Below are 60,948 nucleotides of genomic sequence, written 5' to 3'. Positions count from 1 at the left end.
CCATAGGGTCACGCAGGGAGCTCATGTTTAGCTAATTACCCCTTCACAAATCTTGTTCTGAGTCACTGCTTCCGACAAGAGAGTCCCGCAACATGTAAGTATCGCCTACCTTCTTTGTTCTCAGAATGCATATCCTTTGCTTCGACCCAGTTTACCCACAAGTCCTGATTGCTGTTATTCATTGACCCGTCCTATTAATTGTTTATGTTCCCTGTCGGGTTCCAATGCTGATAGCAGAGGACGAGGGAGGATTCCACTGCTGACGGCAGAGGATGCGGGACGGATAAAGCACAACAACCAATATGATTGCAAGCAGAATCGTTTATTCCATCTTATTCTCCAGCTTATATACCTTTTTATCATCTTTGCATACAATGGTCACACAATTGCTGATTGGCTATTATATGATTTCACCTACTTCACACGGGAACAGCTTACATATTACTGGTAGCTTCTTAGCTCACACAACTATCTTGTTTACGACCTTGGATACTTTCTACTATCTAGTGGATGGCGGCCAAGTCCCGGGAACTCGCCGCCAGTGAGGCGCCTGAGTGAAAGTGGCCACCTTCCAGCTCCCTGTAGGCAGCCTCACTTGACCCGGTGTCCAGCACCAGGCCTGCTGTAAGTGTCCACTAGGTAGCCATCAGGTCAGGGTACGAATGATACACTCCCATATCTCCCCCCTTTCTTTTAAATAGGCGCTCAACAAAACACTCCAGACTACCTTGCAATAAACGAATAAAACAGGGGACACAAATAAACAAAAGAAATACAATCCCCACAACAATAATGCCTATATAAAAAAAAAAAACAAAACAAGCCAAAAGGGCCAGCCAAAGCTACTAAGCCACTCCCAAAAGGGATTAACATTTCGCGTGATCTTATGCATATTATCAGCAAGGCGTTGCAATAAAGCATAAACAGAATATAAATGATCTAATAAATTCATACAACACATGCCTTCAAAATCCTCACAACCGTGTCCCTGTGCCAACAAAAAAAATCGATAGCTGCACGATTCTGCAGCCGTTAGGTCAGCATATGGATAATATACCCCCACAGCTCCCCCCTTTCTTTTACACTTCCCAGCATGTGGTCAGTGTGAGACCCTGAAGACATGCTTTTTTACATATTTATACAAACAAGACAAAAAAAAATTACATATGCATAAATTTTTGATACTTATAGGTATATTCAAAATATTACTACTATTACCATTAACTTATACATTTCTATTTTAAAAAATATACATAACAGATAACATATGAACAAAAAATTTCTACTTTTCTATTAAAGTTGTCTGATCTCTCCCTCAGAAGGCTATATGACTAATTAAAACTAGTTGGCTCTCTCCTTACCCTGTCTCTGACCCTGGCAAAAAATCAAACACTATGGGAAAAGGAAGGGGGGTGATTTCAGCAAAAAGCAGAACACTCAAAAAACTAAAATAAAGTGACTATAATCAAGCAGACAATTATTTTCCTTCAATCCCCCCTTTGAGCCATACTGTAATACCAGTGTGGCTCACTTATAAACCTGAGCTAGCTTTTGCTTAAATTTAATAATTTCAACTTAAGTTAACATTTGCACGACAGGCACCCTGGCCTTAACAAACCAACTAAAAACAGAGCAAACAGAGGGCAAAGTACCCAAACACTAAAAACAACAACAGGTAAAAATAACAATAAAACAAATTATACACACAAACAATTACGTAAGCCAGAATAAATTTGGTAGCCATAAAATTAAGGCATAAAATAAATCTGTGAAACCCCATGAAATATCATCTTGGGAAATGGTATGGAATAATGATGCGATTTGTAAAATGTCATGTGCATTAAATTAGTAGTTCTTTTAGTAATTTTGACTGAATTGTCCATATTCAAATGATTTAAATCAGATTGTCTATTAGCCTGCAGCAATTAATTACAATTGATTATTTACATATTTACAGACCAATTATTTGGGAGAAGGGCCTGTTTTTCCTTCAGAAGGCTGCAAAAAAAAAAAATTCAAAAATTCTCTTCCTATAACACTTTTCACACTTTTAACTGTCCCTCCAAACTCTGTAGTGTTAACTTCTCAATCTCTTTACTACATGGTGGTTAACACAATCAGAACCACGGGTATACCTTCTTCAAAATGCAAGGGAACATGACTGCAAATCCAACAGTTAGACACATTGAAATCTGTTTGTAATTGATTAATTAATTATAAAGATGTGTCTGTATAGTCCAAGAAGCATTGTCTTTTATGGTTTAGTTGCTTGGGTTGTAATTGTACCTCAAAGTCATCAGGTTGTTGGTCTTCTTCCCCATGGATCTTGGGGATTTCCTCGACAGGTGTACCGTTAATCAGGAACTTGGATCAAAATAAAGTCATCCAGATAAGGCCAATACAGAACATCCAAAAGATCACTAGCCATACCCATTTAGGGAACCAGTGATCTGGGGAGTTTTTAAGTCTTTGGTGGTAGGGATGACATCGTGGTATATCCTCTTCGCTCTGGAGTGGTTTCAAATCCTCTTCGCTCTGGAGTGGTTTCAAATCCTCTTCGCTCTGGAGTGGCAAATCCTTTTCTTGAGCAGGGGAGAGGTTACAAGCACTTGCACCCTGTTCCACTGACCTTGTCATTACAGGTGCAGAGGTTCTTTTACAGTGTTAGGCATGTATTCAGGACTGGTAACCTTGGCACTTTACAACAGTGTTAGTGGTGAAAAGTACCTGGAGTGGGCCTTTCCAACACAGTTTCAGGGCTGTCTGTCTTGGTGGACCCTTTACGTGAATCCAATCACTGGGCTGTAGATCATGACATGCTGTTTGAGGGTCTTGGGGAAGGGCTTCTTGGACCTGTGAACGAAAAGCCTTAACACACTTCATTAATGCTTGACAATAAGTCAAATCAGTTTCATCAGCTAAATTAATATCCATTAGGTGAATTGATACTGGTGGAGAGCTAGAAAGCCTCACGGGTCAGCCCATTAGGATCTTGTGTGGTAAGAGTTCAGTCTTTTAGTTACATGATGATTTTATACTTATAAGGGCTAAAGGCAGGGCATCTGGCCATTTGAGGCTGGTTTCATGACAAATTTTGGCTAGTTTATTTTTTCAGAACACCATTCTGTCTTTTCACTGCCCCTGCAGACTGAGGGTGATGTGGGCAATAAAAGTTCTGTTGGATATCAAGAGCCTTGCAAACTTCTTTTATAACTTGACCTGTTACTGTTGGTAGACAGAGGGATCCCAAAGCAAGGGATAAATTCCTTCACAAGCCTTTCGCTGACTATAATAGTGTCAGCCTTTGCACATGGGTAAACTTTTACCCATTCAAAAATAAACATACAATTACTAATACATATTAAACTGGACCAATATAAACACAAAACAACATAAATATGGCCTAAAATGCAGAAAGGACTGCAGCCTTAACAGCAGAGTCTGTTACAACATACCAATAAACTAAACATTTAACAACAACAATAATAAAAAATAACTATACAATATTTATAAAGCAGCAACATAAAATTCATTTAATATGGAAGCCTCCCAAAGTGGGGAAGCCTTTTTGTTTTTAGAATTAACCATAATTATGAACAACACCAAAGGCATAATGGGAATCATTAACAAATTTACCTTCGGTCAGGATACAAACTGTAGTTACAAAAAAAAAATTAGCTTCTTGATCAGGGTTCACAGAAGGGAAAGGGTTACTTTTAATTACCTCATGTTAAGAACAAACAGCATAATCAGCCACAAGAATACCTTTAGAATTTCTTTGACAGGAGCCAATAACATAGAAAATCAATTTTGGGTTCTCCAAAGGGTGGATAACAATGAGGCAGGATCAAAAACTGGACATCGGGTGAGTATAATATGACCTGCAAACAACAAAAGAATTTTATATTTTGTTAAACAAATATGAGGTACAAAAATAATAAGTGGAGAACCAAGAATCAAAGTTTCCGAGGTTTTACCCAAGGCAGCTACAGCTGCAATGGCACGGAGACAAGGTGGAAGCCCTGCAGCTACAGGGTCCATGGCATTACTGTAACAGGCAATGATCTTATACTTATCCCCACACAATCTTACACAAAGCAATAAATATTTTCCAGGTTTTCTAACAGGAAAAATTGGGGTGTTTTAGAGGATTCAAATAGGCACAATAATTCCGTGTTTAAGGAGAAGATGAAATTACAGGACATATTCCTTTTGTATGCTGGATATTTCAAAATCCTGTCCCTATTCAAGAAATACAGCCAAAATAGAATTTTCATTTTCACAAGGAAAATAACAAATTAATCCCATCTGGTAAACAATCAATAGTACAATCAAATTTTACAATATAAATGTCTACCTACCAGGTTAACTAAAAAATAAAAACTTAAAAGAAAAGCATGCTAATTAAAAATAGATCTCAAAGAAACAGATAGTGGTTTAGACACTAGATGCGGCATTAATTGGTTTACATTCTTCCTTGATAAGGGAATAGAGAAAACTCCTAAACTTTTAAGGTGGATCTGCTGACTTCAGTGTCTAGAAAGTGTTTATAAAACATTTTACTGGTTTTCCATCAATAAAACAAAACACATAAAAACCTGATTAATCTATTAACAAAAAGGGTGCATTAATGAAGTTACTATTTCCCAGGCTGTCCTAATATAGAGGTTGAGTCTGGTCTCGGGGAGGAGGTGGTGGTGGCCCAAATGTCCACTCCGACTGGCCAGATCGTCTTGGACATTCTGCTTTCCAGTGTCCCAACTGTCCACAATAGTGGCAGGAGGAATCTCCTGGGGCCAAAAAGGTACCACGTCCTACTCCCCAACCCCGGCCCCGACCTCTCTATATACTCTTTATCTAAATTTTCACTTTTTCCTTTTTGGAGTCCTTTAGACTCCTTACCTGGGACTTATGCAGTCTTTCTTTAGAGTTTTCACCTTGTTTGCATTTTATCTTTGGCCCCCCTTTCTCCTTTTGGCCATAAACCATGTTGTTCGAACCAAAATGCTTAAGGGCCCGATCCTTATTTTTTACAATTTCCCATTATGTTTACCCACTCCCTCCCCCTCTCTCAAAGGTTTTTAGAAACAAGAGAAGAGAAACGGAGAGAGAGATAAGGAGAGAGAAACAGAGAAGAAAAAGAAAGGAAAAAAAAAATCTCCTCTCTCTCTCTTGAAACACTTAAGGTAGCACCTAATTACAAACAGTTTTTAAGATCCTTTTCACACACTTATTATACCACATAAGAGAAGTCTGACTGCCACTCAGTACTTCTGTACTTCTTCAGAGAAACCTGCCACTTAGTATTTCTTTCATTTCCCATGGTAGAGGTCTCTTTAGGAGTCTTATTTTCCTATGTGCCAGTATTTATCACACGCTTTGGCCGTCACCGACCAATCTCCTCGCGGAGGTATGGAACTGCGGTCCAGGTCTCCACACTCACTTCGTTCCCTACTGGCAATACATGAGGCGTCTCATTTCCCACTTGAAATATTTCTCTCACTGCCGCTTGTACCCCCGCTTCAGCCGCAAGGTTCTTCACCATCCTCCTTGCCTTATTCCAGGTCTGACTTAAGGCAAAGGCTTCCTTGTTGCCATGGGCTATCGACTCCCATAGGTCGGAGCCCAAGTATTCCCAGACAGTCTTATCAAATACAGTACTTGAGTTTACAAAAAATCCCCTTCTTAGTTCCCACTTCAATAAGCAAGATAATTTATCCGGGGACACCTTTTCCTCTTGGCGCTCCGCGATACATATAAAAAATTCAAGCACCGTTTTTTCTTCAGCTGATGCAGCGTTTCCCATACTTAATTAATTAGCCGCTCACCTTTGAGCTCAAACACGTCCCTCTCGGACGACCACGCCTCTGGACGACCACGTCTCTCTCGGACGACCACGTCTCTGGGCGAACACGTCTGCCTCTGGGCGACCACGCCTGCCTCTCTGGGCGACCACGCCTGCCTCTGGGCGACCACGCCTGCCTCTCTGGGCGACCACACCTGCCTCTGGGCGACCACGCCTGCCTCTCTGGGCGACCACGCCTGCCTCTGGGCAACCAGGAGCTGCCTTCACCGCAGTATCTCCTGTGAGCTCATACACGTCCCTCTTGGACGACCAGGAGCTGCGTCCAGCGCAGTACCTCCTGCAGCGGCTATAACTCCCGCGTTTCTTCTCCCTGCCCGATGCACAATCCAATCCACTTGAATTGCTATCACGTCGGGGTCACCATTTGTCGGGTTCCAATGCTGATAGCAGAGGACGAGGGAGGATTCCACTGCTGATGGCAGAGGATGCGGGACGGATAAAGCACAACAACCAATATGATTGCAAGCAGAATCGTTTATTCCATCTTGTTCTCCAGCTTATATACCTTTTTATCATCTTTGCATACAATGGTCACACAATTGCTGATTGGCTATTATATGATTTCACCTACTTCACACGGGAACAGCTTACATATTACTGGTAGCTTCTTAGCTCACACAACTATCTTGTTTACGACCTTGAATACTTTCTACTATCTAGTGGATGGCGGTCAAGTCCCGGGAACTCGCCGCCAGTGAGGCGCCTGAGTGAAAGTGGCCACCTTCCAGCTCCCTGTAGGCAGCCTCACTTGACCCGGTGTCCAGCACCAGGCCTGCTGTAAGTGTCCACTAGGTAGCCATCAGGTCAGGGTACGAATGATACACTCCCATAGTTCCCCCAATGTTTTCTGACATTTGCAGACATTATCAGTATTCAGCCCTGAGAAGGGTAAGCAGCTGAGTTGCTGATGGGTGTCTCTGCTTACCCTTGTCAGTTAATAAAGCAGAAAAACTAAATGTATCTCACCAAAAGAAACAAGGGAAGTAGCAGAGCACAAAGTCCCAGCCTGGCATGATAATGTGTATTTCCATGGGACAAACGTGGCTCATTTCCAAAAGAGGAATTGCATCGCAGAGCAAATCTATGGTTTTTCTAGACAAATGTCCTCTCTCTGACAGCTAGTGCCCAGAGGTGCCAAAGAAGGTGTTTGGGGGAAAACCTGACCGTCTTGAGGGTGTCACCTAGATAGAGATTGGCTTGTGCCCTCAAACATGCAGGCATACAGGCTTTCCAGATATTTATTTAGCTGTATCTATTGTAAAGGAAGAGTCTTACTATCCATGTAAATGTCCAAAAAACCTTTCCGAGTCTTTCTTAACTCCTGCCCTCGACTTCATCTTCTGGCAATGAGTTTCTCTGTCTAATTATGTATTGAGTGAAGAAAACATTCATTTTGTAATCCGTTGTGCCTTCGCCATGTTTTGATTTAATTGAATATCCTTTTGACCTTGTGTTACGAGACAGAGAGAACACATTCTTCATGTACCGTCTACGAGTCAACATTTAATGGGCTCTTCTCAAATCCCCCTTATTTCCTTTCTTTCTTAGGTAACCATCCCAGATTTTTCATCCTCTTTCCCTAGGTGAGTTTCCCCAGGCCCTTGATCTGTCTCGTTGCCCTTCCTTCAACCCCTCTAGTTCTGCAAAATCCTGTTTAAGAAGGGTGCTCACTACTGCACACAGAAGTCCAGAGGAGGGTGAAGCATTGATATATTGATCACATGCCATTGAATTTTCAGTATTATTCCCCATCCCACCCCTCCTGTGTCCCAAGGTTTTGCTTAGTTTTTTTCCCTACTTACACTTTCAGCAGGGTTTCACAGAGCTGTAAACCATTACACCAAGTCCCTGTCCTGAGTTCATACAGTTAAATTAGAACCTTCTAAGGTGTTTGAGGAGTTCAAGCTATTCCCTCCATTAGGCGTATATGTTTTACTTATTGACATAGAACGTCATCTCCCATCATGCTCATTGTTCACTGGGTTTGCTAAGCTCCCTCTAAGAATGTTTTGGGACGGGTCTATGCCCTAACTAATTTGCTGTCTTGTAAAAATTGTAGAATATTAGGTTTGGAAGGGACCTCAGGAGGTCATCTAATCCAATCCCATACTGAAAACAAGAACAACCCCAAATAAATCATCCCAGTCAGGGCTGTTTCATGCTGGGCCTTGAAAACCTCAAGGGATGGAGATTCCATCACCTCCAGAGGTAACCCATTGCAGTGCTTCCCCATCCTCCTAGTTAAAAAGATTTTCCTCATATCCAACTAAGACCTCCCCCACTGCAACTTGAGACCATGGCTCCTAATTCTATCACCTGCTACCATTGAGAACAGCCTAGCTCCATCCTCTGTGGAACCCTGCTTGAGATAGTTGAACACTGCTATCAACTCCCCCATCGTGCTTCTCTTCCTCAGATTAAACAAGCTTAGTTCCTTCAGCTGCTCCTTATAAGTCATGTGCTCCAGCCCCCTAATATTTTTTGTTGTACTCCACTGTTGTTCTCGGTGTGTTGGTCACCGATGTTTATCAGTGTAGGCTGCGTGCCTGTGTCCCTGTGTAGATGCTGTCCCAGCTCTGATCAGGAAACGGAGACAGCTCTCACGATAGAATGAGTTGACACGACCACAGATTAGCTGAGCAACGAAGGCACCCAGGCCAGGTTTATTGCGTGCAGCACAATGAGAAGTGACTTACAGAGTATCTCTGGGTCAGTTTCACACAGGTGGCATTACAATGGTCTCGGCCCAACGATGGGACTTTCCGTTATCGCCTAGACCGGATGCCGGTATTCCCTCTGACACCCTCTTTTATACATTGTTACACACTCTTTCGTTCTGCCCCCTTTGACGTAGGTAGTTGCCACCCTCCTGACGTAGTCTAATACCACCTTCTTCCATTGATTGGCTGATTTGGGCAACACCACTCCATGTATCATTTCTATCCATAAAAGTGTCATTTCAGAGAGTTAGTATCTTAGTACCTCCTATACCTACTACATATTTTAGTAATATTTTGGCAATCTTACAATCTTGCAGTATCAGCACTTTCCTGCACCAGTTTCAGTTCACTTGAGTGACCCCTTATACTTCTGTTCACTCGGCTTTTTCCATTTAGGCCTTAGCCTGTTTTACAGGCCTTAAGTTCTCACTTCTTACTACATCCACTGGATGCTCTCCAAATTATACACATTCTGCCTGTAGTTGGGGACTCAAAACTGGACAGAATACTCCAAATGTTGCCTCACCAGTGCCATCTAGAGGAGAATAATGTACTCACCTCACTGCTCACCCCCATTTCTAGATTGTTGGAACTATAAAATATTTAAAGTGTTCTTTCTTATCACGTGTGTAACCCCCTCATTGGGCTTCCCTTCACAGGCATCTGAATATTTCTGAGCATGATCCGTGACCAGACCCACTCATGTCAGCTTTCAACCTTACCTCCTCCGGCCCAATAACATTCATCCTAAACGGCATCCCAGGGCTGGAAGCTGCCCACATCTGGTTTTCCATCCCTTTCTCTACATTCTACATCATCAGTCTCTTGGGAAATTTCACACTTCTGTTTGTTGTCGTCAAAGAGGAGACCCTGCACAAGCCCATGTACCTGCTGCTCTGCATGTTGGCACTCACAGAGACCTGACACTCATTGGCCTAACCTACTGGCAGATCATCAGGGCCGTCCTGAGAATCTCCTCCAAGAAAGCCCATCAGAAAGCCCTCAACACCTGCACAGCCCACATCTGTGTGATACTGATGTCTTATTCTCCCGTCCTCTTCTCCACCCTGACACATAGGTTCGGTCAGAACATCGCTGGCCACATTCACATCCTCTTGGACAGCCTCTATCTCCTTGTGCCCCCCATGCTCAACCCCATCATTTATGGGGTCAAAACTAAAGAACTTCGTAACAAAGTGGGAAAATACATCTGCAGAATGTGATCGCCTGGGGCCACTGACTTTAAACCTGCATGTTTCCTCGATAATCAAGAGTGCTCTGCCCCTATTTGGTTGAACTGAGCCTTGTGGAAGTTCACAGTTTCAGAAGTTCCTCACATCTTATGTCTTATCACTGCATCACCAAGCACTGCCCTCTACATTGCTAAGTTTCATCACCTGATCTCTGTCAGAATCACCTCTCTTCCTCCATCTCCACACACCCCATCACTCGGCCTTTCTGTGACTTCCAGACCACCAGCGCTGATGACATATGCTCTCAGACCTATTTTCCATCAGGATGGTTGTTGATTCTCACCATTCGTCATTCTCTTCCATCTTTGACTCTTTTCCTCCTCTCTGCTATCAGAAGATCCTAATGCTGCCAGTCACCAAGCTGAATAGCTCTTGCTGCTGCAGGACCTGAAGCCATGATTTTCACAGCAGGGAGCCTAAACTTGAACATTAAGGGTGAAATCTTGGTTCCATTCAGATCAATGGCAAAACTCCCATCAGGGCCAGGATTTCACCCCAAACCCACATTTAGGGACTTAAACAAAAGGTCTGATTTTCTCCGGCCATGAGCTTCCAGTGACTCCAACTGAGAGGAGAGTAGCTGAAATCTTAAACTCACAGCTTACAGGTCCAAAACAATTTAGGTGACAATTTTCTCGGTGGGAGGAGGAGGAATCTACTCTGTCTCTGCTCTCCTCCATCTCTAGTTCTGTAGATGACGAGAAGCACAAAAATACAGTAAAAATAAAAGCATGTTTTCAGCTTAGAGGAAACCAGGCAGTGTTGGAAATCTCACTGGTGGAGATCCAGAATCGCAGTGTGTGTATGGGGGGGCGGGATGTGCCGTATCCAGATCACAGTGGCACAGAGTCCTGAAACAGGGTAAAATAAGAAATGGTCATCCTGCCTAATTCAGAAACCAAACAGGTATAACGAGGCCTCCTACAATCTCTGGTGCCAGAGAAGTTTGTCTCTAACATCTTCCTCCAGCCAGGCCATTTCTCCCCCTGTGACCAATCCCACAACAGCCATGTAGCAACTTCAGCAATTGCCAACATGCAAAAGCAACATCAGGAAGTTGTGTCTGGGTTTACAATTGGCGAGAATATACTAAAGCTTTGTGCCATTTTGAGGAAGAATTACTTGTGCTGGCTCCTTTTAGTCTCTACGTCCTTTCTCCCCTCCCCTCGGGTCTGTCCCTTTCTCCTTCCTTGCACATCCTGAGCTGCTGTTGCAGTTCCCTTCACCCCCGGAAAGGCTGTGAAGGCTGCTCCTTCTCCATCCCCCATTTTTCCCGGTGCAGCCAGACTCAGAATTAAACTTAAGCTGTGGAGATATTTGTACGAGCTGTCACTGTGTCTTGTGTCCGGCACTTGGTGTTTGTCCTGGGTGAGTGGGATCATTGTGTGGTAGCATTGGAGGATGTGCGGGATGGAGACTGCGGGGGGGTACATGGACAGGCAGGCAACACTGCAGAAATTCAATGTTTCTTTCTGATCGTTGTTCCAAGGCCAGTGCTGGGAGGTTTCTAGCCCTGAGTGTCTATCCTGCTGTCAGGGCCGCTTTTCCCAGAGAATTGCAGTCTGGGTGTCACAACTTTTACTCATTTTGTTTCCATTTTTTAGTGGTTGTTGAATGTTAAATAAGGACTTTTGGTTTTAATTTACACAGTTTCCCTAGTGGAAAGAACCATTGATCTTTGCTCCTCAGCTGGTTCTGTCTCCCATCGGATATGACAGCCTCTCTGTATTCTCCTTCCCCATCCCAGGCTGCTTTGATTCCAACACTACTATGGGCGCCAGTGTCTTCTCCAGGCTTCAAAATTACCCGGGCCCCCCACAACCTCCAAGCTGCCCCAAGCTCCCCACAACTCTTCCTCTGCAGGGGTTAGCCATTAATGGGACAGTTGTACATGCATTTCTCAAGGAGAAAATGTTATGGGGTCACATAAGCATTTTTTTTGTCTGAAACTTTCGTCGATGCCGTGTCTAACGAGAAGCTTCACACCTGTGAAGAACACACCTAGAGTGTCGTTTTCAAAAAGCTTCAAAATCACATGTGACTTTTTCCCTGTGGCGCTAAATTCAGCACTGTCATCAGTCAAAAAAAATGCCTTCAGTAAGGCTCAGGCACCAGTTTGCAGCAAAATGCCTCCAGCTGACTCCTGTATGTGCTGCAGGAAGGTGTTCACAGAACCCCAGAACAGAAGGCACTATTTGATCATCAAGTGTGATCTGTATAGCACAGGCAAGAGACCTGCCCCCAAGGAATTCCGAGAGCAGAGCTTACAGAGAAACATTCAAACTGAGGGTCAGTCAGAGAGCTCATTGTTAGCTAATTCCACCTTCACACCTCCCAATTCTTGTTCAGAGTCTCTGCTTCCCACAACAGAGTCCCTGATTGTGTAAGTCTCACCTACCTTTTTTGTTCTCTACATAGCTAGATTAGAACACATATCGTTTGCTTCGACCCAGCTTACCCACAAGTCCAGATCGCTGTGAATCAGTGACCCATCCTATTCATTATTTAGGATTCCCCAATTTTTTTTAACAAATGCAAACATTGTCAGTATTCAAGCATGAGAAGAGTAAGCAGCTGAGTTGCCGACGGGTGTATCTCCTTACCCTTGTCAATTAACAAGGCACTATAATGAAACCACTATACTTGTTATGTCTCAGAGAAAGCTGGATGCCTTCAAGAATGTGTCTCACGAAAAGAAATAATGAAAGTAACAGAACAAAAAGTCACAGCCTGGCATGATAATGTGTATTTCCATGGGGAAAAATTGGCTCATTTCCAAGAGAGGAATTGCATTGTAGATCACATCTATGGTTCATCTAGTCAAATGTCCTCTCTCTGACAGCCACAATCGAGTTATTCCCTCCAGTAGGCGTATATTTTGCACTGATTGACATCGAACGTCATCTCCTATCATGCTCCTCGTTCACTGGGCTTGGTAAACTCATCTGAGAACACCTCTGGACTGCACTATGGCCTAAATAATTTGGTGCCATGTGGAAATCATAGAACATTAGATTTGAAAGTGATCTCAGGAGGTCATCTTGTCCAGGCCTGAGCTCAAAGCAGGAGAAACCACAGGTAAATCAACCCAGCCAGGGCTTTGTCCAGCTGCACCTTAAAAACCTCTAGGGATGGAGATTCCATTACCTCCCTAGGTAACCCATTCCAGTGCTTCACCACCCTCCTTGTGAAAAAGATTTTCTTAATATCCGACCTAGACCTCCCCCACTACAAATTGACACCATTGCTCCTTGTTCTGTCATGTTCTACCATTAAGAAAGGCCAAGCTCCATCATCCCTGGAACCCCCACTCAGGTATTTGAAGGCTGCTATCAAATCCCCTCTCGTTCTTCTCTTCTTCAGACTAAACAAGCCTAGTTCCCTCAGCCACTCTTCATAAGTCTTGTTCTCCAGCCTCCTAATAATTTTTGTTGTCTTCCACTCGACCCTCTCCAATTTCTCCACATCCTTGCTGTAGGGGAAAAAAAACTGAACACAAAACTCAAAATGTTGCCACACCAGTGCCGACTAGAGGGGAATAATGTTGTCACCTCACTGCTCAGACCCGTTTCTAGATTGTTGGAGCTATAAAATGTTTACCATGTTATTTGTTATCATGTGTGTAACAACCGCGCTGGGCTTCTCTCTCTTCATAGGCATCTGAGCATTTCCGAGAGCGATCGGCGACTCAGCCACCTTACGGAGGCTTTCAACATTACCTCCTCTGGCCCAACAATGTTCATCCTAAATGGCATCCCGGGGCTGGAAGCTGCCCATATCTGGATTTCCATCCCTTTCTCTATGTTCTACATCATCAGCCTGTTGGGAAATTTCACGGTTCTGTTTGTTGTAAGCAGAGAGCAGCTCCTGCACAAGCTCATGTTTCTGCTGCTCTGCCTGCTGGTGCTCACAGACATGTCTACCTGCATTGTGCATGTTTTGGTTCAGTTTCAAAGGCATCACTGTGGATGGCTGTCTCACCCAGATGTTCTTCGTCCATGTGGTTGCTGCTATGCACTCTGCCGTCCGCGTGACAATAGCCTTTGATCACTTACCGATATGTGCGTTGGTGAGGATGGTGGCGTCTCTCAGCGGGTCACATATGGCGATGTAGCGATTGAAGCCATTATCACGAGGACGGCTGCTTGCATAGTCATAGCCGTGGTAAAGAAGAACATTTGGGTGAGGCAGCCATCCACTGTGATGCCTTTGGAATGGAACCAAAATGTGCACAGTGCCATCAGCATGACAGAGGTACACTGTTGACGGATTGGAGGGGGTGAAGTTGAAAGCCACCGTGAGATGGTCAAGGCACCAATCAGGCTCAGTAATATTCAGGGTGCCTGTGAAGGAATAGAAGCAGAGGGAGGAGGGTCACACACTTGAGAACAAATAGCACGGTAAATATTTCATTGTTACTAACTATCTAGAAAGAGGGGTGAGCAGTGATGTGGCAACCTTTCCAGATGGCACCAAATTATTTAGGCCGAGTGTGACCAGTCCATGTCTAGGGTAGCCACCTGAAAATGCCAAGATTGGGGCAGTCTGCAAAAGGAGAGCAGATTCTCCCAGCACTGGAGGGTGACGCTGAAGTCAGACTTCCCAACCAGCCACAAACAATGCTTCTGATTCCCTACACTGGCTACCAAGAAGCTAAAACAAAATATACACAGCCCCTTTACTGTATTTTAGTCTCTGGCTCCCAATAAACCGCTAGGTCCAGTGAGGAGAATGCTTTCTTCACTGAGTGCATAATTAGACAAAGGAACTCATTACCACAAGATGAAGTTGAGGCCAGGAGCTAAGAATCAGAGGTTTAGGACATTTACATGGATAGTTAGAATGTTCCGTTAAAATACCTAGAGTTAAAAAATATCTTGGAAAGCCTGTATGCCCCCGTTTTTCAGGGCACAAGCCGATCTCTGTTTCTTAGGCGTTAGTGTGACTCTGTTATGAAGGTCAGGTTATCCCCCCAAGTCCTTCTTCAGCAGCCCCTATGGTGTCGCTGTCAGACAGAGGATGCTGGACTGGGTGGATCATTGGCCTGCTCCATGATGCAATTCCTCTTTTGCAAAGAACTATCACGCCAGGCTGGGTCTTTGTGCTCTCTAACTTCCCTCATTTCTTTTGGTGAGACACTTTCCTGAAGGGGCTCAGCTTTCTCTGAGACATAACAAGTACAGTGGTTTCATTATTCTGCTTTGTTAACTGAGAATGGTAAGCAGAGACACCTGTTGGCAACCAGCTGCTTACCCTTCTCATGCTTGAATACTGATAAATTTTGCAGATGCCACAAAAATTGGGATATCGTAAATAACGAAGAGGATGGCTCACTGATTCATAGTGATCTGGATTGGTTAGTAAACTGGGTCAACGGAAACAATATGTGTTCTAAGATCAGAGAAGGTAGGCGATGCTTACACAATGGGGGACTCTATCGTGGGAAGCAGTGATTGTGAACAAGATTTTGGGGGCATGAAGGTGTAATTAGCTAAACAGGAGGTCCCTGTATGACCCTGGGGCCAAAAGAGATAATGCAATCCTGAGATGATAAACAGAGGAATCACAAGTGGAGGAGAAGAAGTTAATTTATGTCTTTCTTTGGCACTGGTGCAACTCCTGGTGGAAAATGTGTCCAGTTCTGGCATCCACAATTAAATTAAATTTGGATGTTAATACACAGAGATAGTTAAGGGGAGACTGGTAAGAGTCTAAAAATACCCACATAGGGAAGACATATTAAATATTGAATATTGCTTTTCAGGCTAGCATAGAAAGGTCTAGCACCTTCCAATGCCTGGCAGTTGAAGTTAGACAAAGGTGTACAATTTTTAAACAGAGAGATTAATTAACCATTGAAGCATTTACCAAGGGTCATGGCTGATTCTCCATCACTGAGAATTTGTGAAGCAAGTTTGAATGTTTCTGTAAAAGCTCTGCTCTAGGAATTCCTTGGGGGCAGGTCTCTGGCTATCAGGCTATCAGACTAGATGATCAGAGTGGTGCCTTCTGGTTGAGGGATCTGTGAACACATCCCTGCAGCACATACAGGAGTCAGCTAGAGGCATTTTGCCTGAAAGTTGGTGCCTGAGCCTAACTGAAGGCATTTTTTTTACTGATGACAAGGCTGAATTTACATCCACACTGAAAAAGTTTAATGTGACATCGAAGCTTTAAAAAGGACATTCTAGGTGTGTTTTTGACAGGTGTGAGGATTCCTGTGAGACATGGCATGGATGGACGTTTCAGACGAGAAAAATGATTACGTGACCCTATAAATTCTCCACCCTGAGGAATGTATGTACAACTGTCCCATTAATGCCTAACAGAGCTGGCTAACAAATGATGCCAGAGAGTCCCTGGTTTAGTGTCTGTGTCCCAGTGGATCACTGTGTTAGCCAGAAGCTAGGGTGTCGCTTGCACCTGGCAGCGGTATTTACCTGACACTGACATGTCCCAGAATTCCCAGCTGTCATTATTTACTGTGCACACTTCTCAGCTTGCTCGTTGTTGCTGTGCAGCGGCCCCCGAAGACCCACATGGTGTGCGTGGGAGCAACAAGAACAGCAGCACAGAACAGTTGCCTTGGAATCTGCTACTCGGGGTGTGACATTCCTCACTGGAGAGAAACTGCCACTTTTCTCCCCCTAGCAAAGAGAGCAGGTGGGACGGGGGCATCTCTCCCCTGCATAGAAAGAGTTGTGGGGAGCTTGGAGGGGCTCGGAGGTTGTGGGGGCCACGGGTAATGTTGAAGCATGGAGAAGACAGTGGCGCTCAGTGTGGTGTTGGAATCAGGCAGCCTGGGATAGGGAAGGAGTTTATAGACAGGCTGTGAGATCCGATGTGAGAGAGAATCACCTGAGGAGCAAGGTGTCACGCTGTCTGAATAAGGGGGGCCTTGAGGTTTATTCAGGAGCTCTGCTTACTCCTTTCTACACCAGTCATGCGTTGGGGGTGTCATGCTGGGTTGATGGGGTGGAGAATATTTATTATATTGTTTGACATCAGTATGTCAAAATCATAATAATTCATGTTCCATGACAGGTCAGTTAGAAAGGCTATAATATGCTAAGTCAGCTGATGATACTTATGTCTATGTGTAATATGTGAAATGGAAGTTATAGATATATTTGGGATATCTGTATTTCAAATTGTACTGCCTGGGCAACACCCCAGATAGGATGGCGGCAGGACAATAGCCTGCTTAATGGCGCATCAAGACACTCACAGATGCAAGGGGCCCAGGAAGAAACTAAAGGCACACCTGAAGGGTTACTAGGATTGGCCCATGTGACTCTGGACTCCATTTTAGTTCTTGTAATATTCCCCAAGACCGCATGGCCAGAGGATATATAAGGCCAAGCCACAGAAACCATTTTGTCTTTGTTCCTATTCAGCTGTAGACACACACCTACCTCTGGATCAATTCATTTTGCAACTGAACCGAAGGACTAAGACCCATCCAGGTACTGGATGTATGCCAGAGGAACTGTACAAGCCTGCAACTCCACAATTCTTCTAGAAACCTGATGTATATGGACTTTTAATCATGTGTATGTATCTGATTGCTCTAATCCTTATTGTCATAGCTCAGACATAAAGCTCCTGTGTGACCTTGGACGTGTCATTTCATAATCTATTCTGGGCCTCAGTTTCCCCTCAGTAAAATAGAGAGAGCACTTCCATGTCTCAGGGGGTTGTGAGGATAAAAAACCTTTAATTCTGGGGTGACCATATGGGGACCAGCAGTGAGGAGGGCCATATGAACACCCAGAGGTACAGCTGTGCTTGTTTATCTCAAGATATTTCCTTTATCTTATTTCAGGACTATGCCCCACTGTGATCTGGATACTGCGCACCTGATCCCACACACAATGTGATCCTCCCCCAGCCAGTGCAGTAAGAGTCCTGCGCTCCTATTCTCCCCCTCCAGGGTGTCCACAACTCCTGCTAATATTCCCAAGCCAGTCTTGTGGGAACTTTATTTAATCTACAGCTTTGAGAGTCTCCTTGAATCTTTTTCATTGGCCTCTCAGCATTCGTGCTTCCATTTTCAACTGTCCAGAAAATATGGCTGTGGGGAGTCACTTATCATCCGGGCCAGGGAAAAAACGGTTCCTAGCTTTTCAGAACTGTTGTTCTTCAAGATGTGTGTCTAATGTCCATTCCAATGTAGGTGTGCGCGCGCCACATGCAGCGCTGGCAGCAGGTTTTCCCCTTAGTGGTATCCGTCAGGTCAGCGCTCGTGCTCCCTGGAGGCGCACCCTCATGGCACTGGTATATGGGACCCTGCCGACCCTCCGCCTGCTCAGTTCCTTCCTCCCACATAACTCCAACAGAGGGGTCAGCGGGGGGTGTCCTGGAATGGACCCGAGTAACACATATCGAAGAGCAACAGTTACAAAATGTTAGGAGTTGTTTTTTCTTATTCAAGAGGTTACTTATGTCAATTCCAAGGTAGGTGACTCCCCAGCCCTTTTCCAGGAGGAGGGATCGATGTTCATTGGTGCGCAGACTGCAGAACCACCCTGCCAAACACGGCACGTCTCTGGCTTGCCGAATGATGGCGCAGTGCGATGCAAAGCTCTGGATTGAAGATGTCTTTGCAGGTATCCTGTATCGGGACCCATGCCAGGAATGCCCCTGAGGAAGCATGTGCCCTTGAGAAATGTGCTGACAGGGCAGAAGCAAGTACGACCTCCCTAAGTAAGTTGTTCTGGTGCTTAACTCTCCTTATACTCAGAAAATGTTTCCTAATATCCAAGCATAATCACCTTTCCTGCACAGTGAGCTGATTACTTCTTGTCCCACCCTCTGTGGACTTGGAGTACAATTAATTACCATCCTTTTTATACCAATTGTAGGCCAGTGGCATGGACCAACCGGAGGCGTCGTGACCCTTCCTTAGACCCAGGCTCTGAGGAAGGTCACAACATCTTTGTCTGAGGGAAAACAGCTCTCGGCTTATGATTATTTTAGCCCCGGCTCCAGATGATGCGGGATTTTCTAGCAGTCTGTTGCCCTTGACCCTCAGGTGGGCAGGCAAGATACCCAGTTTACAGACCCTGGCCCTCAAGCCGGGCGGATCTGACACGCAGTCTGTTGGCCCTGGCTCTCAAACAGGCAGGGCAAGTGAAGCAGTCCATAGATCCCAGCCTTCCAACAGGCAGGTCTGTTAAGCAATCTGGTGCCCCTGGCCCTCAGACATTGCGGGGCGGGGAAGCAGTCAATGTGCCCCCGTCTTCCAACATATAATGCAAGCAGCGTAGTCTGTAGCACCCGGCCTTCCAATCCGCAGGGTGAGTAAATTAGTTTACACCCCCGGCCCTCAAGCTGGGCAGGGCTGGTGCCTGAGTCAATAACCCCCAGCCCTCAAGTGGGCGGGGCAGGTCCAATGGTCTATAGCCTCTGGCCTTACAGTCAGGAGGGGCTGGCAAAGCTCGGGGTCCTCTAGCCAACAGGGTAAGGACGCCGAGCATTCCCGGGTGGTTAGGGAAAGGGGTAGGGGAACGCAGGCCGACCTGACACCACTGCGTCCCAGCCCAGGGTCCAACCAGTTCGCCACTGAGTCAGCGGTGCTCGAGCTGCAACGCGCTGACTGACTCGGTGACACTCAGACACTCTCTAGTCAGCTGTCCCTGGGCTACTTCCTCCCACCCAGCCCCTGGGTACCTGCATGTAGGTGTACCTCTCTGGGTCTCTGGGGTAAACGGTGAGCGGGCGTCCTGCCAGTCCTTCACCGTCAACTGGAAGAAAGTCTGGAAACTCGTCAGGGTCATCAGCGGAGGGCAGCTCCTCCAGGTCGCAGGGACCCAGAGGTTCCTCCAGTCCATGAGGTTCTGTCCACTCTGGTGGGTCCTCCACACCAGGCAGCTCCTCCAGGTCAGGGCCGGCCTCAGGGGGTTTCTCCCACCCACCAGGCTCAGTTACCTGCTCCCAGCTACTAGAGTCCTGCGGCCCGACCCGATCACTAGGGTCCAGCGGCCCTCTCCAGTCACTTGGGCTCAGCAGCTCCCTCCAGTCACTCTGGTCCAGTGGATCTATCCAGTTGCTATGTCCTGGCAATCCGGGCAGGCTTTGGGGGCACCGGTCGGTGGGGCAATTGCTCCAAACATCCGCAGGGCCCGGGCCAAGCCTAGGCTACAGCCTCTGGAAAGACATGTCTGCCTCCGGCATTAACTTCCCCCTGACTGAGCTACTGTGATCCCACTCACCCAGGACCAACACCAGTTGCTGGACACACCACACAGTGACAGATCATAGAACTATCAGCACAGCCTAGGTTAAATTCTGGGTCTGGCAGCACAGGGAAAAGGGGGAGATGGAGGAGGAGCAGCCTGCACAGACTGTCTGGGGGTGAAGGAAACCCGAACAGCAGCTCAGTGTGTGAAGGGAAGAGGAGAGAAACAGACGCGAGAGGAGGGGAGAAAGGACGTGGAGACTAAAAGGAGCCAGTGCGAGTAACTGTTCCTCAAAACGACATAAATCTTTAGTGAATTCCTGCCAGTTAGAAACCCAGACACAATTTCCTGATGTTGCTTTTCCATGCTGGCAATTGCTGAAGTTGCCAAAAAGCTGTTGTGGGGTTGGTCACAGGAGGAGGGATGGGCTGGATGGGGCAAACGTCAGAGACAATCTACTACAGTGTGTCCACTTTACGCTACAGTCTGAGACACCCCGCTGCCCCGGGAGATTGCAGGAGGGCTAGTTACAGCTCTGTGGTGCGTTAAGTAGGCAGGATGTCCATTCCCTCTTTCGCCGTATTTCCGGACTCTGCGCCACTGCGACCTGGATACTGCACGTCCCTCCCCTCACACACACACTGTGCGTTGCTGTGTCTCCAGCAGTCAGATTTCCAACACTCCCTGGTTTCTTCTGAACTAGAAACATGCTTTTATTTTTTCTGCATTTTGATCCTTCCCATTCTCTATAGAACCAGAGACGCAGGGGAACAGAGAGAGCAGCCGCCCACCCCTTCAAAAATTGTCACCCTATTTGTTTCGAACCTTTAAGCTGTTTATGATTTCAGCTACTCTCTTGTCAGTTCTTCCCTGGTCCAGATGAGCTCACTCATCCTTAGGTGCCGCAGGACAACCACGGCTCATGGCCAGTGAGAATCAGGCCATATATTTAAGTCCCTAAATGTGGATTTGGGGTGAAATCCTGGCCATGGTGAGAGTTTTGCCCTTGATCTCGATGGGACCAAGATTTCACCCTTAGTGTGGAACTTTAGGCTCCCTGCTATGAAGATCCTGGCTTCAGGTCCTGCTGCAGCAAGAGCTATTCTGTTAGGGTGCTGAAAGAGTCTGAAGGAAGATCCCCAGTTTATGTGGCTTCTTGAGACCCGGCATGAAAGTTGGGGATTTCAAAACACAGGGGCCCTGATTTTGCTCTCAGTGATGCCAGTGTCATTCTGGAATGAGCCACTGAAGGCAGAAGGTGAGAGCAGAATTTGGCCAGTCTGTAAAAACCCTGTGTGACCCATTCGTGTTTTGAAATCTCTGCTATCACACATACCCACTGCAGAGTGTTTGGCTACATGTCTTAACAAGGCAGTAAAGTTGCTGAATTGGGAAACTAGGGCGAACGAGAGAAAAAACCACAGAGACCAAAAAAAGGAAGATACTTTGAAAGCTAGAAGGACACAGAAAGAAACAAGGAAATGATCTTTAAAAGAAACATTTGTCTAAACTATTTACAATCAATCTTTAGTTCCAGTTTTAAATCCCTTGGCATTTCTAACAATACGAAAAAGTTCAAGTGTCCATGCTGGAGAATTCCTGCCCAGATGGTTCTTGACTTGAATCTTTACCGAGCCCTTAGCAGTAACTTTATTGAAGAAACAGGCAACTCACTGAAATCCCATGCAGCAGAGAGAGGAAATCTCCTTACTGCAACCTGAAAACCAGTGTATGAATCTCACGTCTGATACTCACGTTGTTTGTCAGGACCTTTATGATTTCCCCGCACAGTCCCTGAGGATTCTCAGGTTGGCCAGGACTCCGGGGCATTTCCCTTACCTCTGTGAGCAGTGGGAAGAGTCAAAAATAGTTGCTGGATAATTTCAGTCTAAGAGCCTCCCCCTGGAGTGAATAAATGATTCACTGATAACAGAGGCTCAGATTGTCAGGCCAAACTGAGTCTTGCAGACATGATAGAATGGTCCTGCATTGCTAAAACCCCAGAGAGAAAAGAAGAGCCAAGGGTTAGACGTGCTCATTTATCTATCAGCATTTCTGTGCTGCTGCTCATTGTCATAGAATCTGAGCATCTGCTGCTACTCCCACTGATGACCACTGTGCTGAAGCATAGAATCATAGAGTTGGAAGGGACCTCAGGAGGTATCTAGTCCAACCCCTTGCCCAAAGCAGGACTAACCTCAGCTAAATAATCCCAGCAAGGATTTTGTCAAGCCGCAACTTAAAAACCTCTAAAGATGGAGATTCCACCACCTGCCTAGGTAACACATTCCAGTGCTACACCACCCTCCTAGTGAAATTTTTTTTCCTAATGTACAACCTAGACCTCCCCTACTGCAACTTGAGACCATTGCTCCTTGTTCTGCCATCTGCCACCACTGAGAACAGCCTAGCTCCATCCTACCTGGAACCCCCTTTCACGTAGTTAAAGGCTGCTATCAAATCCCCCCTAGTTCTTCTCTTCTGCAGACTAAACAAGCCTAGTTCCCTCAGTCTCTCCTCATAAGTCCTGTGCTCCAGCCCCCTCATCATTTTTGTTACCCTCTGCTGGACTCTCTCCAGCTTCTCCACATCCTTTTTGTAGTGGGGGGCCCAAAACTGGACACAATACTCCAAATGCGGCCTCACCAATGGCGAAGAGAGGGGAATAATCACTTCCCGTGACCTACTGGCAATGCTCCTCCTAATGCAGCCCAATATACTATTAGCTTTCTTGGCAACCAGGGCACACTGCTGACTCATATCCAGCTTCTTATCCACTGTTACACCCAGGTCCTTTTCTGCAGAACTGCTTCATATCTCGTCGGTCCCCAGTCTGTAGCTGTGCATGGGATTCTTCCATCCTAAGTGCAGGAATCTGCACTTGTCGTTTTTGAACCTCATCAGCTTTCCTTTGGCCTAATCCTCCAATTTTTCAAGGTCACTCTGTATCCAATCCCGACCCTCCAGCGTATTTAGCACTTCCCCAAGTTTAGTGTTGTTTGCGAACTTGCTGAGGGTGCTGTTCACTTCTTAGGTCACTTCATCCAACTTAAAGGTTTTTGCTACAAATCAAATTCAACAAAATAAATCAAATGCTAGAGGAACTTTTAAGTTCAGCCTGGCGCACACCCACTCACTGCGTATCGCTGTCAGGGTGTTCAACACTGCAGTTGCACACAGATGATAAACCACTCTCTCTGACATGCTACATTTGCTCCACCTTTTCAGTAAACATGCACACTGCTGTTAGGGCATGCTGGGAATTGCAGTTCTGCTCAGGGTTCTACAGTCCCAGCTATGCAGCCTTCCAGGAGACAAAAAACAAACAGACCCAGTGGTGCTTTCCTTCCCAGCACAGGATCTACAAGCACTCCTCAGACTCCACTATCCTCTTCCTCTGCTCCAGATTTCAGAGAATCCACACAGGAGAGTCTCCCCAGCTATGCACTGAATATCGGAAAAGGTCCAGTCGGTGCTTACATGTTTAATGGCCATCAGCGACAGCCCATCTGCTGGGGTAGAATCCAGTGAGGTCTCTCCCTTTCGGGTGTTCAGGTTTGTGCCCTCCCCTGACAGACCGAACTGTACATCGGGAGAGGAGATGTCTGGCAGAGACTTACAAGGGTTATGACGGCTCTGAGCAGGGCTATTTTAGTTGGCTCCTCTAATTGGAATCGCACCATGGCTTTTCCCTAAACACACGCGTATCCACGGGAGGAGCTCCCTGCTTCACAGGATGCTGCAGCTGTCCCTGATATCTCCATAGGTGCAGCACGTCTCCTAGCACCTCTGCCCTTCTGTGTCTCCTCCAGCAGCATCTCGCTACTCCCTGCGCACTGGCATCCAACTTCGGCTACTGTTCTTCATCTTCTTTTCCACTGAAAGCAAGCTGGCACCTGGTTTTCAGGCAGCCTCCTGCCAGCCACCTGGTCATCCCCTTCCTGAGCAGTGCTGAATGCTATCGCCTTGTCCACCAGTCCCAGGATGGCCTTCTTCAGAGGGCGGGAACAGTCCCTGGTGACTGCAGGGGCAGTGGGAGAATCCCTGCTCAATTCAGCATCGAGCTCTTTGTAAAAGGGACAGGTCTTGGGAGTGACTCCAAACAGCATATAGTGCTGCTCCATAACTCGTCTGCAGGACTCCCTCTTTTCCTGCCCCTTTGCCATTTGTCCTGGTGGATCCCAGGTTTTGCATTGCTGTGGGTAGCTCTTTTCCTGTGGGAATGCCACAGTAGTTCCTGCAGATGCTTCTCTTTGTACCGCCCCAGGAAGTCCAGATCTAGGACCCTAGGAAATGTGTTTTTTACTGTGGGTTTGAGGATTTGTTATTTTCTAATTTCATTTTTTTTCCATTTAAAAAAAAATCCATAATAACGGAGTTTTTCGTGAAAATGGTTTGATCCATTAACCCTTTTAGTAGCTTTACTATAAATGCATAAAAATGTTCAGAATTGGATTGCAATGGGAAACACTGATTTCACACAAAACTACCCCTGAGGCGAGACCCCCACCGGTGCCCAACAATGGCGGCTCTGACTCCCTCTTCTCCACAGGACTGGCGGGGCCCAGCCACTCGTCTAGGTGCTCTGGGGGGGGCACCCTCAGGACCAGAGCGGGGAGACAGCATGTGATGGAGGGGGGGGGCAAAGGAACTGGACAGCTAGGATCTCCACTGTGGACCTGGCCGGCACCCTTCTGGGTCTTGGCGGTCCCAGGCATTCCGTCTTCCGTCCTTCATCTTCGCATCAGTGATTTTCTATTCAATGGACTTTTTGTTTATTTTGAGCCCAGTCTCTGTGCAATGTGAGTCCTAAAATGAACTGATAATGGAGAGAAAATGCCATGGCTTTGTGGGGGATAAAGCAGAGGGGAAAACTCCAAATGTCTGCTAGATAAGAATTCCGAGAGACAGATTTGGGGAGCTTCACGACTGGAAGGGATAGTTGGGGTCTGCTGCATGGCAGAGTTGGGGACCTTGTGATAGCAGAGACGGGCAAAAGAGTCAAAGATGGAGGAGAGTGAGAAATGGTGAGAATCAACAACCATATTGATGGCAAATAGGTCTGAGAGCATATAAGAAATCACTAGCGATGGTGGTCTGGAAGTCACAGAAAGAGTGACAAGATATGAAGCGCACAGCCCGCCCCGCACAGACACAGCCCCAGGGCCAGTGTAGAGAGGCCAACTCAGGCCAGCCTAATTGACAGGTCGGGCCGGCCAATGAGGGAGCCAGGATGGTGGGGTAGGTCCCGTCCTCTGTGTGAGCTGCAGCTGCCTGGGCTGAGAGCGGGGCCAAAATAGGGACAGAACAGCCGGTGGCTGGAGACAGAGGAGAGCCCCATGGAGCTGAGCTGAGCTGACCCATAGCAGCAGGGGCTGGGGCTGGGGCCAGGTGCGTCAGTGAGCAGCTGGGCAACGACGTGGGGGACCCTGGGCAGGGCCCGGCGCAGGGAGACGCCCCCAGCCCAGAGGCCCCGCAGGCCTGACTCAGGGGTCATGATCCCGACGGAGGGGCTGACGCTGGGAGAAGGGCCCTGCCCCCTAGCACCTGGAGCGTGTGGCTGCCCCACAGCCTGTGTGCGACCCATGGCGTCCCTGCCCCACAGCCAGCCTGGGCAGGGTCTGCGACATGTGACACAGATTGTGAGCATCCCTCACACCCCACAGACGCCGTGTGTGGGGCCGGGCCAGGGGCAGTGCTGTGTGTTTGCCTTCCACCTTCCCCTCTTGTCTGTGTGTGTATCTGCTGTGCGGTTGGTGTGTGTGTAACACGCTGTGTGGCTGTGCACTGCATGCACTGATCAGTGGGGCCGGGACGCGCCCGGTGCAGAGTTAGTGCCCGCGGTGGGGCACCCTCGCCCCTGCCCTAAGGGACCACGGCAAGATTGGGGGGGGAGCCCCAGGGATCCTGGGCCAGCCTTGTCAGGGTTACAGGGACCCCACCACACAGGAGAGTGGGCAGGGAGCACTCGAGGTCAGGCTGGCCTCTGGGTAAAGGGAATCGGTGCAAGGACTCAGATCCTGTCGCTAGCCAACTGCATCGGGGTCATGTGAAAACCAGGAAAGTTCCCCACAATAGCAGGCCCATTCCCCACTTACACTAGGGAAGTTCTGGAATTTCCTTCCTGAAAGGTTTTTAAGCTGCAGCTTGACAAAGCCCTGGTTGGGATGATTTAGTTGGGGTTGTTCCTGCTTTGAGCAGGGGTTTGGTCTTGACACCTCCTGAAGTCCCTTCCAAACCTAATATTCTATGATTATGGGACATAGGCGCTGTGCTAGCTCCTGGAATTGCTTCTGCTGCCAGTGTAAATAATAAGCATATAGATAAAGTGGGAAAGGCAAGGACAGTAAATATGGGGTTTCAAGGTCTTCTGCACATCCTGTCCCAACTGTCTGTGCTGGGGGGCTGTGAGCTTCTTTTGAGGTAATTCCAGAAAAGGATGTCACAGTTCTATGAATATGCACACCCGTAGTTAATTTAGGTAGGATGTGATGAGAAGGGTGAACTATCATCATGCTTCAGGGCATAAACTGAGTGCCAGCTGGGATCAGGAAGGAATCCTGCTCCCTCTCCATGGGTCGTATTGTACCATTTGGTACATGGCAACAGCTTGAGATCCTCCTCTGAAGTATTTAACACTGGGTGCTAGAGAAAAGACATAGTGCTGTTATTAATTATTTATCTGTTTAGGGAAACACTCAAGGATGGATTTTCCTCACTAACTGGAAGTCAGTTTGTGATAATTTATTCATAGGAAATCTGAGAAATCTGCATCTGCCTCCGCATTTTAGTGCAACACTCAGTGGCATTTTCAGGACTTTTGAAATAACAAAAATAGCTTCCTCTTATATACGTCTCAAAGTGCTTTACGAAACCCCTTCACCTGCCACTGAAATGCAGCCATTTCTTGGGTGGAAAGTGATGTTTTTAACAGTGCACAGCAACACCACACAGTAATTTTACAAGAAAAAAGGAAGAATACTCTGTTTGGGCTTAAGTTGTCTTACACACTTTTAGATTTGTTTTAGAAAACAGTTCAATAGAATAGAAGTCAATAAAGACAGATGCACAGTACTACACTTAGGAAGGAAAAATCAAACGTACAGCTATAAAGTGGAGAATAACTGACGAGGCAGTAGTACTGCTGAAGGGGATCTGGGTGGGGGTTATAGTGGATCACGAATATGAATCATCAATGTGATGCAACTGTGAAAAAGGCAAATGCCAATCTGGGGTGCATTAAGAGGAATGTTGTACGTAGGTGTACTCCTCCAAGACAAAAGGTTTGTGGTTTGAGATCTCTGTGGTGAGAAGGAAGCGGGAGGACAAGCCAGTGCCTGAAGAAGTGGTTTATTCAAACTGCAAGCAATACAAATCAGGCGCTTACCACAATCAGAGAGGGGAAGCCCATTTCTCCCTGTCACATAAACGGGCTGCACCAGGAACGAACTTGCCCGGAGCACCTGCTGGATCCCCCACAGATCTATGTTGACTTCCAACTTCGGTATATTTTCCCTGTCATGATATAGCCCATGCTGCTCTCCTAATTGGTCCTCTATTGATCCGCTAAAGGATTGGCAATTGACACTTATTTTTCCTTGTATTATTGGTGCACTTTTGGCACCCAATAGCCTATCACTTTCCTCTCCCACTGTCATGCACTATTTCTATTCCATTTATGATATATACATGCAGTCTTACCATGTATCAAGAGCCAATCTGCTAAAGCTAGAAGGATACGGATGTTTATTATTTTAACTGCCTTCGAGCCGCTTTAAGCCAGCTTTGTGGTTAGCTCACTTCTGTTTTATCTCGGGTTCAGAGCTTGGTCACTTTGGGCATAGCTGCTATTATTTATGCTACTTTGGTTCTAGCTGTTGCCAGGAGCCACTTCAGGCCTATCTGTTGCCACCTATGCCGTATTTGCATCACAATTCTCTTGTGCACCCTACACTAGAACATGGGAGACCTTTGTGCAGCTATACTCTGCACTGTTGAGACTACAGTTAGAGCACTGTGACCAGAGTTGGGCACCACCCTTTGGGAAAGAGATGGACAAACGTAACAGCAACAAAAAATGGCAAGCAGTTTAGAAAATCTGACCACTGAGAAAAGGGTTGATGGAACAGGGCATGTCTGATCTTCTGAGAGAAGGCTGAGGAAGGACACGACAATAGTCTTCAAATCTGTAAAAGGTTAGTATAAAAAGGATGATGATTAATTGTGCTTCAAGTCCACGGATGCTGGGACAAGAAGTAGTCAGCTCACTGTACAGGAAGGGAGATTTTGCTTGGATATTAGGAAACATTTTCTGAGTATAAGGCGAGTTAAGCACCAGAACAGCTTCCTGGGGCAGGTCGTACTTTCTCCCGCCCTGACAGAACATTCCACAAGGGAATGAACTTCTTCAGCAGAATTCCTGGCACAGGTCCCAATAGAGTTTGCCTGAGAAGTGGTCTTCATTCCACACCTTTGTATCGCACTGCACCATCACTTGGCAAGCCAGAGATGTGCCGTGTTTGGCAGAGGGGTTCTGCAGTCTGCGTGCCAATGAGCATTGATCCCTCCTCCTGCACAACGTCTTGGGAGTTACCTACATTGGAATCGACATCAGCAAGCACTTGAAGAAGAAAATATGGCTCCTAAACTTTTGTGACAATTGTTCTTCGAGACGCATTGCTCATGTCCATACCAAGAACCCCCCCTTTTTGCCCCTCTGTTGGAGTTGGTGAGAAGAAGGAACTGAGCGGGTGGAGGGTCAGCAGGGTCCCATGTGCCAGCGCTGTGAGGGGATGACTCCGTGGAGCATGAGAGCTGACCCGACAGATATTACTAGGGGAAAAACCTTCTCTCAGCGGTGCACTTGGCACATGCACACCTACATTGGAATGTATCTGAGCCACGCCTTTCAAAGAACAACAGTTACAAAAGGTTAGGAACCGTTTTTTTGCTGGGCTGGATGATATGTGATTCCCCACAGCCATGTTTTATGGACAGTTGAAAATGGGACACGAATGCTGAGAAGCCAGTAATAATGACACAAGGAGACTCTCAAAGCTGGAGACTAAATATAGTTCCCACATGATTGGATTGGGGATATTAGCAGGAGTTGTGGGGACCCTGCAGGGAGAGAATAGGGGCACAGGACTGTTCCTGCACTGACTGGGGCAGGAACACATAGTGTGAGGGGCAGGTGTGCAGTATCCAGATCACAGTGGAGCGGAGTCCTGAAATAGGATAAAGGAAATAACTGGAGATAAACAAGCACGGCTGTACCTCTGGGTCCTCATATGATCCTCCTCAATGTTGGGCCCATATCAGCGACCAATAATTAAGGGGTTTTTATCTTCACAACCCCCTGAGGCAGGGAAGTGCTATCCCTATTTGACAGAGGGGAAACTGATGTCCTGAATAGATTACGAGAAGAGACGTCCAAGTTGACACAGGATCTCTGAGGCCGAGCTAAGAATTAACCAGGTGTCCTGAGCTCCAGACCAATGCATGATCCACTAGACCCCTGGGGGAGTTTATCAAAGGCACAAGAGCAGTGGGCAGCAGAGTCCAATTGACCGTGGATGGACAATGGGCACCTCATTCACCTCTGAACATCTGCCTGCACCTTCCCTACCCCTGTGACAGCCTGTGCAGCTACTCTAGGTGGGATAAAAAGACAAAGGCCGTCAGTTCAGAGGCTTCAGGGCACGTGCTGATCAGTGAAGGGACTCAGCAAGCTGCGCTTCCCCATGGCAGGATATTGCACCCTAAGGGGTTTATGATTAAGCTTGGACAATCTGTGCTGACCTCTGTCAGAGAGGCTATCGGATGGGAGGGACTGTTACTGTGTGTGGAAATCCTAAGTTTGGAAACAAGGAGGCGCTAGAGCCTGTCCACATGCACGTCCCGGTCTCAGGGATTCAGCACAGGGCTCATCTGCTGGGAGTAGCAGCAGACACTCCGATTCTATGACAATGAGCAGCAGCACAGAAATGCTGATAGATAAATCAGCAAGTCTAACCCTTGTCTTGTCTTTTCTCTCTGTTTTTTTAGCAGTGCAGGACAATGCTAGCAAGTCTGCAAGTCTCAGTGCCCTGACAATCTGAGCCTCTGTTATTGTTGAATCATTAATTCACTCTTGGGGGAGGCCCTTTGGCTGAAATTCTCCAGGGTCTATTTTCTACTGTTCCCACTATTCACGGGGCACGGGGAATTGTCCCAGAGTCCTGGCCAACCTGAGAGTCCACAGGGACTCTACAGAGAAATCATAAAGGTCCCTGTCCAGCACTGTGAGTGTCAGATGTGAGATTTGAACACTTATTCTCGGGTCGCAGTAACAAGTTTTCCTCTCTCTGCTCCGTGGGATTCTGGTGAGTTGCTTGTTTCTGCAATAATGTCAGTGCTAAGGGCTCGGGAATGGTTCCAGTCAAGAATAATCTGGGCAGGATTTCTCTACCACGGAGACCTGAACTGTTTAATAGTGTCAGAAACATGAAGGGATTTAAAAGTGGAACTAAAGATTTATTGGAAATAGTTTAGACAAATATTTTCTTTAAGATATTTTCCTTGTCTCTTACTGTATCCTTCCATCTGTCTCAGTATCTCCCTTCTTCTGGTCTGTGGAGTTTTTTCTCTCCTATGCTCAAGTTTTACAATTCAGCCACTTTACTGCCAGGTTAAGACATGTAGCCAAAACCTTTGAAGTGGATATTTGTGATACCCAAATTTCACAACACGAATGGGTCACACCGAGTTTCACACACTGGCCAGATACTGCTCTTATATTCTGCCTTCAGTGGCTCACCCCAGATTGACACTGGCTTCACTGAGAAGAAAAATCATAGCCCCTGTGTTTTGAATCCCCATCTTTCATGCCTGGTTTCAGGATGCCACAGAAACTGGGATCTTCCTTCAGACTATTTCAGCACCCTAATAGAATAGGTCTCGCTGCTGCAGGACCTGTAACCACCACTTTCATAGCTAATGTCTTATCACTCCATCAACAAACACTACTCCCTCTGAACATCACCTGATCTCTTTCTGCGTTACCATCATAGAATCATAGAATATTAGAGTTGGAAAGGACCTCAGGGAGTCATCTAGTCCAACCCTCTGATCAAAGCAGGACTAACCTCAGCTATATCATCCCAGCCAGGGCTTTGTCAAGCCTCAGCTTAAAAACCTCTGAAATGGAGATTCCACCGCCTCCCTAGGTAACCCATTCCAGTGCTTCACCACCCTCCTAGTAAAAAACTTTTTCCTAATATACAACCTAGACCTCCGCCACTGCAACTTGAGACTGTTGCTCCTTATTCTGCCATCTGCCACCACCGAGAACAGCCTAGCCCCATCGTCCCCGGAAGCCCCTTTCAGGTAGTTAAAGGCTGCTATCAAATCCCCCCTCATTCTTCTCTTTTGCAGACTAAACAAGCCCAGTGTCCTTAGCCTCTCCTTATAAGTCCTGCTCCAGCCCCCTAATCATTTTTGTTGCCCTCCGCTGTACTCTCTCCAACTTGTTTACATCCTTTTTGTAGTGGGGGGCCCAAAACTGGACACAATACTCTAACTGCAGCCTCAACAATGCTGAATAGAGAGGAATAATCACTTCCCATGACCTGCTGGCAATGCTCCTCCTAATGCAGCCCAATGTGCTATTAGCCTTCTTGACAACCAGGGCACACTGCTGACTCATATCCAGCTTTTTATCCACCGTTACCCCCAGGTCCTTTTCTGCAGAACTGCTGCCTAGCTCGTCGGTCCCCAGTCTGTAGCTGTGCATGGGATTCTTCCTTTCTAAGTGGAGGACTCTGCCCTTGTCTTTGTTGAACCTCATCAGATTTCTTTTGGCCCAATCCTCCAGTTTGTTTAGGTCACTCTGTATCCTATCCCTACCTTCCAGGGTATCTACCACTCCCCCCATCTTAGTGTCATCCGCAAACTTGCTGAGGGTGCAATTTACCCCATCTTCCAGATCATTAATGAAGATGTTGAACAAAACCGGCCCCAGCACCGACCACTGGGGCACTCCGCTTGTGACCGGCTGCCAGCTAGACATGGAGCCATTGATCACTACTCGTTGAGCCCTATGCTCTAGCCAGTTCTCTATCCATTTTATAGTCCATTCATCCAACCCATACTTCTTTAACTTGCTGATAAATATACTGTTAGAGACAGTATCAAAAGCTTCACTAAAGTCAAGGTATATCACATCCACCGCCTTCCCTACATCCACAGAGCCAGTCACCACATCATAGAAAGCAATCAGGTTGGTAAGGCATGACTTTCCCTTGGTGAATCCGTGTTGACTCTTCCTGCTCACCTTCCTCTCTTCCAAGGGTGGATGGAGATAGGTTGTTCTCAGTGTTGGTAGATGGCAGAACAAGGAGCAACCGTCTCAAGTTGCAGTGGGGGAGGCATAGTTTGGATATTAGAAAAATCTTTTTCACTAGGAGGGTGGTGAAGCATTGGAATGCGTTATCTTGGGAGGTGGCGGAATATCCAGCTTTAGAAGTTTTTAAGGTTAGGCCTGACAAAGCCCTGGCTGGGATGATTTAGTTGGGGTTGGTCCTGCTTTGAGCAGGTGTTGGACTAGATACCTCCTGAGGTCCCTTCTAACCCTAATATTCTATGATTATGGGGCGTAAGCGCTGTCCTAGCTCCCGGAATTGCTTCTGCTGCCAGTGTAAATAATAAACATATGGATAAAGTGGGAAAGGCAAAGGAAGTGAATATGGGGTTTCAAGGTCTTCTGCACATCCTGTCCCAACTGTCAGTGCAGGGTGGCTGTGAGCTTCTTTTGAGGTAATTCCAGTAAAGAATGAGACAGTTCTGTGAATCCGCACACACATAGTTAATTTAGGTAGGATGTGATGCGAAAGGTGTACTATCGTCATGGTTCAGGGCATAAACTGACTGACTGCTGGGGTCAGGAAGGATTCTTGCTCTCCCTGCATGTGGTCATATTGTACAATTTGGTACTTGGCATTGGCTTGAAGTACTCCTCTCTTGTATTCAACACTGGGTGCTAGAGAAAGGAGATAGTGTTGTTAGTAATTATTTATCTGTTCAGGGAAACACCCAAACTCTTGGCCTCAGGGATGGATTTTCCTCACTAACTGGAAGGTAGTTAGTGACAATTCATTCATAGGAATTCTGAGAAATTTCCATCTACATCCTCATTTTAGTGCAAGACTCAGTGGCATTTTCAGGACTTTTGAATAAAAAAATAGCTACTTCCTATCTAGGTCTCAAAGTGCTCTACGAAGGAGGTGATATCAATGTCAGCACCACTCAGGGTGCGAAGAATCCAAAGCGATAATGAGTGATGTTGCTTCAACCCCTGCCTTTGATATCAAAGGATTGTAAGTTCCTTTACATACTTACATATTTGATTTACAAAACGTATACAGAAGGCCCTTCACCTGCCACTGAAATGCAACCACTTCTTGAGTGGAAAATGGCTTTTAACAGTGCACAGAAACACTACACAGTAATTTTACAACAGGAAAGGAAGAATACTGTGTTTAGTCTTAAGTTTCCTTACACACTTTTAGATTTGTTTTACAAAACAGTTCAATAGAATACAAGTGAATACAGACAAATGCACGGTACTACACTTAGGAAGGAAATATCAAATGTACAGCTATAAAGTGGGGAATAACTGACTAGGCGGTAGTACTGCTGAAGGGGAACTGGGTGGGCGTTACAGTGGATCACGAACTTGAGTCAACCATGTGACGGAGTTATGAAAAAGGCAAATGCCCTTCTGGAATGTATTAACAGGAGTGTTGTACATAGGACATGGGAGATCATTGTTCACTTATACTCCACACTGGTGAGACCTCAGTTAGAGCACTGTGTCCAGAGTTGGGCTCCACACTTTGAGAAGGAGAGGGACAAACGTAAGAGCAACAAAAAATGGCAAGTGGTTTAGAAAACCTGACCACTGAGAAAAAGGTTGATGGACCTAGGCACGTCAAATCTTCCGACAAGAAGGCTGAGTGGGGACATGACAACTGTCTTCAGATCTGTAAAAGTTTGGTGTAGGAAGGCGCTGTGTCCTTCCTCCGAGCCTGGGCCCAAGAAAGGGTCACAACGCCCCCAGTGCACAGACCCAGGCCCTGCAGGCCAGGCCACCCGGAAGCAGAGGGCCAGAGCCAGGGCCATGGAGGGAAGTATAAAAGGCTGGCCCAGAAGCTCAGTCAGGGGGAAGTTAATGCCGGAGGCAGATGTGTCTTCCCAGAGGCTGTGGCCTAGGCTTGGCCTAGGCTTGGCCCAGGCCCTGCAGCTGTTTGGAGTGACTGGATAGGGCCACCGGGCCAGAGTGACTGGAGGGGGCTGCTAGACCCTAGTGATTGGGTCGGGCTGCTGGACCCTAGTGATTGGCAGCTACCTAGGCCACGAGGTGGGAGAAACCCCCTGAGGCCGGCCCTGAACTGCAGGAGCTGCCTGGTGTGTAGGACCCACCAGAGTGGATGGAACCTCATGGACTGGGGGAACCACTGGGTCCTGCGACCTGGATGAGCTACTCTCCGCTGACGACCTTGGGGAGTTTCCAGACTTGCCCCCATTCGACAGTGAGGAACTGGCAGGACACCCACTCACTTGAGGGCTGGGGGCTGTAAACTACTTGACTCACCCTGCCGATTGGAAGGCCGGTGGCTACCGACTATGCTGCTTGCCCTGCATATTGGAAGGCCAGGGCATATTGACTGCTTCCCTGCCTCACCATGTCTGAGGGCCAGGGGCACCAGACTGCTTAACAGCCGCTCCTGTTGGAAGGCCGGGGTCTATAGACTGCTTCACCTGCCCTGCCTGTTTGTGGGTCAAGGGCAACAGACTGCTTTAAAGTCCCACCCTGTTTGAGGGCCGAGAGCCATAGCCTACATGTGCTTGCCAGCTCTGCTTGAAAGCTGGGGGCTAAAGACTACCTTACCTGCCCCGCCCTGCCTGAGGGCAATAGACTGCTCACCTGCCCCACCTGTTGGAAGGCCGGGGGTCATGGGCACTTTATGAGCCCACCCCTCCATGAGGACCGGGGTGCTACCGACTGCTCGAAAAGCATGCACCACGTGGAGCTGGGGCTAAAAGAATCATAAGCCGAGAGCTTTTTTTCCCTCAGACAAAGCGCTGTGACCTTCCTCCTAGGATATTAGCAGGAGTTTTGGGGACCCTGGAGTGTCGGGTTCCAATGCTGATAGCAGAGGACGAGGGAGGATTCCACTGCTGATGGCAGAGGATGCGGGACGGATAAAGCACAACAACCAATATGATTGCAAGCAGAATCGTTTATTCCATCTTGTTCTCCAGCTTATATACCTTTTTATCATCTCTGCATACAATGGTCACACAATTGCTGATTGGCTATTATATAATTTCACACACTTAGCATGGGAACAGCTTACATATTATTGGTAGCTTCTTAGCTTACATAGCTTTCTTGTTTACGACCTTGGATACTTTCTACTATCTAGTGGATGGCGGCCAAGTCCGTGGAACTCGCCGCCAGTGAGGCGCCTGAGTGAAAGTGGCCACCTTCCAGCTCCCTGTAGGCAGCCTCACTTGACCCGGTGTCCACCACCAGGCCTGCTGTAACTTTCCACTTAAGTAGCCATCAGGTCAGTGTATGGATAATACACTCCCACATCTCCCCCCTTTCTTTTAAATATGCGTTCAACAAAACACTCCAAACTACCTTGCAATAAGCGAATAAAACAGGGGGCACAAATAAGGAAAAGGAGTACAATTCCCAAAATGATTATCCCCGTATAACAAAATAAAACAAGCCAAGAGGGCCAGCCAAAGCTGCTAAGCCACTCCCATAAGGGATTATGAGTTTGCATAATCTTATGCATATTATTTGCAAGGCATTACAATAAAGCATGAACAAAATATAACTAATCTGATAAATTCATACAACACATGCCTTCAAAATCCTCACAACCGTGTCCCTGTGCCAACAAAAAAATCGATAGCTGCACGATTCTGCAGCCGTTAGGTCAGCATATGGATAATATACCCCCACAGCTCCCCCCTTTCTTTTACACTTCCCAGCATGTGGTCAGTGTGAGACCCTGAAGACATGCTTTTTTACATATTTATACAAACAAGACCAAAAAAATTACATATGCATAAATTTTTGATGCTTATAGGCATATTCAAAGTATTACTACTATTACTATTAACTTATACATTTCTATTTTAAAAAATATACATAACAAATAACATATTAACAAAAAATTTCTACTTTTCTATTGAAATTGTCTGATCTCTCCTTCAGAAGGCTATATGACTAATTAAAACTAGTTGGCTCTCTCCTTACCCTGTCTCTGACCCTGGCAAAAAATCAAACACTATGGGAAAAGGAAGGGGGTGATTTCAGCAAAGAGCAGAACACTCAAAAAACTAAAATAAAGTGACTATAATCAAGCAGACTATTATTTTCCTTCAATCCCCCCTTTGAGCCATACTGTAATACCAGTGTGGCTCACTTATAAACCTGAGCTAGCTTTTGCTTAAATTTAATAATTTCAACTTAAGTTAACATTTGCACGACAGGCACTCCGGCCTTAACAAACCAACTAAAAACAGAGCAAACAGAGGGCAAAGTACCCAAACACTAAAAACAACAACAGGTAAAAATAACAATAAAACAAATTATACACACAAACAATTACGTAAGCCAGAATAAATTTGGTAGCCATAAGATTAAGGCATAAAATAAATCTGTGAAACCCCATGAAATATCATCTTGGGAAATGGTATGGAATAATGATGCGATTTGTAAAATGTCATGTGCATTAAATTAGTAGTTCTTTTAGTAATTTTGACTGAATTGTCCATATTCAAATGATTTAAATCAGATTGTCTATTAGCCTGCAGCAATTAATTACAATTGATTATTTACATATTTACAGACCAATTATTTCGGAGAAGGGCCTGTTTTTCCTTCAGAAGGCTGCAAAAAAAAAAATTCAATTTTTTTTTTTTTTTTTTCCTATAACACTTTTCACACTTTTAACTGTCCCTCCAAACTCTGTAGTGTTAACTTCTCAATCCCTTTACTACATGGTGTTTAACACAATCAGAACCACGGGTATACCTTCTTCAAAATGCAAGGGAACTTGACTGCAAATCCAACAGTTAGACACATTGAAATCTGTTTGTAATTGATTAATTAATTATAAAGATGTGTCTGTATAGTCCAAGAAGCATTGTCTTTTATGGTTTAGTTGCTTGGGTTGTAATTGTACCTCAAAGTCATCAGGTTGTTGGTCTTCTTCCCCATGGACCTTGGGGATTTCCTCGACAGGTGTACCGTTAATCAGGAACTTGGATCAAAATAAAGTCATCCAGATAAGGCCAATACAGAACATCCAAAAGATCACTAGCCATACCCATTTAGGGAACCAGTGATCTGGGGAGTTTTTAAGTCTTTGGTGGTAGGGATGACATCGTGGTATATCCTCTTCGCTCTGGAGTGGTTTCAAATCCTCTTCGCTCTGGAGTGGTTTCAAATCCTTTTCGCTCTGGAGTGGCAAATCCTTTTCTTGAGCAGGGGAGAGGTTACAAGCACTTGCACCCTGTTCCACTGACCTTGTCATTACAGGTGCAAAGGTTCTTTTACAGTGTTAGGCATGTCTTCAGGACTGGTAACCTTGGCACTTTACAACAGTGTTGGTGGTGAGAAATACCTGGAGTGGGCCTTTCCAACGCAGTTTCAGGGCTGTCTTTCTTGGTGGACTTTTACGTGAATCCAATCACTGGGCTGTAGATCATGACATGCTTTTTGAGGGTCTTGGGGAAGGGCTTCTTGGACCTGTGAACGAAAAGCCTTAACACACTTCATTAATGCTTGACAATAGGTCAAATCAGTTTCATCAGCTAAATTAATATCCATTAGGTGAATTGATACTGGTGGAGAGCTAGAAAGCCTCACGGGTCAGCCCATTAGGATCTTGTGTGGTAAGAGTTCAGTCTTTTAGTTACATGATGATTTTATACTTATAAGGGCTAAAGGCAGGGCATCTGGCCATTTGAGGCTGGTTTCATGACAAATTTTGGCTAATTTATTTTTTCAGAACACCATTCTGTCTTTTCACTGCCCCTGCAGACTGAGGGTGATGTGGGCAATAAAAGTTCTGTTGGATATCAAGAGCCTTGCAAACTTCTTTTATAACTTGACCTGTTACTGTTGGTAGACAGAGGGATCCCAAAGCAAGGGATAAATTCCTTCACAAGCCTTTTGCTGACTATAATAGTGTCAGCCTTTGCACATGGGTAAACTTTTACCCATTCAAAAATAAACATACAATTACTAATACATATTAGACTGGACCAATATAAACACAAAACAACATAAATATGGCCTAAAATGCAGAAAGGACTGCAGCCTTAACAGCAGAGTCTGTTACAACATACCAATAAACTAAACATTTAACAACAACAATAATAAAAAATAACTATACAACATTTATAAAGCAGCAACATAAAATTCATTTAATATGGAAGCCTCCCAAAGTGGGGAAGCCTTTTTGTTTTTAGAGTTAACCATAATTATGGACAACACCAAAGGCATAATGGGAATCATTAACAAATTTACCTTCGGTCAGGATACAAACTGTAGTTACAGGAAAAAAATTAGCTTCTTGATCAGGGTTCACAGAAGGGAAAGGGTTACTTTTAATTACCTCATGTTAAGAACAAACAGCATAATCAGCCACAAGAATACCTTTAAAATTTCTTTGACAGGAGCCAATAACATAGAAAATCAATTTTGGGTTCTACAAAGGGTGGATAACAATGAGGCAGGATCAAAAACTGGACATCGGGTGAGTATAATATGACCTGCAAACAACAAAAGAATTTTATATTTTGTTAAACAAATATGAGGTACAAAAATAATAAGTGGAGAACCAAAAATCAAAGTTTCCGAGGTTTTACCCAAGGCAGCTACAGCTGCAATGGCACGGAGACAAGGTGGAAGCCCTGCAGCTACAGGGTCCATGGCATTACTGTAACAGGCAATGATCTTATACTTATCCCCACACAATCTTACACAAAGCAATAAATATTTTCCAGGTTTTCTAACAGGAAAAATTGGGGTGTTTTAGAGGATTCAAATAGGCACAATAATTCCTTGTTTAAGGAGAGATGTAATTACAGGACATATTCCTTTTGTATGCTGGATATTTCAAAATCCTGTCCCTATTCAAGAAATACAGCCAAAATAGAATTTTCATTTTCACAAGGAAAATAACAAATTAATCCCATCTGGTAAACAATAAATAGTACAATCAAATTTTACAATATAAATGTCTACCTACCAGGTTAACTGAAAAATAAAAACTTAAAAGAAAAGCATGCTAATTAGAAATAGATCTCAAAGAAACAGATAGTGGTTTAGACACTAGATGCGGCATTAATTGGTTTACATTCTTCCTTGATAAGGGAATAGAGAAAACTCCTAAACTTTTAAGGTGGATCTGCTGACTTCAGTGTCTAGAAAGTGTTTATAAAACATTTTACTGGTTTTCCATCAATAAAACAAAACACATAAAAACCTGATTAATCTATTAACAAAAAGGGTGCATTAATAAAGTTACCATTTCCCAGGCTGTCCTAATATAAAGGTTGAGTCTGGTCTCGGGGAGGAGGTGGTGGTGGCCCAAATGTCCACTCCGACTGGCCAGATCGTCTTGGACATTCTGCTTTCCAGTGTCCCAACTGTCCACAATAGTGGCAGGAGGAATCTCCTGGGGCCAAAAAGGTACCACGTCCTACTCCCCAACCCCGGCCTCAACCTCTCTATATACTCTTTATCTAAATTTTCACTTTTTCCTTTTTGGAGTCCTTTAGACTCCTTACCCGGGACTTATGCAGTCTTTCTTTAGAGTTTTCACCCTGTTTGCATTTTATCTTTGGCCCCCCTTTCTCCTTTTGGCCATAAACCATGTTGTTCGAACCAAAATGCTTAAGGGCCCGATCCTTATTTTTTACAATTTCCCATTATGTTTACCCACTCCCTCCCCCTCTCTCAAAGGTTTTTAGAAACAAGAGAAGAGAAACGGAGAGAGAGATAAGGAGAGAGAAACAGAGAAGAAAAAGAAAGGGAAAAAAAAATATATCTCTCTCTTGAAACACTTAAGGTAGCACCTAATTACAAACAGTTTTTAAGATCCTTTTCACACACTTATTATACCACATAAGAGAAGTCTGACTGCCACTCAGTACTTCTGTACTTCTTCAGAGAAACCTGCCACTTAGTATTTCTTTCATTTCCCATGGTAGAGGTCTCTTTAGGAGTCTTATTTTCCTATGTGCCAGTATTTATCACACGCTTTGGCCGTCACCGACCAATCTCCTCGCGGAGGTATGGAACTGCGGTCCAGGTCTCCACACTCACTTCGTTCCCTACTGGCAATACATGAGGCGTCTCATTTCCCACTTGAAATATTTCTCTCACTGCCGCTTGTACCCCCGCTTCAGCCGCAAGGTTCTTCACCATCCTCCTTGCCTTATTCCAGGTCTGACTTAAGGCAAAGGCTTCCTTGTTGCCATGGGCTACCGACTCCCATAGGTCGGAGCCCAAGTATTCCCAGACAGTCTTATCAAATACAGTACTTGATTTTACAAAAAATCCCCTTCTTAGTTCCCACTTCAATAAGCAAGATAATTTATCCGGGGACACCTTTTCCCCTTGGCGCTCCGCGATACATATAAAAAATTCAAGCACCGTTTTTTCTTCAGCTGATGCAGCGTTTCCCATACTTAATTAATTAGCCGCTCACCTTTGAGCTCAAACACGTCCCTCTCGGACGACCACGCCTCTGGACGACCACGTCTCTCTCGGACGACCACGTCTCTGGGCGAACACGTCTGCCTCTGGGCGACCACGCCTGCCTCTGGGCGACCACGCCTGCCTCTCTGGGCGACCACGCCTGCCTCTGGGCGACCACGCCTGCCTCTCTGGGCGACCACACCTGCCTCTGGGCGACCACGCCTTGTCTCTCTGGGCGACCACGCCTGCCTCTGGGCAACCAGGAGCTGCCTTCACCGCAGTATCTCCTGTGAGCTCATACACGTCCCTCTTGGACGACCAGGAGCTGCGTCCAGCGCAGTACCTCCTGCAGCGGCTATAACTCCCGCGTTTCTTCTCCCTGCCCGACGCACAATCCAATCCACTTGAATTGTAATCACGTCGGGGTCACCATTTGTCGGGTTCCAATGCTGATAGCAGAGGACGAGGGAGGATTCCACTGCTGATGGCAGAGGATGCGGGACGGATAAAGCACAACAACCAATATGATTGCAAGCAGAATCGTTTATTCCATCTTGTTCTCCAGCTTATATACCTTTTTATCATCTCTGCATACAATGGTCACACAATTGCTGATTGGCTATTATATAATTTCACACACTTAGCATGGGAACAGCTTACATATTATTGGTAGCTTCTTAGCTTACATAGCTTTCTTGTTTACGACCTTGGATACTTTCTACTATCTAGTGGATGGCGGCCAAGTCCGCGGAACTCGCCGCCAGTGAGGCGCCTGAGTGAAAGTGGCCACCTTCCAGCTCCCTGTAGGCAGCCTCACTTGACCCGGTGTCCACCACCAGGCCTGCTGTAACTTTCCACTTAAGTAGCCATCAGGTCAGTGTATGGATAATACACTCCCACACTGGAGGAGGAGAATAGGGGCGCAGGATTGTTCCTGCACTGACTGGGGGAGGAACACGCAGTGTGCGGGGCACAGTGTGCAGTGTTCAGATCACTGTAGAGCGGAGTCCTGAAATAAGCAGGAATTCTGCTTGAGATAAACAAGCACAGCTCAATGGATTGTTCCTGCATCTCCCTGCACCCTCCCCACCCCAATGACAGTCTGTGCAGCTACTCTAGTTGGGATAAAGAGACAAAGGTCATCAGTCCACAGGCTTCAGGGCAGGTGCTGATCAGTGAAGGGGGCTCAGGAAGATGCACTTCCCCATGGCAGGATATTGCATCCGGAGGGGTTTATAACTAAGCTGGGGCAATCTGTGCTGCTCTCTGTCAGAAAGGCTATTGAATGGGAGGGATGTTACTGTGTGTGGAAATCCTACATTTGAAACAAGGATGCATAAGAGCCTGTCCACGTGCACGTCACGGTCTCGGGGATTCAGCACAGGGCTCTTCAGACGGGAGTAACAGCAGATGCTCAGGTTCTAGGACAATGAGCAGCAGCACAGAAATGCTGAGAGATAAATGAGCACGTCTAACCCTTGGCTCTTCTTTTCTCTCTGTTTTTTTAGCACTGCAGGACAATGCTAGCAAGTCTGCAAGACTCAGTTTGGCCTGACAATCTGAGCCTGTGTTATCAGTGAATCATTTCTTCTGTCCCAGGAGAGGCTCTGAGGTTGAAATTCTCAAGGGTCTGGTTTCTGCACTTCCCGCTGCTCTCGTAGTCCGGGGAATTGTTCCCAGGCCCTGGCCAACGTCAGAGTCTGCAGGGACTGTACGGGAAAACCATAAAGGTCCCTGACCAGCACTGCAAGTGTCAGATGTGAGACTCGTACACTGATTCTCAGGTCACAGTAAGAAGATTTCCTCTCTGCTGCGCTGGATTTCGGTGAGTTGCCTGTTTCTGCAATAAAGTTAGTGCTAAGGGCTCGGGAAAGGTTCAAGTCAAGAACAATCAGGGCAGGAATTTTCCAGGATAGAGATTAGGGTTTTATGGTAAATAATTTATACAAATATTTGTTTTTAAAACCATTTCCTTTTCTGTTACTGTGTCTTCCTGTCTGTCTCAGGATCTCCTTTCTTTTGGTCTGTTTTTTTTTTTCCCTCGTTTGCTTAAATTTTCCAATTCAGCAACTTTACTTCCAGGTTAAGACGTGTAGCCAGTACCTCTTCAATGGGTACATGTGAAAGCTGAGATTTCAGACCAGGAATGGGTCAGTCAGGGCTTTACAGACTGGCTAGATATTGCTCTCACATTCTCCCTTTCAGTGGCGCACTGCACATTGACATTGGCATCACTGAGAGCACAATCAGGGCACCTGTGTTTTGAAATTCCCATCTTTCATGCCGGGTCTCACAAAACCACATAAACTGGGATCTTCCTTCAGACTCTTTCAGCACCTTAACAGAATAGCTCTCGCTGCAGCAGGACCAAAAGCCAGGACCTCACAGCAGGGAGCCTAAAGTTCAACACTAAGGGTGAAATCTTGGTCCCATTCAGATCAATGGCAAAACTCACGTCAGGGCCAGGATTTCACCCCAAATGCACATTTAGGGACTTAAACAAAAGGCCTGATTTTCACTGGCCTTGATCCTCGAGTGACTTCAACTGGAGTCGTCCTGTGGCATCTGAGGATGGGTGAGTTCATGTGGACCAGAGAAGAACTGACAGGAGAGTAGCTGAAATCTTAAACTCACAGTCTAGAGGTTCAAAAGAATTAGGGTGACAATTTCTTTCAGCCGAGGGCCTGCTCTCTCTGTTCCCCTGCGTCTCTGGTTCTGTAGAGGACGAGAAGCACCAAAATGCCGTAAAAATAAAAGCATGTTTTCGACTTAAAGGAAACCAGGCAGGGTTGGAAATCTGACTGGGGGAGACACAGGCACACACAGTGTGTGTGGGGGGTGGGATGTGCAGTATTCAGATCACAGTGGCTCGGAGTCCTGAAACAGGATGAAATAGGGAATGGACATCCTGCCTAATTCACACACCAAAGAGCTGTAACTAGCCCTCCTGCAATCTCCGGGAACAGACGGGCATCTGTAATGTCAGACACATTCCTCGCTCTAGCTCATCCGTCCTCCTGTGACCAGTCCCACAACAGCCTCCTGGAAACTTCAGCAATTACCCACATGGAAAAGCAACATCAGGAAGTTGTGTCTGGGTTTCTAACTGGCAGGAATACGCTAAAGCTTTGTGTTGTTTTGAGGAAGAGTTACTCGCTCTGGCTCCTTTTAGTCTCCATGTCCTCTCTCCCCTCGTCTTGGATCTGTCCCTCTTCTCTTCCCTGCACACACTGAGCTGCTGCTGGGGTTCTCTTCACCCCCAGACAGGCTCTGCAGGCTGCTCCTCCTCCATTCCCATTTCCCCAGCACACCAAGACACAGTGTTTAATCCAGGCTGTGTAGATACTTGTACGAGTTGTCACTGTGTGGTGTATCCTGCACCTTGTGTAGGTCCTGGGTGTGTGGCAGCGCTGGCATTTGTGAAGGGGCAGGGCATGGGGGCACAGACAGGTGGGCAGCACTGGGATGCTGGGAGTGGGAGGAGGCTGTACATGGACAAGCGGGTGGCACTGGGGGGAGGTGGTGGTAGGGAATGGGGGATACACGACAGACGGGCAACACTGATGAAATTCTAATTGTCTTCTGATTGTTGGTCCCAGGCCAGTGCTGGCAGCTTTCCTGGCCCTGTGTGTGGCAGAGAATTATAGCCTGGGTGTCACAACTTTTACTCATTTTTTTCTTTCGATTTTTTTTTTGGATGGTTGTTGAATGTTAATGACGCAACTTCAGGCATTTCCCCAGTGGAAAGAATCATTGATCTTTCCTGCTCAGCTGGTTCCGTCTCCCATCAGGTCTGACCCTGTCTATAATCTCCTTCCCCATCCCAGGCTGCTCTGTGATCTAGTTTAGCCTGCAGAAGAGAAGAATGAGGGGGGATTGGATAGCAGCCTTTAACTACCTGAAAGGGGGTTCCAGGGAGGATGGAGCTAGACTGTTCTTAGTGGTGGCAGATGACAGAACAAGAAGCAATAGTCTCAAGCTGCAGTGGGGGAGATCTAGGACAGATATTAGGAAAATCTTTTTTACTAGGAGGGTGGTGAAGCACTAGAATGGGTTAAGTAGGGAGGTGGTGGAATCTCCATCTTTAGAGTGTTTTAAGCTGCGGCTTGACAAAACCATCACTGGGATTATTTAGCTGAGGTTAGTCCTGCTTTGAGTAGGGGGTTGGACTAGATAACCTCCTGAGGTCCTTCCAACTCTCATTCTATGATTCTATAATAATGTGTATTTCTACGGGGAAAACTGGGTTCATGTCCAAAAGAGGAATTCATTGTAGATCAAATCTATGGTTAGTCTAGTCAAAGGTCCTCTCTCTGAAAGCCACTGCACAGGAGCTGCCGAAGAAATAACCTGGACCATTTTGAGCATGTCGCCTTAACATCTAATAGCTGGAAATTGGCTTGTGCCCTGAAACAGGCATGCGTACAGGCTTTCCAAGATATTTATTGAGCTCTATTTATTGGAAGGGAAGATTCTTACTGTCCATGTAAATGTCCAAAAACCTTTCACAGAGCTGTAAACCATTACACCTGCCCTGAATTCAGACAGTTAAGTTGAAACCTTGTAAAGTATTTAAGGAGTTCAAGTTTTTCCCTGTAGTAGGCATCTACGTTGCACTTATTGACATCGAACGTCATCTCCCATCGTGCTCCTCATTCACCGGTCTTGGTTAGCTCCCTCTGAGAACACTCCTGGATTGGACTATGGCCTAACTAATTTGGTGTCATGTGGAAATCATAGAATCATAGACTATTAGGTTTGGAAGGGACCTCAGGAAGTCGTCTTGTCCAAATCCCTGCTGAAAGCAGGAGCAACCCCAACTAAACCATCCCATTCAGGGCTTTGTCAAAAAGCACATTAAAAACTTCCAGGGATTGAAATTCCACCACCTCCCTAGGTAACCCATTCCAGTGTTTCAACATCCTCCTAGTAAAAAACATTTTCCTAATATCCAACCAAGACCCGCCCCACTGAAATTTGATGCCACTCCTCTTAGTTCTTTTATCTGCTGCCACTGAAAACAGCCTAGTTCCATCCTCCCTGGAACGCCCTTACAGGTAGTTGAAGGCTGCTTTGAAATCCCCTCTTATTCTTCACTTCGCAGATTAAACAAGCCTAGTTCCCTCAGCCTCTCCTCATAAGTCATGTGCTCCAGCTGCCTAATAATTTTGTTGCCCTCCTCTGGACTCTCTTTATTCAATTTTTTCTGATCCTTTCTGAAAACTAGACAGAAAACTAAATGTAGCCTCTGCAGTGCTGATTAGAGGGGAATAATTTGGCCACCTCACTGCTCACCCGCCTTTCCAGATTGTTGAAACTAGAAAATATTGACCATGTTACCTGTAATCATGTGTGTAACCCCCTTGGTGGGCGTCTCTCCCTTCACAGGAATATGAGCATATCAGATGGTCATTGGCAACTCGACCACCTCATGGAGGCTTTCAACCTTACCTCCTCCGACCCACCAACTTTCATCCTAAATGGCATCCCGGGTCTGGAAGCTGCTCACATCTGGATTTCCATCCCTTTCTCTATATTCTACATCATCAGTCTGTTGGGAAATTTCATGGTTCTGTTTGTTGTCGCCAAAGAGGAGACCCTGCACAAGCCCATGTACCTGCTGCTCTGCATGTTGGAGCTCACAGAGATCGGCATGTCTTCGTGCGTCATGCCGAAGGCACTGTGCTTATTTTGGTTCGGTTTCAAGAGCATCACTATGGATGGCTGCGTCACCCAGACTTTCTTCATTTACATGCTTATTATTATGCAGTCAGCCATTCTTGTGACAATGGCCTTTGATCGCTACGTTGCCATATGTGACCCTCTGAGATATGCCACCATCCTCACCAACGCACGAATCGCTAAGCTAGGGTTAGTGGGTTTGATACGAGCTGTTCTCTTGGTTCTGCCATTGCCTCTGCTTCTACGGAGGCTGCCATTCTGCGCCAACCATGTTATCCCCCACACGTACTGCGAGCACCTCGCTGTGGTGAAGATGTCATGTGGGGACACCAGCATCAACCAGATGTACGGCCTGGTGATAGCATTTGTGATCAGTGGATTAGACCTGATATTCATTGGCCTGTCTTACGGGATGATCATCAGGGCTGTCCTCAGGATCAAGTCCAGGAAAGCCCACCAGAAAGCCCTCAACACCTGCACAGCCCACATCTGTGTGATACTGGTGTATGGTAGCCTAAGTTTCTTCTCTTTCCTGACATACAGGTTCGGTCAGGACATTGCTGCCCACGTTCACATCCTCTTGGCCAACCTCTGTATCCTTGTGCCCCCCATGCTCAATCCTATCATTTATGGAGTCAAAACCAAAGAGCTTCGTGACAAAATGGGAAAATACATCTGCAGAATGTGATCGACTAGTGCCACTGACTTTCAACCTGTGTGACAAGAGGGGGAAAGGATGTCTCCTCGTTCATTAAGGGTGCTTTGTCCCAATTTTGTTGAACTCTGCCTTGAGGAATTTCCCAGTTTCAGAAGTTCCTCAAGCTTAATGCCTTATCACTCCATCACCAAGCACTGCTCTCTCCATTTCTCTAACCATCACCTGATCTCTGTCAGAATCACCTGTCATCCCCGAGCCCCACACACATCCTGTCACTCGGCCTTTCTGCGATTCCAACGCTGATGATTTCTCATATGCTTTCGTCCCTATTTTCCATTAAGATCGTTGTTGATTCTCACCATTCCTCACTCTACTCCACCTTTGACTCTTTTGCAGGGATATGTTGCCAGACAAGATGTTGCCTTGTAGGCTGGCCTTGACTGTGCAGTGAGGGGAGACGTGACCTCGATGGCGGCCAAGGCCGGGGAGAAGAAGACACTGACGATACTGCAGCTTTCTGACTCTCGGTGGCTTTCCATCTGTCCCTTGGCATCAGCACAGCACAGCCAGGGTATCAGAGGGAGGCCTGAGACATATAAGGGACAAACTGTGAAGTTTTCTTATGTCCCACAGACTCTTGGTTAGGGGGTCCCCAACCCCACAGGGCAGGGCCTCTTGTTTCCTTTAACATTCCCCTTTTTTTCTTTAATTTTGTTAGAAGTTGTACCAGGACTGAACTTAAGGTAGTGATCAGCAAGTCAGGGACACGGTCAGGGAGGAGAGAGCTACACAAGCCCTTCTCATAAGTAACCACAAGAAAGTTGTGGATCGAGCCCTGCAGAGATGCTGGGCCCAGCCTTGTTGGTGTTTCAGGGACCCCACCACACAAGAGAGTGGAGGGGAGCCCTCAAGGCCAGTTGAGCCTCTGGGGAAAGGGAGTGGGAGAGAGAACTCGGATCCTTTTGCTAGCCAACTCCCCCAGGAGTAGTGTCTGAGCAAGGAAAGTTTCCCACAAGAGCAGGGAGAGGATCTGGGGTCCCTTGCCATCAGCACCCCCACATGTCACAACCTAGGTTTAGGTTTAGAGACTCTCCAAGAGAAAGAGATTGAAAAGACTGTGATTGTTATCTGAGAAAAGAGAGAAAGAAGAGGAGATCTGAGAAGAGTCTATTAAATACTGACTGGTAGAGAGTGTATGAAGAATCTGTTCTCCCTGTCTCATAACACAAGGTCAAGAGGACATTCAATTGAACTGAAACATGGCAAATGCAAAAGTGATTCAAAAAAGAATGCTTTCTTCACTCAGTGCATAATTAGACAGAGGAAGTCACTGCCACAAAATGAAGTTGAGGCTGGAAACTGAGCAAAATCCGAAAAGTTTAGGACCTTTACATGGATAGTCAGAATGTTCTGTTACAATAGGTACAGTAAATAAATATCTTGGAATGCCTGTAAACCTGCATGTTTGAGAGCACAAGAAAATCTCTGGCTGTCAGACATTAAGGTGACACCTCAGGAAGGTCAGGTTATCCCCCAACACCTTCTTCAGCAGCCCCTGGGGTTGTTGCTGTCAGAGAGAGGACACTAGACGGGATGGACTATAGGTCTGATCCACAATGCAATTCCTCTGTTAGAAATGAGCCATGTTTTCCCTATGGAAAGAGAAATTATCATGCCAGGCTGGGGCTTTGTGCTCCGTTACTTCCCTTGTTTCTATTGGTGAGACATAGCTCTGAGAGAGTTGGGTGCCTTCATGAAAGTAACAAGTAGAGTGGTCTAGTTATTCTGCCTTGTTAACTGACAGGGGTAACCAGAGACACCCATCAGCAAACCAGCTACTTACCCTTCTCATAGACACATGGACTCAAAGATCAGAAGGGACCAATATGACCATCTAGTCTGACCTCCTGCACAACGCAGGCCACAGAGCCTCACTCCTCCATTCCTGTATTAGACCCTGACCTATGACTGAGTTATTAAAGTCCTCAAATCATGCTTAAAAGACTTTAAGGTACAAGAAAATTTGTCAGCAAGTGAGCTGTGTCCCATGCTACAAAGAAAGGCAAAAAAGCCCCAGAGCCTTTGCCAATCTGCCTTTTGGGAAAATTCGTTCTCCACCCCAAATATGTCGATCAGTTGAACCCTGAGTATGTGGGCAAGACTCACCAGCCAGACACCCAAGAAAGAATTCTCTGTAATAACTCAGGACCCCTGCATCTAACATCCCTTCACGGGTTATTGGCATATCTACCACCAGTAGTCAAAGATCAGTCAATTCCCAAACTGGGCTGTTCCGTTGTACCATCCCCTCCATACATTTATCAAGCTCAGATTTGAAGCCAGCAAGGTTTTTTGCCCTCATTGCTCCCCTTGGAAGGCTATTCCAGTACTTTACTCCTCTGATCTTTATAAAGAAGAGTCTCATTTCAAGTCTAATCTTCCTATTGGCCAGTTTATATCCATTTGTTTTTGTGTCTGTGACCCTTCCGTGCCTAGGATAGCCACCTGAAAATGCCAAGGAGAGAGCAGGCTGCAAAAGGAGATAGATTCTCCCAACACTGGTGGCTGACACTGAAGTCAGACTTCCCAACCAGCCACAAACTGTGCTTCTCATTCCCCACATTGGTTATCAAGAAGCCAGTGCACAAACACACACAGCCCCGTTTACTGCATTTCAGTCTCCGGCTTCCAATCAGCCACTAGATCCAGTAAAGAGACCAGTTATTTAAACTCTATACTCTTTACCAAAAAGGTTTCTCCTGACCCCAAAGGGTCAGCCACGGTACCAGATCAATATGAGTTTGGATCTTACCCAAAATACCATGCTGCCAGCCAATCCCTTATTAAATAGAACTAAAGGTTTATTGTAAAAAGAAAGAAACAAACTAGAAGAGAAATGCGAAAGGATTAAAGCAATCAGATACATACAAATGATTTGAAAGTCCATCTATATCAGGTTTCTAGAAGAAATGTGGAGTTTGCAGGCTTGTATGATCCCTCTGGTGTACATCCAGTACCTGGATGGTCTCAGTCCTTTGTTTCTCAACTTCAGTTGCAGATGAGTTGATCCAGAGGTAGATAGGTGGCTGAAGGCTGAACTGGATTGAAGACAAAATGGATCCCAGGCATCTGCCATTTATGTCCTTTAGCCCTTGCCATGCTGCCCTTGGAATTTCACAGGAACCAAAATGGAGTCCAGAGTCACATAAGCAAGTCCTGGTGAATCATCATGGCAGGGCATCTCCCCCTGGACCACTTGCACCTGAGAAGCTCTTAATGTGCCATTAAGCAGGCTATTGTTCTGCAGCCATCCTGTCTGGGGTGTGACCCAGACAGCACCATTTGAAATACAGATATATCAAATATATCCATAACTTCCGTTACACATTTACCACATGGACATAAACATCAGTATTTTACTTAGCACTTTACAGCCTTTCTAAAAGTACCTGACATGGCATATCTCACATGAATTATTATGATTTTGACACACTGATGTCAAACAATATACTAAATGCCCCCCCCCCAATTCAGCCAGCGTGACACCCCCAAAGTGAGACTGGTGTAGAAGGGAGTAATCAGAGCTCCTGAATACACCTCATGGCCCCCCAATCCAGCCAGCATGACAGTGTCCACATTGGTGCTGAACTTCAATAATTCTGCTCCCTCCCTGATATTCATCCCTCTGATGTATTTGTAGAGAGCAATCATAGCTCCCTCCACCTTCTGTTGGTTAGGCTAAAGGAGCTGAGCTCTTTAAATCTCCTCTCATAAGGCAGGTTTTCCATTCCACGGATCATCCTCGTAGCCCTTCTCTGCACCTGTTCCAGTTTGAATTCATCTTCCTTAAACATGTGATCAACCAATACGCCCAGATCGTTCTCCTCCTCTGTCACTTGCAACTGATACATCCACAGCTTATAGCAGAAATTCTTCTTATTAGTCCGTAAATGCATGACCTAGCACTTTCCACTGTTAAATTTCATCCTATTTCTAGAACTCCAGTTTGCAAGGTCATCCATATCTTTCTGTATGATATCCTGAATTGTCTCTATATTCTCATGCTTGAATACTTATCAAGTTTTCAGATGCCACAAGACTAGGGGGATTGTAAATATTGAAGACGACAGATCGCTGATTCAGAGTGATATGGATTGGTTGGTAAACTGGGTCGAGGCAAAGAAAATGTGTTCTAATAGAGCCACATAGAGGTATACCTCTAAGAACAGAGAAGGCAGGTAATGCTTACACACTAGGGGACTGTATCATGGGAAGCAGTGACTCTGAAGAAGATTTGGGGGACATGAAGAGGTAATTAGCTAAACATGAGCTCCCAGTGTAACCCTGAGATCAAAAGAGTTAATGTGATCCTGGGATGATAAACAGGGGAATCTCAAGAGAAGAAGAGAAGTTATTTTACCTCTTTCTTTAGCACTGGTGGAACTGCAGTTGGAAAATTTCTCCGGTTCTGGTGTGCACAATTAAAGATGCATGTTGCTACAAAGAGATGGTTAAGGGGTGACTTGATAACAGTCTACAAGTACCCACACAGGGAACTAATATTGAATAATGGGCTTTTCAGGCTAGCCTAGAAGGTCTAACACCATCCAATGTCTGGAAGTTGAAGTTAGAGAAATTCTGACTATAAATGATGTCTGCACTTTCTAAAGAGAGAGAGTAATTAACCATTGGAGCACTTTACCAAGGTCATGGCAGATTCTCCATCACTGAGAATTTCTAAACCAAGGTTGGATGTTTCTCTGTAAGCTCTGCTTTAGAATTTCCTTTGGGGGCAGGTCTCTGGTCTGTGCTATACAGGAGGTCAGACTAGATGATCACAGTGGTGCCTTCTTGCCTGGGCCTCTGTGAACACGTCCCTGAAGCACATACAAGAGTCAGCTGGAGGCATTTACCCTGCAAACTGGTGCTTGTCTCTACTGAAGGCATTCTTAAATTTATGACAATGCTGAATTTAGCCTCAAGTGGAAAAAATCTCATGTGACTTTGGAGCCTTGAAAACGATACTTTAGATGTGCTGTTCACACCACTGAGGTATCTCGGGAGACATTGAATTTATGAACACTTCAGATGAGGAAAATACTAATACGACGGCATAAACTGAGGAATGTATGTACAACTGTCCACATTATTGGCTAGCAGAGCTGGCTAACAAATGATCCCAGAGTCCCTGGTTTAGGCTCTGTATTCCAGGGGATCACTATGTCAGCAAGCGGCCAGGTGCTCTGTACAAGGCAGCTGTACTTACCTAGGCATTGACGTGACGCAGAATTGCCAGCTCTCATTATATACTGTGCATACCTCTCAGCTTGCTGGCTGTTCCTGTGAACCGCCCATCCTCTGCCCCAAAAACAGCGAGTGCTGCCCACCTGTCCGTGTCCACCCCTCTCCTCTGCCCCACAACTCCCAGTGTTGCCCCACAGTGATCCCACTCCCCCAGGACCAACACCAGGTGCCGGATACACCACACAGTGACAGATCATAGAACTATCAGCACAGCCTAGGTGAAACTCTGTTTCTGCCTCTAGTGGGGAAAGTGGGGATGGAAGAGGAACAGCCTGCACAGCCTGTTGAGGGGTGAAGGAAACCCCAGCAGCAGCTCAGTGTGTGCAGGGAAGAGGAGAGAGGCAGACGCGAGGGGAGGGGAGAGAGGACATGGAGACTAAAAGGAGCCAGCATGAGTAACTCTTCCTCAAAACGACACAAAGCTTCAGCGAATTCCTGCCAGTTGGAAACCCAGACAGAACTTCCTGAAGTTGCTTTTCCAGGTTGGGAATTTCTGAAGTTGCCACAAGGCTGTTGTGGGGTTGGTCACAGGAGGAGGGATGGTTTGGATGGGAACAATCAGAGACAATCTACTACAGTGTGTCCACATTACATTACAGTCTGAGACACCCACCTGCCCCCGGGAGATTGCAGATTGCCTAGTTACATGTCTTTGGTGTGTGAATTAGGCAGGATGTCCATTCCCTATTCTCAGATTGGCCAGGACTCCTGGATATTTTCCTGAACTCCGTGAGCAGTTGGGAGAGCCAAATATAGACAGGTGGACAGGCTCTTGTGCATCCTTGTTTCAAAGATAGGATTTCCACACTGAGTATCAGTCCCTCCCATCTTCTAGTCTCTCTGAGAGAGGGCAGCACAGATTGCCCCAACTTAGTCATAAACCCCTCGGTGCAATATCCTGCCATGGGGAAGTGCAGCTTCCTGAGCCCCCTTCAGGGATCAGCACATGTCACAGGACCTGGCGCTGCAACCCTCAGCCTTGCTACACCTATGTCTCCGTGTGAACCTAGGCTGCACACCCTCTGCTACACAACGGCACGATGTCTCTCGCTCCTTGGACCAGGGAGACAATGGGGCGGCTATCCCGTAGGTTGCTGCGGCTGGGTCGCTGGCTATTCCTCTGGGGCAGCTGGTGCTGGCCACCATCAGATGCAGGTTGCGGGGTCGGAGGGCCCCTGGTCTGGCCATTCCCAGGTAGTTTTGTATAAATTCTGTCCAGGCTGCCAGCTGAGACATGTCAGGGGATCAGATCCAATGCCACTGTCGCTGACACCGCTGTCAATCCTGAGTGACAGCAAGAGAGCCGGTGCAGTTACCCCACATCAGCCCCAGTGTAAATCAGACCGGGATTTGTCTCCCAATTTCTAATCATGACCCCGTCTGCATTCTTACCAACGCGCCGACTGGAAGAGCATAAACCCGATTCCTTGTACGTGTGACCCTGGCTCCTATATTGACTGAGTTGTCAAAAGCTGTTTGTAAACTCATGACAGACTGAGCTGCCGCCCTGCTCTGGGCAGATTGGCTGAATCATAGAATCCCAGAAGATTAGGGCTGGAAGGGACCTCAGGAGGTGTCTAGTCCAGCCCGCTGCTCAAGGTAGGACCAACCCCAACTAAATCATCCCAGGCAAGGCTTTGGCAAGGTGGGCCTTAAAAACCTCTAAGGATCGAGATTCCACCATCTCCCTCGGTAACCCGTTCCAGTGCTTCACCACCCTCCTAGGGAAAAAGCTTTTCCTAATATCCAAACCTAGATCCCCCCACTGCAACCTGAGACCATTGTTCCTAGTTCTGTCATCTACCGCCACTGAGAACAGCCTAGCTCCATCCTCCCCGCTTCGGGTAGTTAAAGGCCGCTATCAAATCCCCCCTCACCCTTCTCTTCTGCAGACTAAATAAGCCCAGTTCCCTCAGCCTCTCCTCATAACCCATGTGCTCTAGCCCCCTAATCATTTTTGTTGTCCTCTCCTGCACTCTCTCCAACTTCTCCACATCCTTTCTGTAGTGGGGGACCCAAAACTGGACACAATACTCCAAATGCAGCCTCACCAATGCCAAATAGAGGGAAATAATCACTTTCCTCCATCTCCTGGCAATGCTCCTACTAATGCAGCCCAATGTGCTATTAGCCTTCTTGGCAACCAGGGCACACTGCTGACTCATATCAAGCTTCTTATCCACTCTTACCCCCAGGTCCTTTTCTGCAGAACTGCCGCGTAGCCCATCATTCCCCAGTCTGTAGCAGTGCATGGGATTCTTCTGTCTGAAGTTTAGGACTCTGCACTTGTCCTTGTTGAACCTCATCAGATTTCTTTTGGTCCAATCCTCCAATTTGTTTTGATCCCGCTGTATCCTATCCCTACCTTCCAGGGTATCTACTACTCCCCCTAGTTTAGTGTCATCTGGAAACTTGCTGAGAGAGTTCAATCTACCCCATCTTGCAGATCATTGATGAAGATGTTGAACAAAACCGGCCCCAGGACTGACCCCTGGGGCACTCGGCTTGTGACCAGCTGCCAGCTAGACCTGGAGGCATCGATCACTACTCGTTGTTCTCTATGCTCTAGCCAGTTCTCTATCCATTTTATAGTCCATCCATCCAAGCCATACTTCTTTAACTTGCTGATAAGAATAATGTGGGAGACAGTATCAAAAGCTTTGCTAAAGTCAAGGTATATCATGTTCATCCCTTGCCCCACATCCACAGAGCCAGTCACCTCTTCAGAGAAGGCAGTCAGGTTGGTCAGGCATGACTTGCCCTTGATGAATCCATGTTGACTGTTCCTGATCGCCTTCCTCCCATCCAACGTCCCCTAAGGTAAGCTGTAACTTCATTCAGTGCCTTTCTCTTTGAAGTTTTATTGCTAAACCTTGAAAGTTCTGCACTTTGTGCCTTCCTAAACTCACTACCGTCTTCTCTGACTCTTTTCAAAATCTGCCTACTTTTCACAAAGTAGTGTGTGCTAGTATCATGTCTCTTTGTATGGTGTGGGGGAATGGAATGCTCTGAGCTCTACCAATAAGTGTTTGTGAGTCATCTCACATCTTTAGGAAGGTCCAGAAGGCATGCTTTCGAAATAGAATGGGTTCATCTTTGACTCCACCTTAAAGGACAGCCCTAAACCTTATCTTAATTATTCTTTCCTGGCTCTCTCTCTTTCTTCTACCTCCTCTGCAAGGTCATTTTTTCTTTCAGGCTGTTTAATTTTATTCTGTAAGAGTGTTCTGAATTCCATGCACTGCCTCATGCCTTTTTCTGAGAGCTATAGCAGTCTGAACAACTTGAAACCCTTCTCAAAGATTGGTTATTGGCCTGGATTATCTGACAGACTTGTCTGATAATGTTACACTTCATGTTTTACGGTTCCCAAGAAGTAGAAGTGCCTTTGATAGGCAGTGGTCTTAGAAAGTTAGGTGTCTGGACTCTCTCTTTATGAGGTTAGGGAAATCCTACACTTTGACATAGTTATAATGGTATTCCTTTCCACGCTGTCAACAGAATCTATCCCCATTTTCCCCGACTCTGACATGCACTAACTGCACTTTTTTTGTCATGCAGGCGGGGTATGGATATTGTGCCTTTTTTGTCTAGATGAAGATCTTTGGCTGCAGGGCTGGATTAACCTTTTGCGTGCCCGGTGACAAACATATTTGTTGGTCCCCATGTGGAACGATTGTAAAAGACGAGATATCACACTGAAGTTGTCTCTGACCCAGCACCAGCTGTACAAGATTTATTTCCAAGTTCAAGTTGCCGATGGTTGCTTATCTTCCACTAAGGTACCAGCAATAGTAGCCCTGCAGTAAACAGAATACACACATATGTACATAAAATAAATAAATAGAGCAGTCGCCATGTGCAGTGGTTTGTTTTTTATTTACAATGATGAAAATGTCTTCAGATTTTTCGGCATGTCTTTGCTGCAGCAATTGTTTCAATTAAACTGGAGAAGTCTACAGAGTTTGCTACTGAATGGACAACAGAGTAAGATTAAGTCTTTCTTGACCCGTTGTAGCACCTAAAGCACTTTTTGTCCTTTTTCAATGCAAAAAAGACCATTCACCACTGCAGGGTGGGACTGGGGGTGCCAGGTTAATTCACAGGGCAGGAACCACATTTGGAAAGGCTGTTTTCAAATGATGCATGTTCATTTTTTTCATCCTTTCCAGTGGTGTAGGCAGAGCTTGTGATAATGGCTTGGAGGTAAGTTGCTTTACAAGTGAGCACCTCTGTACCTGTTATTTAAACACCTCTTCACGGAGGTCACTGGACTAGAATTTGGTTAAACTTCTGGGATACCCTAACAACAGTACTGTCAAGGTGACCTGTTAAAAATGTAAAACGTTTGTTTTATTTCTCGATATGCCTGAAATCTTCTGTTGAGTTGGATGAGAAGTGAATTACCTGCATAGGAGCAGCCAATCAGGGGCCAGAAGGGCCATACTCATATAAAAGAAAGCAGCAGAGGCAGAGCCTTCCTTCAGTTGCCGCCTGGAACTTGAAGAAGGAGAACCTGATGCCTGGCTGCCTAGAAGATCACCAGCGCTGATGCCACTGCAGACAGAACTGCCTAAAAGATGGGCAGAAGAGTGGCCCATGGACATGTCAGTGGATGAGCCCAGGGGACTGAGCCAGACCAGGACCAGGTGAGGGTACCGTGATGGGCCCTGCTGCTCTGGTTGCAGACTGAGGTCAGGGAAGGCTGCTGAAAAGAGAAACCAACTGAGAGAAGCAAGATGGGCCCCTGTTGGGTTGTCGAGGAAGGCAGAGCCTTCAAGAAGGAAGCCTTAGTGATACAGCCCCATAGCAGGACCGTGACAAGAACTAGAATCTGTGTACCCTGGAAGGGGGAGAGCATGTGTGACTCGTCCGGAGGGTGGAGTCACCAATGACCTGCCAAGAGAACCATCCGCCAGGGGGACTTAGGAGAGATGGGTGACACCCATTTTAACACCTAAGAAAGGCTGGGGCCAGTAGGGAAACAGAAGAGATGTAGGGGCCAAGACAACCCTCACCTCCTGGAGCACAAGGTGAGCACACGAGAAGTGGCAGCTCTGTGTGTTGGGTGAGTGCCATGGTATCTAGCCAGCCCATCGGGCATAGTCCATTAGGTCTCAGATTCTGGTGACGTCTGCCAAGACCAACTCCCACCAGGCCTCAATGATTCCAAATAAATCATTGTTCCTTGTCTGTGCCAGGACTTCCTATTCCTCCCGCTTGTTTCCCAGGCTTCATGTACAGACACCTAAGATAACCTACTTGCTCAGGATGAATCAGAAATGGAAATGCCACAGTTGCTAAGAGAGCACTGTGTGGGACTAGCCCTCCAGCACCCCATGTGGCTGGGGACTCCCACTGTCACCACATGGTGGCTGGAGATCCGGGTCTCTCTTTTATGCCCTCTGCCCGGGTGTGCACAGCCCTTCTGCATGAGCCCCAGCTGCCCAGGGCTGACAGCTGGAGCTCTTAAAAATACAAACCCACGCAGCTTGCGCCTACCTTTATGTACTCCCACGCCTCTGGTAGTTTGGGAACCGCCGTTGTAAACAGATCTGAATGAAAACAACTGCCCAGGAGAAGCACAAAAAATGTCTGTTGAAATGATTGGCCAGTTTTCCAGCTCCTTCATACAGCTTCTCATCACCTGCAGTGCAGCGTTCAGCGTATTTGGCTGAATGATGGTGAGTTGATCAGCAGCTCCCTGTGAGCGATGAAAGCGATTGGAAAGCTGTGCATTTATTCTGTCGAGACACCTGTAAAACATGGTCATGTAGGAAAAATCTACCTTGTGACAGGCCATGCTCAGGGTCCGTTGGCAGGGGAATGCCGCCTAGTAGCCAGGGCTTAGGCTGTGACGTGCAGGGGGACTGTTGGCAAGGGACCCCAGGTCCACCCCTGCTATTGTGGGAAACTTTCCTGGCTCACACACGAGCCCTGGAGGAGTTGGCTAACAAAAGGATGTGAGTCCTCGCTCTCATGCCTTCTGCCCAGATGCCAGCCTGACCACGAGGGCTCTCCTCCCAGTCTCCTGTGTGGTGGGGTCCCTGTAACATCAACTTGGCTGGGCCCAGGATCCCTGGGGGGCTTGACCCCCAACCTTGTCATTGTCACATATGACAGGGGCTTGGGTAGCTCTCTCCTCAACGGCCAGATCCCTGATCCACTGATAATGAGGTCCCTTCTAACCTAATATTCTATGATTATGGGGCATAGGCTCTGTGCTAGCTCCTGAAATTGCTTCTGCTGCCAGTGTGAATAATAAGCATATGGATAAAGTGGGAAAGGCAAGGACAGTGAGTATGGGGTTTCAAGGTCTTCTGCATGTCCTGCCACAACTGTCTGTACAGTGGGTCTGTGAGCTTCTTTTGAGATAATTCCAGAAAAGAACGAGACAGTTCTATGAATGCACACACCCATAGTTAATTTAGGTAGAATGTGATGAGAAGGGTGAACTATCGTCACACTTCAGGGCATAAACTGACTGACTGCTGGGGTCAGGGTGGAAACCTGCTCCCTCTGCATGTGGTCATATTGTATAATTTGATACATGACAACTGCTTGAGGTCCTCCTCTGATCTATTCAGCAGGAGATAGTGTTGTTATTAATTATTTATCTGTTCAGGGAAACATCCAAACTTTTGGCCTCAAGGATGGATTTTCCTCACTAACTAAAGTCAGTTTATGATAATTCGTTCATAGGAAATCTGAGAAATCTCCCTCTATGTCCTGTTGGAAAAAGATTTGTTTGTGTGGTTCGTTACCCTTCACCGATAAGAGACCCACACAGGATTTCAGGCTGGACAGTCTTCAAAAGAGTTTATTCTACAGAAAGGTAAATTTCCAAGCCCACAAGTGGACAGTGGAAAAAGACCCCGAACAAAGGATTACAGACAGTTTTAAATCTTATTGCTACTTAAACATTCATGACAAAACCTATTTTTTCTATAACTATTGGTCTATATTATTTGGCATACATTATATATAAAATACTTTTACAGATATTTTGCAGCTAACTACAATTTATTTATTAAGGTTGCATAGCTTGCTCAATCCAGCTGAGGCTTATTTTCTTCTGCATTCCTAAGAACGTTCCATGATCTGTTACAGAGTGGAACGGCCTTGCTTTATAAACAAAGAAGCTGAAAAAATGGAGTAACTATAGTCAAGCAACTAAAAATCAGCTTACAGTCCTCATTTTAGTGCAAAACTCAGGGTGAACTATCATCACGCTTCAGGGCATAAACTGACTGACTGCTGGGGTCAGGATGGAAACCTGCTCCCTCTGCATGTGGTCGTATTGCACAATTTGATACATGACAACTGCTTGAGGTCCTCCTCTGATCTATTCAGCACTGGGTGCTAGAGAAAGGAGATAGTGTTGTTATTAATTATTTATCTGTTCAGGGAAACATCCAAACTCTTGGCCTCAAGGATGGATTTTCCTCACTAACTAAAGTCAGTTTGTGATAATTCATTCATAGGAAATCTGAGAAATCTCCCTCTATGTCCTCATTTTAGTGCAACAGTCAGTGGCATTTTCAGGCCTTTTGAAATAACAAAAATAGCTACTTCCTATCTAGGTATCAAAGTGCTTTACGAAGGAGATGATATCAATGTCAGCACCACTCAGGGTGCGAAGAATCCAAAGCGATAATGAGTGATGTTGCTTCAACCCCTGCCTTGGATCTCAAAGGATCATAAGTTGCTTTACATACTTATAGATTTGATTTACAAAACGTATACAGAATACCCTTCACTTGCCCCAGAAATGCCGCCACTTCTTGGGTGGAAAGCGGTGTTTTTAACAGTGCACAGCAACACTACATACTAATTTTACAACAGGAGAGGAGGAACACTGTGTTTAGTCTTAAGTTTCCTTACACACTTTCGATTTGTTTTACAAAACAGTTCAACAGAATAAAAGTCAATAAAGACAAATGCACGGTGCTAACTTAGGAAGGAAAAATCAAATGTACAGCTATAAAGTGGGGAATAACTGACTGGGCGGTAGTACTGCTGAAGGGGATCTGGGTGGGCGTTACAGTGGATCACGAACTTGAGTCAACCATGTGACGGAGTTGTGAAAAAGGCAAATGCCCTTCTGGAATGTATTAACAGGAGTGTTGTACATAGGACATGGGAGATCCTTGTTCACGTATACTCCGCACTAGTGAGACCTCAGTTAAAGCGCTGTGTCCAAAGTAGGGTTCCACACTTTGGGAAGGAGAGGGAAAAACATAAGAGCAACAAAAAATGGCAAGTGGTTTAGAAAACCTGACCACTGAGAAAAAGGTTGATGGACCTAGGCACATCAAATCTTCCGATGAGAAGGCCGAGTGGGGACATAACAACGGTCTTCAGATCTGTAAAAGGTTGGTGTAGGAAAGACATGTGTCCTTCCTCGGAGCCTGGGCCCGAGAAAGGGTCGCAACGCCCCCAGTGCTCAGACCCAGGCCCTGCAGGCCAGGCCACCCGGAAGCAGAGGGCCAGAGCCAGGGCCATGGAGGG

General features: G+C 46.2%; 1 protein-coding gene and 2 long non-coding RNA genes across 3 annotated transcripts; 1 reads left to right on the top strand and 2 right to left on the bottom strand.

The window, feature by feature from the left end:
* Nucleotides 1-303: 303 nt before the first annotated feature.
* LOC137159995 (uncharacterized) lies at nt 304-6,691 on the bottom strand. Its single transcript, XR_010921772.1, has 2 exons — nt 6,001-6,691; nt 304-5,936 (listed from the first exon to the last, which is right to left on the bottom strand). It is a non-coding gene; the product is annotated as an uncharacterized lncRNA (long non-coding RNA).
* A 31,390-nt stretch (nt 6,692-38,081) lies between these two features.
* Nucleotides 38,082-41,697, bottom strand: LOC137159994 (uncharacterized). Its single transcript, XR_010921771.1, has 2 exons — nt 40,804-41,697; nt 38,082-38,860 (listed from the first exon to the last, which is right to left on the bottom strand). It is a non-coding gene; the product is annotated as an uncharacterized lncRNA (long non-coding RNA).
* A 4,527-nt stretch (nt 41,698-46,224) lies between these two features.
* Nucleotides 46,225-47,163, top strand: LOC137159987 (olfactory receptor 52P1-like). Its single transcript, XM_067558450.1, has one exon. The coding sequence runs from the start codon at nt 46,225-46,227 to the stop codon at nt 47,161-47,163; it is 939 nt and encodes a 312-aa protein (XP_067414551.1).
* The last annotated feature ends 13,785 nt before the right edge of the window (nt 47,164-60,948 follow it).

The sequence above is a fragment of the Emydura macquarii genome, unplaced genomic scaffold (assembly GCF_026122565.2).
Source record: "Emydura macquarii macquarii isolate MOO-44397 ecotype Brisbane River unplaced genomic scaffold, CSIRO-AGI_Emac_v2 contig_2065, whole genome shotgun sequence".
NCBI classification, from domain to species: domain Eukaryota; kingdom Metazoa; phylum Chordata; order Testudines; family Chelidae; genus Emydura; species Emydura macquarii.
The sequence above is the reverse complement of the archived record's forward strand: the minus strand, read 5'-3'. Positions and strand labels throughout refer to the sequence as shown.

What these genes read in the sequence shown, in the direction of transcription:
- LOC137159987 (XM_067558450.1), top strand. Translation starts at nt 46,225, where the DNA reads ATGGAGGCTTTCAACCTTACCTCCTCCGACCCACCAACTTTCATCCTA.